The sequence below is a fragment of the Haliaeetus leucocephalus genome, unplaced genomic scaffold (genome assembly GCF_000737465.1).
Source record: "Haliaeetus leucocephalus isolate CR32 unplaced genomic scaffold, Haliaeetus_leucocephalus-4.0 Scaffold1, whole genome shotgun sequence".
NCBI lineage: Eukaryota > Metazoa > Chordata > Aves > Accipitriformes > Accipitridae > Haliaeetus > Haliaeetus leucocephalus.
In genome coordinates, this window is record NW_010972437.1 from 4,306,551 (window position 1) to 4,378,319 (window position 71,769).

The 71,769-nt window shown below is 39.5% G+C and overlaps 2 protein-coding genes across 4 annotated transcripts; one reads left to right on the plus strand and one right to left on the minus strand.

Moving 5' to 3' along the window:
• Positions 1-28,393: 28,393 nt before the first annotated feature.
• Positions 28,394-58,154, plus strand: SPATS2L (spermatogenesis associated, serine-rich 2-like). 3 transcript variants are annotated; one of them, XM_010564501.1, is made up of 10 exons: positions 28,394-28,426; positions 29,421-29,661; positions 31,398-31,406; positions 33,361-33,555; positions 33,992-34,127; positions 47,014-47,072; positions 51,537-51,646; positions 52,189-52,291; positions 55,332-55,552; positions 56,724-58,154. In XM_010564501.1, the coding sequence occupies exons 1-10, from the start codon at positions 28,409-28,411 to the stop codon at positions 57,120-57,122; spliced, it is 1,491 nt and encodes a 496-aa protein (XP_010562803.1). In that variant the 5' UTR covers positions 28,394-28,408; the 3' UTR covers positions 57,123-58,154. The 3 variants fall into 3 exon arrangements, with proteins under 3 accessions (XP_010562803.1, XP_010562794.1, XP_010562811.1); XM_010564492.1 differs by lacking the exon at positions 31,398-31,406 and having other exon boundaries at positions 33,355-33,555; XM_010564509.1 differs by lacking the exons at positions 31,398-31,406; positions 33,361-33,555.
• Positions 58,155-65,097: 6,943 nt separating this feature from the next.
• KCTD18 (potassium channel tetramerization domain containing 18) lies at positions 65,098-71,704 on the minus strand. The gene is made up of 7 exons (XM_010564477.1): positions 71,620-71,704; positions 70,557-70,754; positions 69,110-69,321; positions 68,006-68,199; positions 66,786-66,880; positions 66,204-66,306; positions 65,098-65,632 (listed from the first exon to the last, which is right to left on the minus strand). The coding sequence occupies exons 2-7, from the start codon at positions 70,711-70,713 to the stop codon at positions 65,098-65,100; spliced, it is 1,296 nt and encodes a 431-aa protein (XP_010562779.1). The 5' UTR covers positions 70,714-70,754; positions 71,620-71,704.
• Between the last annotated feature and the right edge of the window lie 65 nt (positions 71,705-71,769).

Below are 71,769 nucleotides of genomic sequence, written 5' to 3' on the forward strand. Positions count from 1 at the left end.
TTCCTTGTGGTAGTTTTTTCTTAACACCTAAAACAAGTGTGAATTTGAACACTTCTTGACATTTACTTTTGTCCCTCTGCTCTTACTGTTTAGAGAAACCACTGTGATTGAGGCAAGGTATACTACTACATTACATGCTTTGCTGTTAGCGTTCTCACACCATACTCTTTTAGCAGTCTGCATTTGGGCAACCACAGAAGCAAATTAACTGACACTGTCTCTTGGCATGTCATTCTGAGCTGAAATAGGAGCCAACGTAAATGACTTTTAATGACTCAAGCCCCTGGCAAGAATGACTTGGAAGATAACACCTAGTTTGTAAAAACTGAAAGTTAACCTTTTTTTTTTTTTTTTTTTTGGTTTTGCAGGGGGGTTCATGCAAATGTAGAATTTGAGTAGATCATCTTTTACTACTTCACTGCTCTTTATCAGTATGTTTGGCAAGATTCCTTCAGGCGCTTCAGGAAGAGCAAGACACTAATGTTTATTTTGGCAAGCATTGCTGTAGAAAGTGAGTTTTCTCAGCCTGAAATTTTCTTTCCAGAATCCCCATCCCTCCCTCCTGCATATCAGAGAGGACCATTTTACTGGCCATGTAGCTGAATCCAGCTATTCTGAATCGGGTTCAGCTCTACTAGTGAGATACATGTAGTAAACATGTGAATTTTGGACATCTTCAGTTTATGCTGAATCAGAGTGATGCTCTTCAGGTGCTCATCTAGGATGCCAGCCAGCAGAACATAGGCTCTAGGCTCTCAGCAGTGATTCTGTTACAGAGTGGGGAGGCTATAGAGCCCCTGGGTGCAGTCCGTAGAGAGCATCAGGATCCGACCAAGTTGCCACTTTATCCTGAGCAGCCACTGGCAGTTGTGATATTGATGGAGTGGTGCTGGGATTCTTGCCTTTGGACCTCTGGAGCGGGGAAATGCCTTTGCTGGCTCTTAACTGATTCTAGGAAACTAATAGGTGGGTTTGAGGGGAAGATGAAAAATATTTAGAGAAATTCCCCTTCTCCTCTTAAGAATGGCCCAGGGGTTAAAGCACGCTTCCAGTGTAGCAGAAGGCTGGTTTGGAACAGGCACTAAATCTTCAGTATCTGTAGGCTGGAGATATTCCCTTGTCACTGGGATGCTGGGATGAGTTTTTTCAGTCTCTTCCATTTGAGCTGTTTAATTTTGGTTAAATAAACATTTATTGGATGGATATATAGGACAAGACTCCTCATTCTTTTGGAAGCTCTTATTTTAATGAATTGATAATTTCCTACTCTGAAATGAAAAATTGTTGGAAGACTTTCTGGCTTATATTTCAGCATTTTAGTATTTTTTTTTTTAGTTCAGTATATCTTCTTAATGTGGAGTAGAGTTTCAGTGCCATTGGTGAGTGTTTCTTAGGTAAAAAGGTGGTATAAATTGTATGGGTCACAAAGAAGAGCAATGGGAAGCACTGTCACCTCAGTTTTGAATTAAATGTGCATTTGACCACTGACATCCTTTCAGCGATATACTTGATAGTTGTTCAGGTCAAATCAGACCATGTACCTCAGCAGAGACACAAAACCAAATGGATATGTAGTTCAAACACATGATGGTATGTATACCAATTGAGGTGGGAAACTGTTGGCTTCAGATTACTGGTACTCTGCTTCAAATGGCAAGAGTCATGCAGCTTTAGAGAGGCTCAGGCTTTGAAAATAAATGTTTGGCTACTAATCAGTATGGTAAAGAGGATGGGAGGAATTTTCAGAGGTTGTGCCTAAGTCAATTGGCTGTTTGCTAGGAAACAGCTCTTTATATCATGTAAATACCTATTCATGGAAAGGCCTGGTACTGTGCAACAAGATTCCCTTCCAGAAATTTGACATTTTTTGAATCTGAACTCCTAGGTTTTGTTTAAGAAATGTACTGTTGCATGTGTTTTGGGGATGTTTTTCAGTGTTTAGAATGCTGTTTATTTTTTTTATTAATTGTACTTATTTTCAAATTTATTTTACTTAAAGTATCATTATTTCATAATGCATTTTATAATATTTGTAGTTTCCACCCACTGAACTACTACTGAACTGACTAGAATGTGTTCTTGGAATACTCCAAGTTAACTAAACTTTTGGTGTCCAGTATTTAGCAAGGACTTGATTAGCTTTTCTGTAGTAGGATATTTCATGACTTCATGAAGTTTGAACACTTTTTCATCCTTAGTATTTCTTCTGAACAAAGATGGAGGGTGGGAGATTGATCTGCCTTGTAGCTTTATCTCTGTTTTTGCCAACAGTATGACATAATCTTTTGGGTTTAATTCATGATATCATTAGAAATACCGTCACTGAATTTAAATGCAATTTAATACAAGTTTGTCAAACAACAGAGAAGAGAAAGTGAACAGTAATGAGAACTTTACAAGTCCCTGGACTTGTAATCACTTGCCCACCGTGCAAAGAGATTGGGGATCGCTCATCCTAAGCTCATTGCCACTCTATAGTAGTTGACTGCCATCCCCTGGACTCGGTAAATGAATCTTAATAGGCCACACAAAATTAGTCTGGGTATTTGTATTGTGTGTACTTCTAATGCACAGGTGTAGAATGTGAGGTAATGAATCAAAGATCTTTTTATGGATGGAAGCGAAGTAGCCATCAAAGGAAGGAGTAGTGTTCATATCACATGGAAGCAAATAATTGTTTACTAACTGTGTTAAGTACAGATGACGACTGCTGGTGTAAGAGTGTATGTATATTGCTATGGAATAGATGTACGCACCATTAAAAGAAAAACAACTTTATTCCAGTAAGATGGTTGCTGGATAGGGGAAGCTAATGCGTTTTCTAGTGAAACTTAATGATGCTGTGATGATTCTTTTGGCAGACAGTAAAAAATGGGTGCAGATACATACCTTATTATGGCTTGGCTTATGAATTGTCACAGAACAACTTAGTGCAAGTAGCATTTCTGGGTATGTGTATGTGCCTGCCTAGATATATATCAGCAGTTACAGAATATCTACTTTGTATTGGTACCTGTCTGTTGCAACATGGATACATTGCTCTATACAGGACTCACGTGTGTGCCCTTCTGTGGCCCAATTTTTTATTCCAATAATTTGCAGTAATTAATGCAGAGCTGGCCTTTTGTCAACATTGTGATTCAGGTGTCTCGTATGGCAGAGTTCTTGGTTGTTTCATTACAAATATAGTAAGACCAGACACCACATTTTGCAATGGGAAAATGCAAGGAGGTGGCAGAGATGGCTTTAGAATTCAGCCTGAAGCATTAGTAAGAAGAAAAGTAATTTCTAGTGTTTGGTATTCTTGAGCACATAAGGCTAAAATTCCTGAAGGAATTGCTCAGAAGTGCAAGAAAAGATCAGCAAAACGTTACCACTTACTACCTATTTTATTATTGCAAATATGGGCATATATTTTGCAGCTGTCTGTTCAGCTGTTCTCCTGAATCTTCTGCCCTTGTGAGCCAGAAGCTATGAGAATCACTTTGATTCATTTCACTGCAGTGTAATGCCACTTACGCTGTATTTAAGCTTGAACAATATTCTCTGTGTAAAGGCTGATTCTGAAGGTACCAAAATCTATACTTTCTTACGTTTTTTTAAAAATTGATCTCCATTGCTCAAATGCAGGATGGTGTTAATGACCTAAATATAAGCAACTGTTTTGGATCCTTCTCAGCCCAAGCTATAGTCTACAGAGTTGGCAGATTTTTTACACTTACACATCTCTGGGATGGTAACTCTGGTGGTAACTGTCACGTGGTGTCAGTCACCATGGCACCATTGGCATGAATGAACATCAGCTAGTACAGTGACACTCACTGATCTTTTGGGGAAGCCACAGTGAAACTCGTGTTAAAGAAGAGCTTGGCTTGGATAGGACAGACCCAACATCCGAAGAGTGTACAGCAAGAGGGTTTGCAAGCAGCCTTTGCTGTAGTAACAAGGGTGTGGTCTTGTCTGTGGAGCAATGATAGGAAATACAGCCAGAATCTCTTGTGATGTCTGTATCAAAAGATATGGTCCTGTCACCGAATACTTGTAAACTGGATGAAATATTAATGGAATTTGGGGAAGATGCCAGTCAAGTATCTTTCTTCTGACCCTCTCTCAAACTGACCTTGATAAAGGCTGGAACATTCCTCTGCAGGACTCTGTTACAGTGGGGGGCTGCAGCACCAGGTGTGTGGAGGACCTGAGGATCCATCACACACCACATAGTGCTCTTTCCAGCATGAAAGCAAAGATGCCTGTGGAGCCCACATATGTAGCAGCCTGGCTTTGCTCATGCACTCGGACTGGAAGAGGGAAGTGAGCTAGCTGACAGGAGAAGCACAGGCTCTCCCTGGCTTACATTAATAGCATCATCTCCGCTTAGGAAGAGGAGAGCACAACAAGATCAAACAGCAATGTGGTATATCAGAATGAGGTGCAGGACTTACTAGTGCTTAACTGTTTTGTTGTGACACCATTTGGACATCACAGTGTTACTGTGATACCTGCTTAGAACCGTTCCTGCCCTTGACAGAAGTCTGAGAAAGGAAAGAGACAGGCTTGAAAGGATGCTGACCCAGGTGCTAAGGACTGTCCTTCTTCTCATATCCCACTCTCACCTCTGTTCCTTTTCTCTTTATAGCAAATAGGTCTGTGGTCTCTCAGGTATGGATTTTATAGTGTTAAGTAACATAACTGAGTTCCTGATGCACCATTGCATATTTTCCAAACTCTCATGCCTTACTGCCTGTTTTCAAGCAAGCAGTCTGCAAAGCTGTAGATCTCTGAGACATCTGCTTCTTTCTCAGATTGTAATGTCAATCATTTCAGAAATCCTCAGGGAGGAGGTGATAAACAATGGGCAAGTATAAGCCTCTTTTCTGTAGGAATCCAGACCTACATGTGGAATCAGTGAGACGTTTTATTTCCTGCATCCTGTTTCCAGCTCTGTAGCCAATAGGTTTCAGGCAGAGTGTGGTGACCATCAGGGGATCAGACTGCATTAGCTGAGCAGAAGGGAGAATGCAGAAGGCAACAGCTGCTTTCTGTGGTTGATACAAGCATGACCAGCGGGCGGTAGTGGGATTGCGCTCTGGAAATGGGGAATATTCTGGAATGTGTATGCACTCGCGTATCTTTATGCATGCATTTAAAAAAAAAGGATAATAAAGGCCTCAGATATCACCAAACTTACCCAGAGGCACTTAACTAGCCTAAAGTGGCTGATCTCAAACTTCTGAAAACCAGGAAATACAAAATGGTGTGTACCATTTCTGGATACAATCTTTAGAAAGGCATAAAACAGTACTGGAGAAATAGCAGTTCTGTATTAATTACACTTTATGTTGCTTTTACTAAGTGTGCTCATTTGTAATGACACAGAACTCTAAATGGACAGCTGGGAGGACGCTTGTTAATATATCCTAGATGCTCCTGACACTGGTTATGCTTATGAATTTATTTTATTATATTTATCTTTAGACGCTAGACTACAGCAAATAGAAAATCATACCCATTGCTAATCTGAAGATAGTGAGGACAAGTGTCTACATCTCATGCTATCTCTAGTAGTTTTGCAACCACAGCGGCAGGGCTTTGTGCACAACTAAGGATAGTAATTTTGGTAACTAACAATCATATGCACACTAATGTTTGGCCTTTGACCTAATGAGGTCATTTTTTCTTCTGCTATTTAAATAAAATCTGAATGAAGACCAGAAGAATTCCTTTCTGAAATACTTGAATTTTGGAATCACACTCCTGCAGTTTTGTCAGTCTCTGATACAATAATGTTAACATAGCAACTGCATCAGAAAAGGTGTGTTCATCCCAGCCTTCATCTGCAATTCTCTGGTAGCATTTCTTTATAATGAAAGTCAAAGTCAAATGTGGAATGGAAGCCATGTCTCTCTGATTCTGCTGGTTTTATCTTTACTTGGGGCATGTGGAAGTCTGCAGGCAAGACTGTGTAATGTAATACATATGGATAGATAGCAATCCCATTTAAAAATGAGATTTAGTTCTGTAGAGAAAGTAGAAGTACAGAAGATGAAAACATGGTCCAGGCTGCTACAATCTCATTAGATGCTTAGAATTTACATCTTATTTTTTGAAGTTGGCTCTAAAATTGTGATTGCTTTGTTCCACCCATACCTTGCATGCTACCTTTTTGGAGCTGGGGGATTTTGCCTGAACTCTTTGGAAATGAGTAAATGATCCTTAACTAAACATAAAAAATCCACTTTCTAGCATTGATCTACTTTATGAACTTAGTTGAGTGACAAAATTGTAAACTCCAGTTGGTCTGTTAACAGTGAAAGCTTACTCAGTGACTGAGTGTGTATAGTCTTGCTTAGTAGGGCTGATAACAAGTTGATCAGTGGTAGGGCTGTGTATCCATCTATCTCCTGCCTTGTGTTGCTGTACTGTCACCCAAACTGTCTGTAGTCCTGGTGTCACCTGACTTGTAAAAGGGAAGAGAAGGGCAGTGTGAAAGAATCTGGCAGAGGGTTTTTGGGGGGTGCCGTGTGAAACTTTGAAAAGGTTAGTCATGAGACATTTGAAAGAAATTACCACAGTGAAAGGAAGGACTGGGTTAGCACAAGGTGCAGCAGATGACTGCAGAAGCAGGTAGGGATTAGAGAAGCATTGGCAAGGGTCAAGTCAGTTAGACCTGGGATTCCTGTTATGCTGGGGCAGGGGAGAGCATTATAAAAGGAAACATTTGCAGTGGGCAGATGAGGAAATAAGTCTTTTTTGGGGCGTAGGAGACTATTCATCCATAAACCTACAGATGGGAAACTCTTCCAACACTGGATTATTCTATGCTGTTTCATGGGGAATTTTCTGTTCCCCATTGCCGAAGATAAGTTATATCTTCAGGTGACAGAAATGGTGGAACAGGTGTCACACAATCTCTTCCACTCTTACAGAGCTCACTGCCGGGGTATTTTCACAAATCTTATCTTTCTGGCAACATTTATGCTTTCATAAACTCCTTTCCCACTCTGTGTATTTGCAGGGAGATTCTTTTTTGTTTCGTTGGAGGGGAGCATGTTTCTTCTTTTTCTGATGCTAGTTCTAAGTCTGAAATTTAAACTTGCCAGGTGGTAATTGCCAGGTTTTGCAGTAGGGGCAGGGCACAGGCTTGGTCTCATGATTCTCTGATGCTTGAGATGCAGGCAATCCCACCCATGCAAAGTGTTGTGTAAAATTGGAGTGTTTGTCAGCTTTACCCGAAGGCCTGTCTAGCTGAAAGGTGTCTGTGAGCCGAACACCTCCGAAGATGGTACTAGTGGAAAGGTGTCAGGTGTTCTTTGGAAGCTGAACAGAGCAGCAGTGGGATTTCACAGCTGCTTGAAGACAGAAAGGAAACTTCTGTAAAGACTGGGCGAGCAGCCACATACTTAAGGCTGTGACAGGTGAGATCTGGCATGTTTTGCTGCAGTGGTTAAAGGCTGTTCCTAACTGCCTGCCCTGCTGGAAGTTGCTGCTTGCAGTAAGGTCAGCAGGACAGAGCATGCGCCAGCACCTTAGCTGCCCTGGTTCAGTTTCATGTTAGCTTAAACCTGTGTAGAGTAATATGAATTGCTTCATTTGGTAGGAGAGAGAAGTAAGGCTCTGCCAAACTTAATCCAGGCTTCTCTGCAGCATTCCCTTGAACGCTATTGAAATGCTTCATTGTACAAGGCAAGTAAAATATCTCATTTGGACCTGTGTATAGAAATAACACCCTTTCATCACTATTTGAGATCAGGATGTAACAACCAACTGAGAGTGATCTCCTATTCCAGGTAATGCATTTGAAAATTGGTATCAGAAATTAATGACCTGTTTATATAAGGGATTCTGTAGTATTGTTTCCTTTCATTCCTTTTTCATGGAAGTCCTGTTGGTATGACATGCAGTGACATTTCAGGGGCACAAGTACAAGCAAGAGAGATGTGGAGAAAGACAAAGCGTGTGAGCTGACATTCAAGCCAAGATCCTCTCGTATACAGTGTGTTTTGTGCATTATAAATTTAGTGCTTGTGTTAATCTTAGCCACTGCAGAAAACCTTCTGTAAAAAATCTTTCTCCAAACATTTTTGTGTGTGTGCATGCTGTTAGTGACATGCAAAGAAAGCACTGTTCCTCCCCCGGCTTTAGGGGGCTTCAGGGCTCGGTTGAGGGCTGTATTCTGATGTTCCACAGCTCAGGCAGAAAGAAGCTTCTCTGAAGAGTTCAGGATGAGAATGTAGCAGCTCAAATTTAGAAGCTTTAGCTCCAAGCTTGAATCTAAACTTCAGTGGGACTATTTTGTTCATTAAATTATACATGTGCTATAATCTTTTGTCACAGGATTAGAAATGAAGTAATTGTTCAATACAGAGATTAAAATATAATCAGAGGAAAAATGCCAGTTAATTCAATAAATCAGTTTGGGCTACAATGAGAAAATTAAATTGATTAGCTATTAAGTATAGCCATAAAGGATATTTTTTAAAATTAGTGCTACATTGACATTTCCTGTTAATGTATCATTTGTATTTTATGTAACAAGCAGTACAGGACTGAGTTATATAAAAGAGCAAGTGTTTTATGCAGGTTATTCCAATTATCTGTCCTTGGAGAAGGTGAATGAAAAATAGCTCCAACTCAGTTTTAGCATCTTCATTTTGACAGCTGTAATATGCATATTAATGAAGAGTCTGAAGTGTAGAGGAATGAGTCGATTTGTAAAAGCTGGTATCCTCTTAGTTCTTCATCTTAAAAGGAAAAAAAAAAAAAAAAAAGAAAGAGGAAGAAAGAGAGAAACCGAGGGCATGTTTTGTGTAGCTTGCCAAGTCATTTTGAAACAGCTTGCAGTTGGAAGCTAGCTGAATCAGCACCACATTCATCAGTGGAAGACTATGATCATCGTAATACCTGGAGCGTACAGCAAAGAAGAGACAAGTCAAATCTGGCAAGGTGTTGTATGAAGTTTTTATGTCTGGTTTTAAACTGAGAGCATTGCTACAAAGAGTAAATTTGGCTAAGTGCTGTAGTAGGGTTTAATCAACAAACTGAATTTAAATTTGAAGAATTACTTAGCCAGTATCTTTGAAGCAACATAAATTGAGAGGTGTGGGGCTTTCACAAAGTATGATTATTGGGATTAATTCGCTTTATACAAGATACAGTTCATACAAGATGCAGTACAAGGTGCAAAATCAGTAAAATATATGCTGAAAAAGCAGAACCTGAAGATTTCAGGTGACAAAGATCTTTTCCTGTTATTTATTAGTTTTTATAGATTAGTAGACTTTTAAGGCCAGAAGGGTTTGTTATCTATAATCCTTATTGTACTTGTTTCTGTGCTGTGTGTTGGTTCCTCAAGAACAGGTTTTTTTCCTGGTGCTGTTAATGTTGTCATAAGGTGTTGGATCAGATTAAGTGTATTTAAATTGTTATGCAAGAGGGCAGGCTTCCATCAGTTGTCTGGAACATTACAAAAGCTACTAGATAGTAGATATAAGGGCAAACTAGTCAAATTCCTTAACTATTCCTTAACATACAATTATCTATTAAGCAGAGAATAATATCAGTCCAGCATGGTTTTGACGTCACTAGGTAGAAGGCATGCTTTTCTGAAAAGCAGTAAGAGAGAAGACGACTTACAGAGTAGTTTTAGAGTAAGTTTTCCAGTCTGCATGGGAAATTTGATGACCTGTATCTCATGTTCTGTGCCCGTTTGGCATGAGAAATAGCTCACAGCAAAAGACAAGAAGTGCATTAAAAAATGTTACATAGGGACTATAGACTATGATAATTTCTTAACACTTTGCTTTAGTTGTTGGAACACACTAAATATTGAAAATGGAATTGACCCAAGCTCATATTCTGTGTGATTTTTCCTGCATGCTCTGTCCAGACATTTTATAACTCTGCTTTTAGCCATTGTGTGCATTTGACAAAGAAACTGATTTGAGCTCTTTCATCCTTGATTTAAGGAGGGGCAGGAACAGGAACCTTCTGATGTGAGATACCACCAGACAGTAAGGCAGAGTGACAGTGTGGCCCAGTTGCCAGGAAGAAGTCTTATCGGACATAGTGAGACTGCAGCTTGGTGTCTTGGCAAAGCAGTGAAGCCACTGACTGAAAACAGATATAAGTTATATGAGTTTTAACAAAGAGTATCTGTTCATGGTATAGTAAAATAGAGATGGCAGGAGGAACCTTACTCATTTGAAGCATTTTTTTTAATAACTGGCAATGGAAAGGGTTACTTTTTTCTTCTGGCACCTTATTTTTTTAGGATTTCCATAATTCAGTGTCTACTCTTCATCAGACCAAAACTCAAAAATTCATTCCTTTTTCTTCTTCCTATCATCTCTTCCCCATTTACCACAAACAAATTTACATTATTTTTGAAAATGTACTTTCTTGAATCTCATCTCTTTAATTAGAAAACAGATGCATGCAAAAATTAATAAGGTTTAAATGCTATTAGTGGATACTGTAATAGAAGCACTTAGTTTCTGGAGTTTGAACTCCACTGAAGTGCTATGTTTCGAAGCAGGAACTAAAGGAGGATTGTTTAAGTGCATTAAAAGAGATTTAGAAGAATTATAGGAATTCTTATATCAGTCCACATAGCAAAGGGCTCAAATGGGGAAAAGGAGGGAGTGTTTCAACTTAAAAACTTGGAAATAACTAAGGTTTCATTCTCATTTATATACATCTATACCTTCTTATCAATGTACAATAGAGTTAAATTTGGTGACCAAACCAAGCTTTTGCTCCATTTGACTTAGTCTTTGCTGTAAGTCTTTGTGAGTGACAATTTTAAAATTTGAAGATTCAAGCCTGTTCCTTACTGAAGTCTAAGGCAGTTGGTTTTGATGGAAGCAGGATTAGGCAACTGGCACTCCCTTCCCTGTGTTAACCCTTCGTCATGTGGTACAGTGTGTCTCACTCACCCAGCCACATAACTGGAAATAGAAAGCATATTGCAGGGTTTCTTAATCACATGCAAATTCCATTCATGTGCCCAAGTTTTCAGAGCAGACCTGGAGATTTAACTACACAGACCCTGTTAGTTTCAATAGGAGCTGTGTGGCTAAATCCTCTGAGTTAGTTTTAGGAAAACAAAACAAACAAACAAAAAAGCCCAACCCAAAACTAGCCATGCAGCACTTGTCAGCCTAACCTCCTGGAATATTTAGCCACTTTTTAAGATGGGATCTTCAAACAAATTTTCTGGCAAACATTGAGGTTGCTGGTGAATGAGAAAACAGAAACTGTTAAGTTCATCTAAGGTATTCCTCCTCTTTAAAGCCTCGAAGGTATCAAGTAATAATGAACAGGGTCCAAGAGACATGGCTGGGAGAAGCACAATACCCCTTCTATCCAGACTCATAACTATGAGGCATTTTTTAAATATGTTTGCAGAACTGATCTGGGAAAAGTATGAGATTTGAAAAAGCTTTGCTTTTTGCCAAGATTGAGCACTGCTGTGCAGGACATTTAAGTGTTCTCTTGTTTCTCTAATACTTACAGGTAAGCACATGCAATTATTCTTTATAGGTATAGCTTTGACAGGTTGGGATTAAAACCTTCAAATTAATCTCCTTGGGTATTTTCCTCCTTTCACAGACAATATTCTCACTTGAAGAGAGATGGCAGAAATCCATTCTCCTGTAAATATCAAGGAAAAGGTAAGTTCAAGTAACAGTACAGTGCAAACCAAAATGGTATTTGCATACGTATTTCATCCCTGCTCCTTCAAACACCATTCACATACTTAACTTTAATATGCATTGACTCTGTGCATAAAGTTAAGTACACAGGCAGTTATTGATAGGATTAGTATATTAATCTTGGTTGATGAGAAACATTTTTGCTTTCTGCAAAGAGACAATGTTTTGTCAGATAGACTTCTCTTATTCCTTTGTGATTCCTGTGCACACAGATGCTGTGGAGAATAACGCTTTGTGATGATTTCTGCTGTACAAAATATAACCTTTGAAGAAACACACCCTTTGGAAAATAATTTGTCTGACCAAAAATGTCATACCTGTACTACTTAAAGGCAATTCCTAAAATTACAGGGCCTGAAAAGAGTTGATTTTTTTTTTTTTCCCCCCCTATGTAACTAGCTCTGCTTTTAACTGCATTCTGTGTGCTTGTATATGTACTCTCCATATCCTGGGCTAGTGCTAGGTTCTCACCACCCTTTCAGGAGCAGTAAAGGACCTAAAGCTAATTAGTGTACAAATATGAGGTAAGTCAGGAGATTTTTTTGTGACTCCCAGCAGGCACATTGTGAAAAGACAATCTAACCCATAGATAGTCCCCACCAACATAAATAGGAAACCAGGACATCTGTCAAAGAACAGGAAAAAAGGGGAGAGAGGGAAGTGGGAAGACTGTAGGAGTATAACAGACAGGGTCATATTTTAAAAGAAGCCAAGCTTTTGAGAATTCACCTGAATCATCGTCTCTTATAAAATCAGGTTTTGTTCTATTTTATGTTTGGGAAGAGAGATGGAGTTTTGCATTTAGGAAGTTCAGAGAAGGCTAATGGGTTCCTTGATTTACAGCTTTATTAAGCCTGATGTGGCACTCTAATAAGGCAGTGTGATAAAAGGCCAGAATCCAATTCTGTCAGTGAGCCCAAGTTTGTCCAGCTATTGGTGAAAAGTTGATGAGGCCTGTTCACTTCATGAAAGATGCACAAGGAGAAAGGATCAAGCCTGATTAAATATCAAGGAAATACAGAACAGTGAGGGCAATGTGAAACTGAGAAATGTAGTCATCTTCCGCTGTATCATAAGACCTGCCTGTGACACATTACACATCCTGCAGGGCAGCAGGCATGTGAAATATTCTCTTCTCTCTAAGCCTGTCAATGGAAAGGAAAAGAATAAAAGTTTGTGTATGATTCCTTGGATTAACTCTTTTCCTGAGCTGACAGAAAAAATTATTCAGCAGAAAAAGATTTGCCAAACTTCAGTTTTGCAATTAGGTAGACTGATAACAAGGAAAAAAATCATTCGACCTGAGGAATGTGTGCAAGATACTGTAAATGTGGCTTTCGAATCCAGAGAAGTCCCAAGAAGTGATAGAGAATTAAGATGTAATATAACACACCACAACATGACAGAGAAAAGAAATAGCCTTGAACTAGAGGTCAGTAGTCAGATTTTTAGTTAACTTGCCGTTTTGCATCCAAGTTCACAAATGATGAACTTTTCAGTCAGGTAATGTATTTCTCAGAACTGATCATGACTAGTAGTTAATGGCTTAAACATCGCATTTGGTTTATAAAGACTTGATGAACCATGACAACTACTGAGCATGAAACTAGGTTTCCTCTGGTTTCAGTTTGCTAATGATGTTTTACTGAAAGAGCAGTACAAACTGTTACCTGCCCACCAATACATGAATGAAGCAGCTGAGGAAACAGCATAGCAAGAGATCTACCTGGACTTGTGCAAAGCATTTGATGCTGTCCTGCACGACATCCTTGTCACTAAATTGGAGAGACGTGGATTTTATGGATGGACCACTCAGTGGATAAGGAATTGGCTGGATGGCCACGCTCAGAGTTGCAGTTAACGGCTTGATGTCGAAGTGGAGAGCAGTGATGAGTGGTGTTCCTCAGGGATTGGTATTGGGACCAGTGCTGTTTAACATCTTTGTCAGTGACATGGACAGTGGGATTGAGCGCACTGTCAGCAAGTTTGCTGACAACACCAAGCTGTGTGGTGTGGTCGACACGCTGGAGGGAAGGGATGCCATCCAGAGGGACCTTGACAGGCTTGAGAGGTGGGCCAACGCAAACATCATGAAGTTCATCAAGGCCAAGTGCAAGGTCCTGCACATGGGTCGGGGCAATCCCAAGCACAAATAGAGGCTGGGCGATGAGTGGATTGAGAGCAGCCCTGTGGAGAAGGACTTGGGGGTATTAGTGGATGAAAAACACACCAGCAATGTGTGCTCACAGCCCAGAAAACCAACCATATCCTGGGCTGCATCAAAAGAAGTGTGACCAGCAGGTCAAGGGAAGTGATTCTCCCCCTCTACTCTGCTCTCGTGAGACCCCACCTGGAGTACTGTGTTCAGCTCTGGGGCCCCCAACATAAGAAGGACATGGACCTGTTGGAGTGAGTCCCAAGGAGGGCCACAAAGAAGATCAGGGGGCTGGAGCACCTCCCCTATGAGGACAGGCTGAGAGAGTTGGGGGTGTTCAGCCTGGAGAAGAGAAGGCTCTGGGGAGACCTTATAGCGGCCTTCCAGTACTTAAAGGGGGCCTACAGGAAAGATGAGGAGGGACTCTTTATCAGGGAGTGTAGTGATAGGATGAGGAGCAATGGCTTTAAACTGAAAGAGGGTAGATTTAGATTAGATGTGAGGAAGAAGTTATTCACTGTGAGGGTGGTGAGGCACTGGAACAGGTTGCCCAGAGAGGCTGTGGATGCCCCCTCCCTGGAAGTGTTCAAGGCCAGGTTGGATGGGGCTTTGAGCAACCTGCTCTAGTGGAAGGTGTGTCTGCCCATGGCAGGGGGGTTGGAACTAGATGACCTTTAAGGTCCCTTCCAACCCAAACCATTCTATGATTTATGCTAGTAGTTCAGGTGGGAATGAATTCCTGTCCAGACTGTTGCGTCCATCTTCCGCTACTTACTCGCTTTCTTTGCTTTCAAAAGGATGTAAAACTTTTTTGCTTTATATCCTCTGATGGGAAACAATGCCTTGCCTGTTGCACTGCCCAGGTGCCTGCTTTTTGAGTAGTTTTTCCTCATATTTGTTGTTAACTCTTGAATCAGTCATTGTGCTTGAGGATTTGCGTGTCAACATGAATCTGCATTTCAGTGATGAGTATCTTCCTTAGTCCCTAATAACACCATAGGGTTTAAATATTGAGTAGTGTGATGGATTTTGCAATAGAAAGTAATGTCATCAAATCTTATCCCCTAGTGCCAGAGTGCTGGAAGGTAAATTACAGTAACTCTCAAAATGCAACTCACTAAACTAATTGAAGTTCTGCCTATTTACGGTGTAGCTTGAATTTTTTTATTAGTTTAGTCAGTTTTACAAGTGCAGACTTTTACAAGTCATGTGTTTGTCTTTTGCTAGTTTAAGAATGAAGAACTGCAACAGGACTTTTATTCACACTAGATATCTGCTATTCCAAGTTTGATATCTGCTGGGAGTATCTAAAATCAAATGTTTATGAGCATGTACAGTTTAAGGCAGGAAAATAATTGGATTAATACACTGTTATAAATAGTTCTTCTCTTTATTCCTGTATCTTCCATCAGTATTTAGTGCCACTAAATCCCTATGCCAAAGTGAAAACTTAGTTTAACAGCAATTAACATTTTATTGCAAAATTGCTGGGTTTTATTCTGGAAAATACAGACCAATAACCTACTAAATAAAGGCTTAGTGACTGAACAGCATAAACCTCATGAACTCTACATACATCACATGAGAATCTAGCATGCTTGGTTTGCCATTTCACCTGGACAAGTCTGTCTTGTTTTAAAATGAGACTGTGGTGGCACAGAACCTCTATTTGATGTCTCGTATTTGGTTTACAGTGTGGTGGCTTTTTCTGTCCACAACAGAGTCAAGCAACCGTAGTTTTAGAACCCTCTGAGTAATGCGCTAGAAATATAAGGAAAGGGTTAAACAGGTATGTCCTGCTGAGTTGACTTTAATTATATTTGTACATAGACTGATAAAATATAAGGATTTCATTTGCACATTTGAAAAAAGCAGATATATTTACAGTGTCCTGGTAAAAGAGTCAAAATCAAATTGCTTTCTCACTTAGAAAACTGAGAGCAAGACATGGTCATGCTATACAACATTGAAGCAGTGAGTTTAATGTTTGCTCTTATCCATGTTTTTGGCGGGAGTATTTCTGGGAAACAGAGCCAAGATTTATAAATTTAATTACTTCTGCTGAGCTCCACAAATCTATTGCCATCAACACACATATAAGCAGGCCTTGTTAGAAAGAACAGAATGGAATGCAGTTCCTTCCCAATTCTCCCTTTCTTCTATCTTAGTGCTTGCAGATCATAATATATTTAAGACTTTGATCCTGCTAGGACTTGAATGAAGTCAAAGGAGCTGTACATTTGCACACAAATATTCATTCTTGTAAGTTTCTGCAAAAGCAGAACACAAGTTTCTCCTTAAATTGAACATTGTTTCTCTGTGACAAAAATGTAGTACAGAGCCCATGAAGTTTTAGCATAATGTTTGTTGTTTTGTTTTAAATGGTGACCTTTCCCCATGTTCTCTCCATGATCAGCTTCTAGTTATTCAAGGAAGTAAGACCTCTGCCACTATTTTAAAGGTGATGTGAGGCTGAGGCAGACATTTGGGGCATTATGCTCACACACAGGTTCTGTAAGACCCTACCCCTAATTTGAGTCGCAGGAGAATGCTACTGTAGTACTGATACTTCTATAATTCATTCTTGGCATTTCAGCTGAGATAGTTCATAAAGTCAATAGGTTAAACATTCTATTTTATATCCCCCCCCCCGCCGCCCCGAGAGATTTATATAAATGTTGGCCTGTGATGTCAGGAAGGCTAATGGAAGTTTCCATAGTTGGCAGAGGCTCCTGCAGCTGTGATACGCTTGTGGGGAGCCAGGGCTGTTCTGATTACCATATTTTCATGCATATAACCCACAGATTTTCTGGAATAACACAAGTTCTGCATTTCAGCAGCCACAAGGGTTGTTACATGCCTGCATAGCTAGTACAAGGAGAAGTTTACCATCAGGATCTCTCTCAGAATAATTCCCTTTGCCCTGACCCTTGCTATAGTCTTCCTTCCAATATGCCACTCTCCCTTTTGCCTCTGATTATGCTCATCTCTGTGTCTGAAAATACAGTATAACTAAGGACTTGTTTTACAGTGTCAGGATTTTCAGAGACTGAGAGTTACACTTAGTTCAGCTCATATGCACACAAGTTCACTGGATTAAGGAACAAAATGGGCCAAACTCATTGGCTTAAATCCAAAATAATTCCATAAAATTAATGGAAGTATTCAAGCATTAACCTAATGCATCGCCAGAAGAGGTGCTGAGATTCTGAATGACAAGGCCTCCAAAGAAGAAGCAACTGGGGTGAGGAATACAAGCAATGTAGTGTCTCCTGTAACAATTAGACCCTCTTAGTTTAACAAGAGAAGAGTGAATATCGGGCACTCCCCAGGACAGGCCATTCAGCTCTGGCATGTGATTTTGGTTTTGATCCAAAGAAATATCAGGAATTGTTCAAACTTCAGGACTTGCTGTTGGGCCTTTTTTATTTTCTTTTTTATTGTGTGTCTAAACATGTTTGAACAAGTGAGCTCTGGTGTCAGCTGGAGTTAGCAACATACTCATTCAGATGAAAATCCTCCTCTTGGGATTCTGTTAAGCGTGAAGCTTTGCTGAAGTTCTCCTGAAAGGCTTGCTTTTTCATTTGTCATTTCAAGTGTCAGAGCAGTAGGAGCAGATGGCCAGGTTTGTTCCATAAACCGCAAGAAGGAAATTTTATTCAGATGTGTCGGGAGGTGTCACAGGTTTGTTTACCTTAAACCGTAACTGTCATTTTCATAAGCCATAGCATGCAAGGAAAGAGTAGGATTCATAGTGGAAGGAATGGAAGTAGTATGTAAATTTAAAATCATACATTACAAAAGCAGATAGTTTGTAATCTATGATTTCATTAGGTCTCCTTAAAGTTGACATTTGCAGCTGTTCTTACCCATGTGTTGAAGTAGATAGACCTAGCCCAAAGACCAGCAAAGTTGATCAAAATGCACTTGTGTTACTTGATGAGCCATTTAACTTGGGTTAAGGATATTATAGATTCAGGTCTCTAAATAGTGCTGTCATTACTCAAGCAGAACAGTTCTTACTGAGCCAAACTTTTCAATGTGTTCTTCCAGAACTCCTGAAATGTCTGGTTTTTCCATTAAATTAGTTAACAAATTTGGGGGACAGGGGCAACATAGTAAATCCACAAAGATTGCCTGAAGTAGTTTACTGCAGCAAGTAGAATTTGTTTTGTGCTTATCGGGGATAAGTGATTTGAAGGTATCAGTGTGATAAGCAGGTCATGTAGTGGAAAGAAAGGTGCAGAGCTGATCAAAGTTGTTCTTTTGCTCAAAGGGGATGTTAACAACACTTGTTCAGTTTGTGATGAACTCCGTGAGTAAAGCTTCTGGAAAAGTGTCTCCAATGTAAGAAATAGGCTCTTAATGCAGCAAAGTCAAATTGTACTTATGAAATATGTTTGCACAGGAGTTTTCAAAACCTTAAAAAATTCTGCCATGAAGTGTTTTTAAAATGCATTTTCCTGCTTAATGTAGCCAGGACATCTGCTAATGCTAAATTCCTACATGATAGAAACCAGCAGAGTTCTGCAAACAGCCCTCTTTCCCTGCTTCTCTTGCAGGATTTGGGTCAACCCTAATTGGAGGCATCATCTAGTTGAATGTGGCCTACACTGCTACCTGTTCTCAGTTGCAGTGGGTATATATGGTGTATATGTGTACATAAAGATTTGCTACTGACATGCAGTAAAAATAAAGTAGGAAAATGTCTGCGTATTTGTTGATAACCACACTTCTAAATGAATTTAGCTCCTTACTTAGAGAAAATCCGTTGATCTTAATGTTTAGTACAAAGCAAAGGTGGATCTGCGTTAGTGTTCCTAACCAAGCGTAAGTAAGAATATTTCTAACTGCAGAAGTGACCATGATAGTAACTTACTTCAAGGGAGTTAGAGCAGCTGTGTTCAGGGGTTTCAGAACAGCCGTGAGCTTTCAGCAAAGAAATTTAATTTGTCACTATGTCAGAAACATATAAACAAATTCTCTGAACCCCGGATATGTTACTTATTCACCAGAAACATCCTCTTTGAGATGATGCCAAGGGGGAGCAGATGGAGTAGAGCAGCAAACAGGCAGCGGCTGATTCCATGTTGTTACAGTTGCTTGGGAACCATTTGAAACTTGACAGAGAACCTAAAGGACTCAGAGGAATACATATCAATCTCAGCTTGGTTCTGGGTGTGGAGTAGGTAATCTGCTGTCACAACTTTCAGGCAGGCTGTATTTCTTTTGAGCTTGACTTATCAGGAAAGTCTCATGAGATGGGTGCTCATGGGGACTTCGAGTAAGATACCATGAGAGGTTAGAATTTCAGTGTCCTCTTCTCCTGTGTGCCATGCTCTTCAGAAGTAACCTGTTACTGAATTTATTTTTTTTTTTTTTTTAGGCAAGCCAAAAATTTGCCCCAAGTGAGATTGCCTATAGTTTAACAGTAATCCTCAGAAAAATAGTCAGGTATATCTGTTCAGACCTTGGGGATTTTATTTTGGGGTAGAAACAGCTTATCTGAGGGGACTTGGAAACTTTTTCAGTTTTGATATAATTTCTGGGCAGTCCTCAGCAATTTGTGTAAGAGACTGATAAAAATGACCTCATGACTGTGGAATTCTGGTCCTGATGATACACAACCTGGCTCAAATTGCAGCAGCTTTAAGCCAAATGTGTGCTTAAGACTTCAGCTTGGAAAAGTGATTAAAAGTCTTCTAAATTTTGAACTAACCTTAGCTTTATCCAGAAGAGTAGCTAGGTCCACAGGAATTAAATACATGCTTGCAAGGTAGGTCTCTAGATTGTGGGTTTAAAAGGAGGTGGATGTGGGTTCTGCCTTCCATGTTCTTGACTGTACACAGTTGTTTTCAAGGTCACAGCTTGATATTTTAGATCTGTGATTGCTTTAAAGTAGCTTTTGTAAGCCAAAATTCAGAAGAAGTCATCTTAGTAGTAAACAAAGAAATGTGCTTTCTGGTGAGGCTAGCTACAGGAGGGAAAGCCCAGGAATTTAACTACTGTCAGTGACAGCTTCTCAACTAATGCTGACATTAACAGTACAATTATCTGTTGTTCAGAAGGTATGTTACTGAATTCTCTTCATGTCCTGGAATGCTTGTCTAGCATCCAGATGATGATAGAAGATCACTGGGAATCTACACTGGATAAAGACAGGATGATTCACAAAATCATTAAAACAGTTGACTTCCCTGTAGTCTGTCTGGTAATGTTGTTCTTCCTATGATCAAGTTTCAGTGAGTAGGAAAAAACTGTTTTCTCCCACATACACGGAAATAAAACTAATAAAGGACTGCTGTGAGTTTGTTCTTGCAGACTGTTAGGTATTAATGCAGTATCACTGCATGTTAGGAGGTTCTTTGGCTCTTATACTTTTTACATCTTTTAGGACATTAAATATTTTTTAAAAGGAATTTGTTGATGAGAAGTCGTACAATATTGGATTATTCTAGTTCCATAATCTGTTGCTTACAAATTTAGAGAGATAAATTTGGGAATTATCTCCTGCCCTGGAATCACCTTATCACACCTTTACTAAAAATGTGCTTTATATAGTTTTCTGGATTGGGAAGTGGCTGACTTCTCTCAAGCAGATGGAAACTTGTAAGTGGTTGAGGTGTATAACTGTACTAGCAAAAGGGCTGGTTTGTCACCTGAACTAGCAGGTGACCCAGAGGGTAGTCAGCATACCTAGGCTGCCTAGATCCGGCTCACATCCAGCCCTTTAGTATATCTCCCACTCGTCATCTTGTATTTGTCAAGCATTCCTGGAGCTTTGCTTTGCCTCCATTTATCACAGTCTGAGACATATCTTTTATGACCTTCAGCTGTAGAAGTGCATTTGTGTTAGGCTTACCCTGTCAGGAAGGTTGTCTGCCCCTCCTTTTGGCTTTTTCTTTTGTATCACTATGTCCCTTTTCAGAAATATGTGGGACGCATTTTGCATGTGGGGGACAGACCTGAGCTTCATAGAAATATGCACATATTTTTGAAACCAGTGTGAAAGGATTAAGAGGTGGAATATGGGGGACCTTGAAAATTGCATTTCTAGGCTAAGGCTGTCATATGGCCTAGTCTTCCTCAGCATGTCTTGTCCGCCCCCCAGATACACTGTCAGGTCACAATTTGAGACTTGTAGTCATTTGTCAATAATATCTGCATGTCTGGAAATCGCTGACTTTTTCATTGCCTGTGTACAATAGTTCCAGTGTATTCTGGATGAAAACATCAGTCAAACAGTGTGTGTGTTGGAGACCTGATGTCTGGCGCACAGATCTGTCTGGCTTTGAAATTCCAGAAAAAGTATGGTAACATTATTCCATTTTGTTCCTAAAAATTTTTAAGGAAAAGTATTTTATTTCAGAAAAAAAACTTTTTGGGATTTCTCCTCTGTTGGAATTCTGGGTTTATATCTGCTTTTGTTGTTTCTGAACAGAGCAGCATATGTATTTTTATCTTAATATTGGCATATCCTACTCATTGCAAATTTTAGTTTTCATCTATCCTATCCCACATAAGTCAATACAAAAATCTGGAAAGCAGAAACACTAACGACTTGTAGGTATCGTGGGTATCATAGCATACATACACAAGGGAAGCAGATTAACAGTGTAAGCAACTTCTGATTTGGAATTTCCTAAGTCCTGGATGCTTTACTTTGCAATCTGATGCTCTTTTACTGAGGAATTTTTTCATGAAACTTCTAAACTGTATATTTTGTTCAACAGTAAAACAAAGGATATTATTGAGTTTTGACACTAGAACTGTTGAGCTCTGCAGTACATCAATGTTCCCTAAATCGAATTTTTATACAGTCCAACTAAAACAGGACTGTGTCTGCAGTGTTGGTCGTATGCTTAATTTCTTTTCTCTGTATTGGCGAGTATTCTTCCTAAGATCACCATCATCTTGCTTTTTTTGGGTTATCTCCACAACTAGAATGTTTCCATAACCTTTTTGTATTTAATCATAGTACTAGTTGGATGAAGCACAGTTTAGCTTTTAATTCTGTTTTTTCTATTAATCAAAAATTTCTTAACAAAGACCATACAATGCAAACAGAGAGTCTTCAGTAGATTCTGTAGTCTAAAACATAGTCTGCCTGGTCGAGTTCTTGTGTGTCGGTGTTCTCCACCCCACAGATGTTCTTCTTAATGTCTTTTAAGAAGTTTCCAAATGGCAGTGTGTGGCAAGTTGCCTGATCCATCCTGTGGCATTCGCCTCACTTTGTTGTTTCCAGATGCTTCTTGAGGCTTCCAGACCTTTCACAGCAAAGAAGGACCTAGAAGCCTTATGAAATTCCCATGCTTATATTTAAAGATGGTTAGAATACACTAGATATTTCCTTTTACTATTTTTCCTGTAAGCAGTTGCCACAAGGACATTATGCAATTTTGAGTAGGCAGACAGATGATCCACGTGATTGTGAAAGGAGAGGGGAGGTTTTTGTGAGAATATGAAGATGTAATCCACATGGTGGAAATGTTTGGCAGCTACCAGCTTGAACATAAAATGGACTGCAGCTTGTGGCCTGCTCTACCCTAGCGTCTTTGCCAACTTTTATTGTTATGGAGCAAGCTCAGTGAATACTTGTTGCAGCTTTATCAGTAGATAGCATGCCTATGCCCACAATCAGAAGATGAATAAAACTCCTTTTTCCAGGGCTTTCTCTGCACATCCTGTTGGTTTTCACTTGAATGCCTGCAGTGCATAGAAAGCTATACTTGCCGCTTCCTTCCCCATGCATACACATCAGCTGAAGAGATAAGCTTGAGCAGACAGAGATTTTCTGGATAGTTTTTGGCAACAACATCCTCTGGGTCAAGTGGTCCAGTTGACAACCTAGCCCGTCTGAACTTCAAACATAAAGTTACTTGTGTTTACTAGAGACTCCAAAGTAGCTAGCTGTTGGGTTAGGACCTAGCTTGCGGGGAAGCGTTGCCCAGTCATAGGGTGGCAGCATTAGACAAATGATCAGATAGGCCTTTGGAAAGTGTCCTTGGGAGGTAGACTCCACTGCCCTCTAAATTATAGTTGTGGCCTGAGTTGTCCAAGGCTAGACTTGCTAATTGAAATGTGTTGTGGGCAAATGTGAAGCTGCAAAGAGACGTGTGACAAGATGATGGACAGGAGCAGAGTAAATCTTACTAAGTAGATGTACTAAAGTTGTGTATTGCAGTCAGAAAGTGGCTTCTTTACACAGTGGAAGAGATGAGCTCATCTAGAAAGTATCCTCTGGAAAGTTTGATCCTGTGTGGATTTAGCTGAAGCAAGTATCAGCCTTCTGTGGTGCTGAAACTAAGTCCAGCAGGCATAGTGAATCAGAGCTCTCAGTTACTGTGTGTTAACAGAACCTGAAATGAGTCGTGGCTTATGTTAGTATATGGGACAGGGAAATACAGTGGTTGAGGAGTGGGGTGAACGTACTACAGCAAAATAAGATTTTTTCGTCATAAATCTGAGCACTTAAGTGTTCTGAATCACCTTCTGGTGTCTCCAATGATGGAGACTCCCTAAAGCGAATCTAGAAAGATTGTTCTTCAGCATCTAAGTGGACAGCTAAGACAAGGTAGTGTGAATGCTCTCACCATGTAAGCCAGCCTAGTTCCCTTAAACAGATCTATCTTCACATATTATTTTTTCACAATTATATTTCACAGTACAATAAAAAGACCACCAGTGCTTCACAATTAGAAATTAGCATGACAACATTGTGATGCAGTAAATAAAGTACACCCTAATCAAGGATGTATTCTTACAGAAAGATGGCAAAGAGGGGTGCCAGATAAACATTTGCATCACAATAACAAGTTTCTAATAGTAAATACATGCTGGATAGCTTGACACAGAAGCTCAAAAGTTTTGGAGCTGATTCTTTTGTTTTTTCAGAGTACTACCATAGGCTTTAGTTTTGCTAGTTATGTTTAACTAAGTATTTTTATTTTGGTGCTACCTAGTAAAGCTTGTCTAGCATTAAAACAACACAGTAATTAAGTTTCATGTAACTATTTACTTTCAGCTGTATTACATGGGCATGAGAAAGTAAATCATCAACATGATTCCAGTAGGAATATTTTATTTAAAACATAGCGGGTTGAATTACCATTTGGTATAATGGATACTGAAGACAATACAGCAATAGCAAATGCTGTGAAACTGAAGCATGGCATGCCAGAATCATCTGTGGGTGTAACACTTCATCAGCCAAGTTTCCTGAAGGAAGCATTTGGCTTCCCAGGTCCTTTGTTCGGGATTTTGTTACACAAGCTTCCTGGTCACATATATATGGAACAGCAAACTGAAATTATGCTGAGCAGCCACTAGAGCTTTTAAAAATGATACTGTTTTCTTTCAGCCTGTGACTATTTTCATGCATATGACTGTTTTCCAGATGTCAAAAAAACACTGATCATAACTTTGATATAGCAAGGCCGTGCAACAGCCTTGTTGAAGTAGTTGTGTACTCCGTAAGTTTGTAGAGGTGATGTGTCTTGTCAAATCACATGGCAGCAAATAGAACATTTAGGAAAGAAGCATAAGGCCAATTTCTGTCAGTTTAGTTAAACTAGTTCTCCTGCTGTGACCGAGGGTAGGATTTGGTTCCAGACTTACTGGCTACCAGTTCTATGATATGGTCTCTTGAAGAAATTGTTTTCATTATTTGCATGGGCCAGGTAAGGAGAGGATGGGTATTGCTTCATACAGATACATTGCTGTATACTTGTAAGCATGTCATGTATAACAAGCATTTATATAAACCTGCATTGGCACAGAGGTACCTTGTTGTCTAAAGGAGTGTGATAAACCTGTATGTTACTGTCTTCCTTTATTTTCCTTCCAGATCAATGCAATCCGATCAGTTGTTCCGAACAAAAGCAATAATGAGATAGTTCTGGTGTTGCAGCAGTTTGATAACAATGTAGACAAGGCTGTTCAAGCTTTCATGGATGGTGAGTACAGTGTACCTTTTTCACTAAGGGATGAGGGATTCAGTTGCATGCTAAAGTATTCATTGTCTCTGGTGGCTCAAAATATATTCTGTTGTTCTGCTGAAATTCAGATGATTGTGACACTTAGTTCTTTTTTTTTTTTTTCCCCAATTGATCCTCCTGTCTACGTCTTTGCTTCTTCACACTATGTGTTTGATATGGCTGTTTACCTGTTCTACCTGACTTTGCCATTTTTTGGTGCCATTCTTGTTGCAGATCTTCTTTATTCTGCGTGAAATTTAATGCTCTTTAAAGTAAATATGTCAGCATGTGATTCACTATTGAAGATACAGTAACTAATAAGAATTTGGGATATTTCTGAAGCAGATGACCAGGCCCCTAAACCCCTGAACTTGATGCATACATTGACATTCAAACCTCAATCTGAATTTTGCAAATAGCCTTGACATTTATAATGGCTGAACCAAGACTCCATTGAATGTTCAAGTCATTCTAAATCTGGATCTGAGTTTGTATTTTGCATCATGAGACCATCTCTAATGAAAGGTCACTTTTATTTAAATAACATTTTTCTGATAAATATATAATGGCAAGTATTTTGAACTTTCACCAAAGTCTGTAAGAAACCCTTTGCAGCAATAATAGCATGCCATGAGCAAACCCTCTCAAAATCTTTGTAGTTTGGGGCTGCTTAAAAGATACTAGAAGTTCAGTGGTCTCAAAAGCCCTGTATATCTTAAAAATGCCTCATAGTGTTGATTTGCCGTCTCACCAAGTTGCTTATTTCATATCTATTTTACTTCAGAATAGTTTTGGGCTTGGTTTGGATTAATTTACAAAAGTGTATCAGCCAAAATGCATGATGATGTACTAGGAATTACTTACCAATATGCAAAAAGCAGATGCAAGCGAACTGGACTATTTATAAATGCATCAGAAATCTTCCATCAGATCTATATTGTGCCTCTTGATGTGGGTATCTGCATAGACAGTCAGATTCTGATAGATGTATGGAAATCGGAGTTTGCGCGCGCACACACACAAAGGAAAATGTGATGCATCTAATTAACAATTTTGTTTTCCTGTAATATATGTCCTGGGGAAAGTAGTGGAGGGTTGCTCCGTGATTATTCAGTAAGTTCCTTTCATTCAATTTATTTTGTCTTAAGTTACCATTGTTTGCTTGTGGTCTATGAATTGTTTCCAACGGCTCCTGAAAAGGGGAAGTGCTTTCATAGCCATGTGTTGTCATCTGCTATGAGGAATAAACAGGGCAAAAACAAGCCTTACAAGAGTGCAACAGTCTTGAAGAAAAGCAAGCTGTTGTAACCTGAGTTCAAATGATCTTTGAAATTCATGTTTATGATCATTGTGCCTTGAGTTCAGAAGTCTTTGCAAGTGAGGATTTGAAAACAGGCAGTATTTGTTACTGTCTGGAAATGTCGTGAGTAAAGACACATGTCCATTCAGCTGCCACTGTGAATAGAATGAATCTAGCACTTTGAATATCTTTTCACGTGAATGACAAAAATTGCTAAGATTGAAATATCGCAATCGCAGAGAACACATTGCTGCATGCAACAAAAAACATGGGGACAGCCATGCTGAGTGAAAAGGCAGAGCACCTCTATTCAATGCTTCTCTCAGAGGTGCTGCATGCTGAATCAAGAAATGTTCAAATGTAGTTTCCTGAGATCAGCTCCTATCTTGCATCTTACCTAGAGCAGCATATAGGTGATGTCTCTGTTATGAATTTACTTCTATATGTGAAATTTGAGTTAAATAAAATAGTGGTTCAAATGTTTTATTTGCTATGTTAGTGTTTACCTAATTAAGCACAATCTGAAGGTCTCTTCAGCTGCTTTGTAGATGTGTTCAAGAAAATATACTGGTGGGTTCAAATGAGGGCTTTGGGACTTGCACAGTTAGTGCTTTTCTAACAGGAGGAAACTGGGGTTAGTTGGGCGAATCCCTAAGATAACCCTCGACCTGCGTAGTATTCACAGGGAAGCTGAGGGAAGCAAAGCTAAGACAACACCAGCCAACACAAAAAGAGTGTTGGATGATACTGTGAAAACAGTTAACAAAGCTGTCAAGTGAAATCACATATTTTTAGCAGCACAGAGTAAAATGGGCAGCAAATGTCTGGGTTTATTTCTTCATACTCAAATACAGTGTCTGTCAAATGATAGCATACCTTTAGGAGAGGGGATTGTATTTATATGCACGTTAAGTATGTGTGTGTATAACTAAATATAGATATATGTATAGTTATACATATAATGGAAGTTTTCTTGGTCTTCTGTCTGCATTGTCATGTCATCTAGGAAACAAAATATGGCTTTGATGGATTCCAAACACATTTTTTCACAATTTAACAAATTAGGTTAAGTACTACTAGCAAGACATGTAATCTCTTCTAATGTGTGTGATAGACTGACCAGATAATCTTGATCTGGATTATTGTGATAGAAATATAATTTTGGTACATTTGAAAACCTGACATGTCTTTGGCCGAATACTAGTTGACAACTCATAGTCTGAAAACAGCATTACTTCTTAATAATATTGTCGTGAGTTCACTGAAATGAGTGAGAAGAATGGCTGAGTATGAAACCCATTTGGAAAGGATAATAAATGAATAGTTACTAGAATTATGCAGTGATGGTAAAGTGATTCTTAAATTCAGGCAGAAGACATTTAACCTGCTTGTGATTAAAAGGATTATTGTGGCAGATACTGCCATAGTAGTTTGGATGATGATTCAGACTGCATGCTTACCATGAGCATCTATTTTCAGCTTTAGGGTCCAGGAGAACAAAATAATGACGTTAACTAGATGCAGAAGAGTTTTCTTCTAACATGGCAGCTGGCACTAGTCTGACCAAGGCTCTGCTTGCTTTATTCCATAAATTTGTCTAACCAACTCATTAGGGCTGGTAGACTGAATTTCAAGTATACAAAATTGTAATAATTTTCAAATATAAATGTGAACCTTTTTTTTTTCTGCCAGGTGTGATTTTACTGTGTTTGTGCAATGCAGAATTTCTGCAGGAGTCCACGAAATTACTCTTTTGGATGCTAAGTCTTCATTTTTCTGAATATGACAGATAACACATAGGAAGTATATGATAAAAATGCCAAAAGATTTTAAAACTTTCAGAAGCTCTAGAGTCGGGGTGTTCTATCTAGTTTATCCAGTGTTTATATTACGGTGCTGAGATGCTTCCCTTCTCAGGCAAGAGATTTGAGTGTTGATTTTTCTGGGGCTTATGCTAGTGCTTTGAGTTAGGCACCCACTTAATTACTTTGTGGAATGAAGGCCATAAAAAGCAGTAGTGCCAAGTAGCCCATCCACTGTATGTAGTGTAATCAAATAAAATGGGTAACTAAAAAGGAGAAAGATGGCAGTACCCATTTTGTTGTCCCCACATAAGAGAATTTGCAACAACAAATGGAAATGCTGCCTAGCTAGGAGACTAGAAACTGTTCTTGAACACACTTTCTCATAGCTGAACTGTTGTTGAAACGTTTTATCTTTCCTTTCTCTAGGCAGTGCAGTTCAGGTTCTAAAGGAATGGAATATGACAGGGAAAAAGAAGGTAAGAACTTGCTCTTGAGAATCAAAGCATTCAGACCGTTTATCAGCTGTCTAGTTGAATTTAGTACTTTTCTTTTGGCCAGTATTTTGTCTGCCTTTGCTAACACAGGTGACTTCATTCACACCTGTAGTCAGAATACTGGAAAGCAAATGTGTGTATTATTTTTAATCCTGTTCATCTGTTGCTGTCTCTCTAGCCCAGTATTCTGAGAGAATTTCTGGGACAGCACGTATGTGTGCATCTGTGTGGGAGCCAGACCCTGGACAAGTACAGAACGAATCCCAAAACAGCCCACATGCAGAAGCACTTTTACTAAGCAACTGTATCCTGGATAGTCACAGCCACTTACAGTGCTAGAGTTTTTGCTGCCAGGTGTAAAAAATAACTTCTGCATAGGAGTCATCCATTAGGAGTCATGCGTTAGTGATGCTATCAAGTCAGATACTTCAAGTCTACATGTGGGATATAGTCTTCATGCTTACATATCTCCAAGCCAGAGCTGTACCAGGAGGCTGCCCTGTGAGTCACTGTCATGGAGTCTCCTCTTTATGGCTGGGAGAGCTACAGTAGCAGTGGCCAACCTATGTCCTCTGTGATCTCTTTCTACCTGATCAGAGTGATGCCTTTAAGGGTTTGTCCGTGTTACTGTGTGGATATTCCCCTGATGGTTAGGAACTGCTTGTCCTAAGTGACTGCAAACATTTTGAGTAGCATCTTAGCAGAAGCTTTGTTACTGTTTTGCAATGCAAGTATTTTGTGTGGAAGGAAGGGGAAAAACAGTTTGGGGCTTCAGGCTTTATTTCAAATGGTTTATATATTCAGCTGAACAGATGCAATGTGTTGTATAGCACAGCACAGCACGGCCTGTAAATTGCATTACACTGGTGTCACTTGTATGGCATTTTAAGAGCATTGACAATTTACTGATTATATTTTGAGTTTATACAAGTTGCACTGAGTGATGTCTTTGTTCTTGCAATATTTCTCCATTTAGAACAACAGGAGAAAAAGAAGCAAATCTAAACAGCACCAAGGCAATAAAGATCCTAAAACCAAGAATGGTGGACCTGAGAAGGCATCTCAAGAGCCCCAGGGAATATATGACTGCCATCTGAATGGATGCTCTAAGGACAACTCTTGCAGTGGTTCTGCCAATCAGAAACTGGAAGCTGCTTCTCTTGAGAACAAAGGCTCAGGATTTGTAGGGTCAGCGCTGGTCTGTCCAGAAATCACAGGTCAGTTCATCTGGCATAAGACACCTTTTTAACTGGCAATAGCCAAGCCCCCATTTACATAAAGATCATGGTATTTTTATTGCCATGAAGTAGAATATAATAAAAAGAATTTGGAGAGAGGTATTTGCGCAAAATAACGCACATAGCTATTAACATCACACAAGTAGATCTATATCTGAGCACAATTCGCCTTGCAATATGTTTCCTTGCAAAATGTCCTTTTTTCTAGAGACGAAAGGATCAAACTATAATTAGAGGCCCAGCTGATACAGAATATTACGGATATAAATACAGAAGAATGCAGGGTTAGAAAATGGCTTGAGTGTAAAATGGTAACAGAAGCGATAAAGTTCCTTATCCGGAGCAAAGTCATCTGAGCAGTATGAGCTTGTGGCATATTACAGGATTTCTTTATTGGCTAGTCCAGACTAGTCCATTTGTTCTTTTTCTCATCTTCCCTGAATAGGCTAGTCACAGTAGATCTCCACTGGCTTTCCCTAACAGGGAAGGAAGAGCCTTTGTGTTGAGGGAAGGCAGTCTGATAGCCTGTTAGTACACGCACGTTTCTGCTAGGGTCTAGATACTGATTCTGAAACTGGAGGACAGTAACACAGAAAGCTTTTCCTCACTGGGTTATAGTAGATAGTGAGTTATGATTATAGCAACATCAATGAAAACAAACCTTCTCCTCTGGGTGAGAAGTTCTGTGAAAGCTTTTGCCTTCAAGTATCCTTTCATAAAGCTCATATTTAATAGCTGAAAAAAACATTACCAGTACTGACAGCACTTTGGATTTCAAACCTCTGACAGACCTAGATTATTGCTGCTGTTAGTATTTTCTTCCTATGTCTTAAGCAGTATGTAAGACTGTATTAAAAGAACTTTCCTTGAAATCCCTTTTTCTGTGGTCGCAAATACAGCTCTCAAACCTCATTTTAAAGGAATGTGCCAAATGGATAATTGTCCTGAAATGAATTCTCTGCTACTTCCAGGTGACTTTGGTGGTGCCAACCTCTGGTCAATTAAATGAAAAGTCTGCAACCTATAGCAGCCAAATAGATGAACTACTTATCCAGAAGTTTTGTCCTAAGAATTTGGTGCCTCGCAAAGGATCAGAGATACTATTCCCACCCTTGCTAAAGACTCCCACTTACTTTGGATAGAATATGCTATAAGTCAGAAAATTCTGCATTTCCATAATAGTAAAGGCATTCTTGCCACTAATTCTGCAAGATATAAACATTTGTGATATAAATATATGTCAAGCTCCCATGTCAAACTTCTTATAGTTGCTTTTTTGAAACAATACATGCATGAATAAAGATACATAGACTGATTTGTCCATGCATAGGGTGTGTTTTCTAGGGGCTAACAGGCATGAATGCAAGAAGAGTACCCATGCTCTTAGTGACCTTTTTCTGTGGCATTGGGATTGAGTCCTTTTTTTTCTCTTTGACATGATTCATTGTAGAGTTGTACATAGCAAGGGCAAAAAGCATCTCAGAATTTTTCTTTGCTTTTACAAGTGACAAATGAGATATTACCATAGCTTTACAATTTTTATAAACTTCTACATCTATCCCCTGTTTCAACAACAGGGAGAGAGAGGGATAAAATACAAGAAAAAGGTGGGAAAGAAAAGAAAGGAAATGGAGATAAAGGAAAACCTGAAACTTTAATATTCAAGTTTCCCTTGCATAGTAAAATAAGTTCCTGGCAATTTGTTTAATACAGAGAAGGAAAGAGTTTCTTATTCACTTTTAGTTGCACTAAAATCCTTGTCTCTGCAGCCAGTGTAATAGCTACTTTCTTAAGGTCTGTCCTGGTTTCAGCTGGGATGTAGTTAGCTGTCTTCCTAGTAGCTGGTACAGTGCTATGTTTTGAGTTCAGTATGTGAAGAATGTTGGTAACACTGATGTTTTCAGTTGTTGCTCAGTAGTGTTTAGACTAGAGTCAAGGATTTTTCAGCTTCTCATGCCCAGCCAGGGCAGCTGACCCAAACTGGCCAACAGTGTATTCCATACCATGTGATGTCCCATCCAGTATAGGAACTGGGAAGTGGGGGGGGCAGGGATTCGCCGCTTGGGGACTGGCTGGGTGTTGGTCGGCGGGTGGTGAGCAATTGCCCTGCGCATCATTTGTACATTTCAATCCTTTTATTACTACTGTTGTCATTTTATTAGTGTTATCATTATCATTATTAGTCTCTTCTTTTCTGTTCTATTAAATCGTTCTTATCTCAACCCAGGAGTTTTACTTCTTTTCCTGATTTTCTCCCCTATCCCACTGGATGGGGGGGGAGTGAGTGAGTGGCTGCGTGGTGCTTAGTTGCTGGCTGGGGTTAAACCACGACAAGGTCAAAAGCCACCTATGTACATATTGTTAAATTTGCACTGAAATGCATGGAACTAAATAGAAGGGTGATCAGGATCCCTCAGGGGCCAGCAGCTGCACCCTTGTGGTTTCTGAGCAAGTCATGCAGGCTGTTTGAAAGCAGTTTGAAATGCTGAAGTGAGTCCAAAGTGCACCCATTTCATATTGCTCTCTCTTGTGTTGTAATCTCCTTTCTTTTGTCCTTGTCTGGCTTGTTCATTTTGGTTTCTTCCCTATCAAATTAATGGTACTGTAGTCATTTCACCATCACCTTCAGACAGCTCATAGCTTAGAAGGATCATAGTCAGGTGTCTGCTGACAGTCTTTTATGCTTTCTTCCCCATGAGGATCATGAGGTTGAAGCTTTGCTTATACCAACTCACAGTCTATGAGATTAGGTCTTTAAGAGCCATAAAATCCTGGCTGCCTGGAAGGGACTTCAGGGATGATGTAGTGTAGCTGGTGTTTCTCCATAATGTGTCCCATGCTAGAAGATGATAGGGGAGAACATGTGGCTATTACCTTTAGTTCAGGTCTGCTTATTTCTTGCCATTATTCCATCTTTCTTTTTTTGAGAAGTCTTTAGTCATTGTTTCTTTTTGTGATGGTTTCCCACAGAGAATCAAGACCTGCTAGAAGAAATGAAGCACAGACCCTGGAAAGCCAAATTGCCTCATCATGGAGGGCCTTAGGGAGTGTTTCACTTAATTATGAGTTAGTTCAGGGGCTCTCCCTCTCAATATCTTGAAGGGGAAAAGGCCCCCAATAAACCATATTACTTCAAAATGATGACCAGAACAAATTCTCCAACTCTCCTTTTAGAGTCATTGGCAACACAGGATCTGAAGGACTTAGAGCTACCCTTTCTGCACACACCCTTGTAAAGAAGGGGCATGAATGCACTGAAAGGATACTTAATGTTGCCTTGCCATGCTATTGATTTTGCAGGGACTTGGGTAAAACCAGATACAAATCAGATACTGATCTCTTTCCTACTTTTTATAATTGTTTTTCAGGTAGGGTGATTTTTAGTGAATCCTTCAAACTTCTTGTTTATATCTCAAGGGAGTTTTTTTTTCTTCTTTCAGCCAAAGAATCCATTGAGGTTCACTTTATTTAAATAGATTTCAAGTGGCAAGCTGTTATAAAAAGACAAACCACTCATTTCAAAGATGGCAGCTCAGCAGATTTCAAAGCAAGTGAAAAAAACCCTTGATTTTTCCAGTGTATAAACATAAAGTCATTCAGACTCAACAATAAGGCTTCATATCTTTCTTAATCTTATAACTCTGGGTTTTCTACCTTAATGTTTTCTTGCAGACAAAGAACAAGAACACCAGAGAGTATCTGTGGAATTAAACCCAAAGACTATGAATGGAGTAGAACAGCATGAGTCTCTTCAGCCATCAGTTCAACTCCAGTGTAACGTAGGCAGGCCAAAGTCAAAATCTTCCTCAGTTAAATCATCCAATGCTCCACCCCAACGTGAAACAAAGACAGATGATTCAGTCAAAAAAAGAGGTAAATTGGATCCCTGGTTGCTGTGTGCTGTGGTGATCAGACAGCTGAGGAGTCTAGGGGAAAAAAAAAAAAAAAGCACATATGTGAAGAAGAGGTGTATTGGAAAGTGAGAGCAGAATCATGTTCAGCACAAAAAAAAGAGTAGAACAATTTATGGTCTATTTAACATTATATTAAATGAAACTTAAATAATTTGGATTAGTAGTGCTGGTTTAATATTTATTTGATTTGGGGAATGAATTTGAGCAAACACATTTAGAAACTGAAGAGCACCATGGAAGGACTATGGAAAAGTTGGATTTATGGGCTTCAGCAGGAGTAGGATAGCCACTTCATCCTAATCTGGGCAAATAACATTGAACTATTCCTGCTCCCTCATTCAGAAAAACCAAAACCAGCTTTCTGACTTTTGTGTAACTTTTGTTTTCTATTTTAGGGCCGAATATTGAAAAATCAGTAAAAGACCTGCAGCGTTGCACTGTTTCTCTAACCAGATATCGTATGATGATCAAAGAGGAAGTGGATAATTCAGTGAAGAAGATCAAAGCTGCATTTGCAGAATTACACAGCTGGTACGTAAATCGATTTGAGAGATCCATCAGCACCACGTGAGAAAAGAGGGGCTAGTTAGGCCACTGGTATTGGTGGGGAGGGGTCATTTACACCCTGTTTGTTTGCAGCATTTGGTTTCATAAAAAAAAATGTGGTGCCATTAAGTAACTTACCAGCCAGGAAGTAATATATGCATAAGTGTATGCTTACATACATACATAAAGATAAAGGAGGACAAAACTACAATTCTTTGAAAAAAATCTCACTACGGCTTTTTCCCCCTCCCCAAGTGATCTATCTTGACCTAATTCTTTTGTGTAAAGTTCAGTGGCAGCATATCTGAGCAAATGAAAACTTTTACAAAAAAACTGTTTATGGGGTTTTCTGAAGTCTCTTTTACCTTCTTTAAATCTCTTCTTTCTACATTTCTTTGATCTTACCTTCTTTCGCAGGCAGTCCTTTACTGTCTCTTCATTTCCCATCATCTTTGCTTCTTATCCACTGGTTTTTCTCTTTCCCTCATAGTTTCTTTTAACTTTCCCATCCATCACTTCATTTCCATTTCTCATCTCTATTTCATTCTTTTTCCTCATTCTCTTGTCTCTTCCTTTTTTCTAATTTTTTTTCCAGTATGATTTTGGTTATGCCTCATCTTCAGCATATATGTCTACACCCTCTGAAAATTTGTAGCAGAAATAATTGCTGTAGTAGCAAGGTGCATATTTTGTATATATTTGTCATAGAAAAATACTTCCTGGTTTGAGTTTTACTCAGCCTTTTGTTAAGCATAGATGCCATATAAAACCTGTGTATTATACAGTGTTGCAGTAAACAGAAAAAATCATATTAAAATGTACAAGATTCAGTTACAAATCACAGGAGAGTACAAAAACCTTTCAGCCGGTATAGGGGTGTTTGCTTATGAACTAAAATGCAGTAATTATATTGTTGGTATAGAAAAATTAAGTAAAGTTCATCAGCCTCTTGCACTTTTTTTTTTTGGTAGTTCTCAGAGGTGTTTTTGTATGATTTTAGAAAACTTAAAAAAATTTGTGGTTTCTGCTAAGAAGGCTCTGACCTTTTCTCTGAGTGAACTTATAGCTGGGTCTCATTTGCTGTGTAGTTCTCAAATTTTTTTTGTTACAGTGTTAAAAATAAATAATTTCACATGTCTAATCTTGTTTGCAGGCAGTCACAGTCAATTCACTCTTTAAATGATAGTCACTCTGGTCATGGAACAGGCTTACAACTCTATCATGTTCTAAGAATGTGGTGGGAAATGCAATATTTGTAAATTCAGAACTTAAATTCTTCATTTTTCATGTATTCATGTTTTAGCTTGAAAAAAACACTAAAGTGTATTGCCTAACGCTAAAATGTGTTACTTAATAGGTAAGCTTAATAGGGGAAAAGACAAAGTGATCCCAAAAGAGTATGTAAATCCAAGTAGACTTAAAATGATGAAAAATAGCCTGGAAAACTTTTGAATAGGCTTAATTTAATTTATCTCCTGCTAGTTTCAGTGCCTGATTATTGGAGTGGAGGTGGCCAGAAGCTCTAGAATGTTAACAGATCTGTGCTCTGAATATTCAGTCCTCACAAAGCAATTTCATGCACATAGCATAACGTTGCAACAAGGACAGTATAATGTCAGGACATGTTTATGGAAATCTCAATGTGGGCTGCGTTGCTTTTGGCAGCTCATAAGCCTAATATTTAGTTTTTTCTTCAAATGAATGAGGGGAAAATTTGGTTTAAACAGTAAAACGCATGACTTGACACCTTTGCTAAAATTAAAAACAGTTTTGGGATATTTCATATGACCTTGTGGCTTAAACTCTGAAAAAGATGGGAAGAGCTGTCTTGAGTGCCTCATTTACAAAAACTTGCTGCCAACTGCTGTAGATTCACTGGATTTGAGTACAAATCACCAGAACCAGTGATATATATAGCTTCAGACCTCATACAGTCAACACATCTTGTTCCTGGGCTGAACGGTTTAGTTTGTGTTATTTACATGGCAGTTTCCTTGCTTCGAAGTTGAACAAAGCATCACTAGTGGTAGTGGGAGTGTGAGGTAATTAAGTGAGCACCCAGCCTCTTGTCTATTTGTCACCCTCCTTGGGCATGGGAATTTCAGTGTGGCACACTCAACTTGTCTGTCAATGGAAAGTGAAGCAATTCAGCTAAACTGTTGCTCCCAGAATGCTATGGAGTAACCAAAAGCAGGGGCATGACAATGATATCTAGTCTCCTTTGTGATAGTGATTCTGAAGTTCTTGGAGTTGCTGCTGGAGAGTGGACTGGTTGAGATGTGCAACGGATAAACATACAACAGCACTTAAGTGCTGTCTGTGGTCAGAACTGCAGGGAATACTTGAATGGGCTCAATACTGTAACCTAGATGGGAGCTTAACTGGTTCCTGTTACACACAGCTGTCACCACCTAAGGGCTTTTAGTGAAGCTAAATGAAGTCAGAAGCTTTAATCTTGCATTGCAGCTGAATGCTGAAATACATAGTATCTGTTATCTCTCTTGGGTTTGTTTTTCTTTTCCTTCCTTTGGCAGTAGGATAAAAGACCCTTTTTGGGTCCTTTTTGCATTTACTATCAAGGTCAGAATCAAAACTGCATTTCAAGAGTAAGCAATCTTCTGGATTTTCTAATAATTTTCTTTTTTTTTAATCTTTTCATGATTTTACCAATCACAGAAAGGATGAAGTGCAAAGATAACATCACATATCTTCCTCCTACCTCCAGATAGCTTATGAAACCATTATTATGGAGATAAATGAATAGCACATGTGGCCTAAGATGTCCTGAAAGCTTCAGTGGAAAGATTCACAAGAAATTTTCCTTTTAGCAGCAGAAACTGTTGAGTGATAGCTGCCAGTGGAAGTCCATGTCTCTGTCTGGCTCGGTATTTCACAGCTTGACCTAACCAATGAAGGGAAGCTGCTCCTGAACATGCTCAGTCAGTACTATGCTGCAATTTAAAAGTCACCTGTCTGGCAAAACAGTGCATACCACCCTCCCACAATCTAAAAAACGAGTGGTAGGGAGCAGGTGTGCTGTGAACACCTGTAGATGCTTGGAAAAGAAAATGCAATGCTTGCTTCTGGTTTTAACTTCTTAATGAAATGGGGCCAAAAAACAATCCCAGAAAGATGTGTGTTTAAAAACACTGCAATGGGCTCACTTTCTCTTTCTTAAAGAGCCTCCTAAGAGTTCCTGCCAATGGGAGTAATTCTCTGCATGCTCAGAACAAGTGATAACGACTTGCTTTTATGCAGTGCTTTTCATGCCAGAAGGCACGAGAGCATTTTACAGGCATTGGGCTGGACTAGGCAGGGCACTTTGCCCCACTCTGCAAGATGTCTTTTGCAGTTTCATGTGGATCATGCTTCCACTGTGATCTAGCACTCTTGTCACCCCTGCTCTTGCAGGGCTTTCTGTGACATTGCTTTCCCCAAGGCTATGAGACTGCTGGGCAGAGCAAGCTCAAGGGCACTGTTTCTCAGACTCACGTGCACCTGAAAGTATGAGGACGATCCTTCTAACAGTACTCCTTGAACCAGCTTTTCTCCTCAATGCATCCAGCTTTGGTGTATGGTTTTCAGGAATACCTTTGTGTGAGTGAGAACATAAGCTGCTCCACTTATTGCTTGGATGTAAAACATGTCAGAGCATAGCCATGTCTCACAGTAGTGTAGGGCAAGTTAAAAAAAGAATACCAAATAGTTCTTAAGTTGCAGAGGAAGGTCAGAAAAGCTAGGTGAACTCCCCTTTCACTAGAGTGTGCTTGAGATGTTTGTTGCCAAGGTTAAAACCTGTATGCTGTAGTTGTGTTTTCACTTTTCCACCAGGAGACTGAAAAATGATCTTGGGGATAAAAAGAGAGCCTCAGGAAATCTGAGTGAAATGTTCAGAGCACAAAAGGAGCCACAGTTCCCCATAACACCTCTTGCCAGAAAATGATTTTCACATATTGGGCATCCACACAGTCATATGGAGAACTAAAAAGAAACATCTGCTACTTGCCCATATGGTCTGCTTCCAACCACAAATGGAAAATAGTCTGTAGAAAATAGTAAGGGCCAGGTTTAGTTACAATGCATGCAGAACTGGACCAAAGAAAGACAAGCTTCCTCTATTCTTTGTGTCTCAGACACATTGGTATGTCCAGTGCTTTCTAAAAAGCATGAAAACCAACACAGTTGATGATTTTCTGAGTGAACAAAAAGCACTTTGAAAGCTCTACCATAGGCTGGATAAAAAATTGATGTAATGCTGGAAAAATGGAGTTTGGCAATAATAACAATTTAAAAATATATTAAAATACATTCAGGGAACAACTAGAAAGCATGTACTGTATGTTTGGGGAAGATAAAGCAGTTTTTCTATTGTTTTCTAAGTTAAAATTAAAGCAGAGGAGTGGTTGAATGGGGGAAGAGGTAATTTAGAACGTAGTTGGGTCTGTACTAACTCAGTGCTTGGTGATGAGCAACGCTGCCAGTGCTCGCAGTTGCAGACCAGTGAGTGAACAGAGTCATCCCCTTTCTGGGACCCCTACCTGGCAAACTGTAAAGATGATGGCTTTCTGTTGCCCATAGCCCAGAACCAGTGGCACCAGATGAAGAGCTGCCTGTTTGTGTTAGTGATGTGGTAGTTTAGAGCATGGGCAGATGGCTGGAAAGGCCAGGACTGGTATTGCTTTAGACTGAACAGAGTTCCTGTGCTGTTTCTCTTTGCGTTTCCAGGCAGCCCTCGTTAGCTTTCTGTCTGTGTCTTGTCTGCCAGCCAACCGTTGGTAGTCCTTATGCCTCTAAAGTACAAATTTTCAAATCCTCTTGCAGTTTGTTCTGATGTTTGTTTGCCCATCAGTCATATGTTCCAGTCCATAACCTTGCCAGTGCAGAGAAGGAAAAAATGGTCTCCAAGCACTTTGGTTTCCTCAGGCTCACGTGGGTTTCCAGGTACCTCCAAAGACCAGTGCTTTTACCAAGGCCCCTGGGCCCTGCCCCTACTGCCTGGGGGGGTCTGGGAGGACCCGATCCAACAGCTCTGGCTTCAGACTGGCTACCTGCCTGCAGAGCTGCAGCACTGGGAGAGGGGCTTGTGCTTGCACTCTTCTCACAACCTCCAGCAGTTGGGGATTACCCTTGCTGTGTATTAGTGAAGAGAGCAGACAAAGCTTGCAAAGTTGGGGGGGGGGGGCGGGTAAGTTTCAATGAGATACATAATGTCATCTACTGGCCCCTTTGTCTTTTACAGATAGTTGCTTCCTCCCCGTATTTTTTACTAAGCTTGTGAAGACAGATTACAGAGGTGAAATCCAAAGGTGGATTACACTGTCTCTTAGCCCATTGTTCATACTTTATGGCCTTGTGTCTCCCCTCTTCCCTCCCAGTCATTTATAGTGTGTTTGTCAGCCTCAGTAAAACACAAGCACATGTGCTTTTTGGGGCCGTGCAGGTAGATTGTTGCTTTTGTGCATGTCATTGTGGATGAAAAGTGAATATATCCTTTCCGATCTCATTGTTGTCAGACTAAGGAGAAATCTAACTTATTAAACACATATAGGGTATAATTATCTCCAAAAATTTCAACAGGTGTTAGACCAAAGAGCCAGACTCTTTTCCTTTCTTTGCGGCCACTTTTCAGGGTACTTTTGGGAAAGTTACCTCTCTTCTCTTCTGCAGCAGGAGCCCAACAACAAGGACCAGAGTCTTCTGCCTTGCCAGAGCGTGTTTAGGCTAAAATATATAAAACCAGTAAGATATTCAGGTACCTCAGTATTCAGATCAGAACTGAGACTCAAATAGGAAGGAAATACTTTACGAACTTATGTAAAAATGTGCAGGAGGCTAACAAGCCAAGGTACAACTCATGTTTACAATTGTTAAAACTGCAAAATCCTGAGGTGATGCCTTCATTTCTGAATAAATAAAATTTAGAAGTGTTCTTTCAGGAAAAGGTTTTCTGTCACAGTTTTCAGCTTAAACAAGTTTTTATGATCAGGCAATAAATTTCTAATTGTTTGTAAAGAGATATTAAAAGGAAAATGCAAATAGACCTTTAATTGTGATGGCTTTACCAGACCCCGCTTTGCTAGCTGGCTGCTAAAAGGAACAGTATTAGTGAAGGTAGATAAAGAATAACACAAAATAAACTTGAATAACTAAAAGCCGTTAGGCATTTTTACTTTTACTAGATGATACACTGCAGAGGGAAGGATTTCAGTGAAATTGATTTATTCTGTCTTTTGTTTATCTGTTTATTGTCAGGCTGTATTTGTGGTCAGAATGAAAATTCATGTAATCTGGTTTGCTGTGGAAACATTGAGCATGTGCTAATACAGTGATCAAATAACAACTTTCAAGCACCATTTAAATACTTTTGAGCTAATACTGGAAGAATATAACTTACTGAGACATTGCAAAATATGTAATCTCACAACACCTTTTCCTGCAGGTTTATTAATACAAAGAAAATGTGAAGTATCATTTCTCCAATTACAAAATAGCATGGCTATTCAGTAATCCTATAAAGCTTGTAATCACCCACTACAGGTGATTGGGCTTTATATTTACATTCTCATCACATCATTCTAGTTCCTCGTGCTGAACGTTTGACAGGGACAGTTCTGGTTTTTGGATTGAGGTGAGGGATTCTTTTGGGAAATACACAATTGGCTTAGAGGTTCTTATCACTTGTCTTTTCACCCCGCCTGTGGGTCAAATATGTTCCTGCTAGAAGGGAAATGTGTACAGGAAATGAAGCATAATATTTTTAAGACCAATGCTGAGTTTATCAGGACTACCTCATGAATTTGCATGTAATCTCAGCTCAGATATAGCAGAGACAGTGACAGTACTAACATCCCTCAAACTTGCTTGAGTTTGTCAGCAGATTGTTAACCAGCACAACTTCTAAGGAGCTACTGGGGTCTGTTCCGAAGCCCACCGACAGAGCAAATCACTGGAGAATGGTGTGTTGGTTGTTTGTTTTTTTTTTTTGAAGCCTAAGCTGTCAAACTCCAGCAGCATCCCATAACTAACTCTCTTCCTCATGAAAAAAGGACTTGAATTGTACCTCAGTGTTCCAGCGTCTCACCTGCTGAACCAGACCCCAGAGGATGCCCATGAAAAAATAGCTCTTTCCCCCTTCCAAATGAAGAGGCCTTGCTGCAGTTGTTCAGAATGCCACAGCTGACTGTCTTCCTTAGTCTCCAAAACACTCAAACTATGCACAAAGCTGGCTCAGGAGAGAGTGAAGCTTATTAAACATCTGAAGGAGAAAACTGGCATTTGGGGGAGTTTAACAGGGTTTTGAAAGGACTCATTTGAATTACACTCTTAACAGTAACCTTTGTGTCATGCAGCTGTGGCTTACCTTTGTGAGTTGTGTCAGTGAGTTTGCCTCCATGTCAGCTTGGTCTTTTTATTTCCCCATCTCTTCAGGCACAATAGGTTTATCATAATGCCTAGAAGAGGCAGAAGGAAAGAGAAGATTCTGGTCATCTGGAACCCTTGTGATTCTCATCAGTAAAGCTATAAATCAGCCAGCCTGGCAGTCTGAAGCAGCTTTTCTGAAGAGGCACTAATAACTTTAATCATTTTAGTGGGATTTTGAGGTATTGCAGCTGACTGAAAATATCTTTTCTTTTTCACTGTGCAAGCACTAAATTTCATGCAGTAAACTAGAGGAAGATTAATTTGTTTCCACTAATGTCAGAACAAATTCAGATTTTGTTCTGAGTATGAAGCTGTGAAATGAGGCAGCTGTCAGCATAATTTACCCCTATCGTTGCTGTGCTGGCAGCTTACTGCAGTTTGGCATTTGCAGCTCTTTTGCTGTTGTATGCTAGTGTGAATTCTGCCAGTCTGCATAAGACCAAGGCATGAGTACTGTCCATTTGACCAGGAATAGGACACTTACTCTCTTGCCTTCAGAATTGATTCAGCAAAATGAATCTTAGAGAGCTGCTATCTCTCCTGCTGCATCTCGTGTCTCTACAGCACGAGCACTGCCTGTGTCCTGGCTCCATTTGCATGTCCGCTGTGTTTAACCCTCTGTTTTGCTGTGTTCCTTCAACAAAATTGTCTCCTTCCTGAACCCTACCTCAAAATTTCATCTGGATATTAAAATCAAACAGTGCTGAACCCTGTGCACCAAACTACAGCTATGCACCTGCGGTGAACAATGATACGATGCTGATAGCTACAGTTTGGTACCCAGGTCCTGATCCTGAAAAAGTGAGGGGTAAGAGAAGAACAGAATCAGTCCTTCCTGAAGAGAAATGTGGCAAAGGGAGACAGGAAAGAAAGAGGTAGTAGTGTTACTCTCTTTTGGCTCCAGCATCAGTCATGGAGTATGACTTGCTTGATTCAGATCTGTCCTTGAGCCTGGTCAATGGGAGGGGGAATTTGAGTCCCAGTATTTGCTCCAATGAGTATTATAAATGTATCATAAAAAAACTGAACACCTATAGCAGAACTGACAAATATTACTACAGCAGGGGATCCTACAGACTGATGATTAGGGCATGAATTCAGGTACATTCAGAGAGGGAAGTGTTGATGCCAAGTTGTGTGCTTGTCACAGGAGTCTCAAATGGTATATGGAATATACTCAAAAGCTGATGTTGGATGGAAAGAGAAGGGATGGCTGAAGCCTGATAGAATGTTAGTGCTGGGAGTATGTCCTGGTTTCAGCTGGGATAGAGTTAACTGTCTTCCTAGTAGCTGGTACAGTGCTATGTTTTGAGTTCAGTATGAGAAGAATGTTGATAACACTGATGTTTTCAGTTGTTGCTCAGTAGTGTTTAGACTAAAGTCAAGGATTTTTCAGCTTCTCATGCCCAGCCAGCGAGAAAGCCGGAGGGGCACAAGAAGTTGGCACAGGACACAGCCAGGGCAGCTGACCCAAACTGGCCAACGGTGTATTCCATACCATGGGACGTCCCATCTAGTTTAGGAACTGGGAAGTGGGGATGGGGAATCGCCTCTCGGGGACTGGCTGGGTGTCGGTCGGCGGGTGGTGAGCAATTGCCCTGCGCATCATTTGTACATTCCAATCCCTTTATTACTACTGTTGTCATTTTATTAGTGTTATCATTATCATTATTAGTTTCTTCTTTTCTGTTCTATTAAACCGTTCTTATCTCAACCCAAGAGTTTTACTTCTTTTTCCTGATTTTCTCCCCCATCCCACTGGGTGAGGGGGGAGCGGGTGAGTGGCTGTGTGGTGCTTAGTTGCTGGCTGGGGTTAAACCACGACAGAGTAATTAGAAAAAATTGACAAGGGTATGACCTCTCCAGAACCTCAGCTGAAGAAGCATGTTTATGATTTTAACCCTGGTTCCTAACATCTACAGAAGACCCAAGAGAAACAGCATAACTAGAGAGGAAGGAATTAGCAGAATGTTTTCCCTGAAGTGTCTTTAGGTCTGAAATGCATTCTGTTCCTTGCTCTGCTAGAGCCCGTATCTGGTGATATGTGAGCGTGCAGAAATTTCCTATAGCACCCAGTATCTAGTTCTCCACAGCACACCAATGGCTGCAGGCTGTGCCCTGGAGTGTACCAGCTTGATATAACATTTTGGTATCAAGTGGACGCTAAGAAGCATTGAGAGAAAATGCATTCCCAGGAGGTATTGCTGAGCCAAGATTTGAGAAGTTCTCAATACTGCTAGCACTGTGGTCTGTTCATGATCATCCTATTGAGGCTGAGTAGGGCTTTATTCCAGAAAATACACTAAAACCAGTTCAACTTCTCATGAGTTAAGAAGCTGTTCAGCTGAAGTGGCTCTCTATGCTTCGTGTGAAAACAGTGGGATCTTAGCAGGAACAAGAAACAAGATTTGATCCGTTAATTTTTCCATAGTGTTCTTGTCCTTTCTCCTTCTATATCTGTTAACATTTAGTTTTCTTTTTGTATTCATTTTGTCTTTCGCCTTTTCTTTTTCCAATCCAGTTTTCCAGCTTTCTCTCTGTCATTTTCGTCTGTTTATAACTTTGCTAAGTTCTCGATGGAGGAGGATTTGGTCAGTTTTGCACTGAAGTGCTCTGTGTGACTAGAAAGGAATCAAGTTGATTCCTACTCCATTTCCTTAATAATTGACCCTTATGCGAACTAAGAAGAAACGTAGTATTTCCTAGCACTGGTTGGCCTATGACATTTCTAAAGACATGTTAACTTCCCCCATTGTTCCATGAAATATGGTAGTTCATGATTTCCAAGCTGAGAAATGTGGCTTTATGCTTCCAGATGAGAATTAGTATGATCCTTTCCTTTTGTTGAGAGAGAGAGAGAGTCCATGTCCTCAGCTGGTATAAGTTAGTACAGCTGCATTGTCCTCAGGGAAGGGCAACCCCATGAAGATCTGTTAAAGAACCTTAGTTTATCACATTAACTAGTCTCATATTGACAAAGGCACCAAACACTTATTCTCTTGTTTTATTCTTTAGTTTTCTCAATGATAGTTTGTAGCTACAAGCTAAGTACTCAGGTGGTTGTTCTCCATCAAATTCATTAGAGTCCTGGCCTCTACTACTACAACATCCAAACACTTTCCTGAAATGTTCATCACAGACCACACTAAAACATTAGGAGTAGAAAACTGTCTAGTAACAAATGAGATATGACTATAAAATATGATAAATATGGGACTGCTATGGCCTTGTTCTCATTCTGGTTTTAAAAGTGTTTTTATTTGGCATCAAAATAAAATGTTAGGGGCTAAGCAGTTTAGCAAGGATGTTTTGTTGAAGTGGAGAGAGGACAGTCATGGAATGAACTGGGCCTAAACACAGTTCTGATAAGCTCTACTGTTGTGAGCTTGTTGCCTGAATATTTTTTCCAGCCAAAAGTTTGTTTATATAACCTGTGTAGTACACTAGGGAGGTACTTTTGTAACAGAGACAGCAAAAGCGAACATGTGCAAACTTTTTAAATTTAGGGGAAAGTACTAAAGACCATTAAAATCTCTCTTTTTGTAGAGGGTAGAAACAAGTGATTGCTTACAAGACTCATTTCAGCCACCTGCTGTGAAAGCCAAGGAAGTTTATTATACCATGTAGTTACAAAAGCTAATTGAAAATAGATTAATTCTGAAAAGCTATTGCTATTTAGATTAGCAAGCTGGAATCATCACCTGCCTATTTGGAGTCCAAGCTTAATGCTTATGCCTGGAGAATATCAAGGGCCAACTGGAACAAGTATGTCCTTTCATTGTAAGTGTATGCCTCTTAACTGATTTGTTCTACCGTAAAAAAACCTGCTGTTTTATTTCCTCTGGTGTGTAGGTTACACTAAATTGATCTGGCAGGCCAAAACAATGTTTTTAGTCTTGTTTATATGTATGAAACAGAAAAACGTGTTATGCTGCAATTTTATTGTCTTGCTGCATCCTTTGCCATCAGCCAACCTGCTTCTGTCCCCCTTGCTGGCTGTTGAGAGGCAGTGTAAAGGTAGTAGCCACTTCTCCTCTAAAGGTGGCATGGTTGATTGGTAAAACCCAAGGGTAGAATGCTGCAGAACTTCTGTTGCAAACCTCCTGTGTGAACTGAGTTAATTTATGGGAAGATTTCAAGGAAGGCTGCATGGCACTTGAACATGTTCTACCTGGTAAATTTCTGGTTGAGTCAGCTGTATATCTGCCATGTGTTCCCCACCCTGCCCACTCCCTAATCTTTCCCTGTTTTAGTTAACAACCCATCAGTCCTTCTCTCCTCTGTAAGTCTTCTGTCTTTGATTGCTGCCCACTGAACTCTGTAGGATCTTTCCTGTCTTGCTAAGGGCATTCTAGACAAATGTTTTGTTCTTGAGTTTTCTATAACGTCTTCCTTCTGATGGAAGCTAGTTCACATATAACTCAGTGTCTTCACTGGGTACAAAAGCTTACGTTTAAGGATTATTTTACTGAAAGGGTGAGAATTCCACTCTTCCCTTGAGTGCGTACCTGGATTTACTCCTGGTGTTTGACCTACTTTTTGTGATTTACCCCCGGCTGCTTGAGTTTACTCACTTATGCAAACACAAACATTAACATTGGTGATGTTTATTAAATGTGAACGTGACTAAGAATAATCTAGTGAGGGGAAGATGGAGTGGCACACCAGAGCACTGTCCATTCTGCAGTGGTGTTATTTCACTGAACAATGTCGCTGGGTTGATGACGTAAACAATTTACAAACCCACTGCTCTCAGTAGACCCACCTGATCAGTTTGCACTTTGACAGCTTAAAAGCACTGTCAGGGATTGTGCACCAGAGATTTCTGAAACGAAAGGCACATGAGACCTTTAGGAAGGCCAGGTAAAAGTGGAACCACACCTTCCCAGTCCTGGAGAGAATGGGGAGCAAGGAAGCTGACCTCTGTTATGGAGATACATTAATGCTTATTTACATCACAAACCATTTTCTTCTTTACCATGACATATATTGCAAGAATATCTCTATTTAAGGAAGAGAAGGACTTCTTTCCACACAACTTTAACTCTGTTTTGTTCTTAATACTGCACTGAGAGCTAAGCTGTATGAACCTGGGTAGTAGCAATGGCATATCTGGCTTAATTAGGAAATAGACTGTTTAGTCATTTGAGGACTGCTGTGCCTAGGCAGTGCCAAAGGGGTTAAATCCGGGTGACTTCCACATCTGTGCAGACACATGGACAGGCCAGTGAGATGTTTGTGTAAATCAGCATACGCTGTTTATCGCTAGTTTTTTGTAGTCAGTTTGCCTAGCTGTTTTTTCAGCTTCCATTTTTTAAGTCTTATTAATTTCAAAGCTGCCTATAACTAAAGCCTGAAGTCTTTGTGTAGTTACAGCTTTCGATTTTGATGGAGTTCTAGCATGGATTAAATTGTGGTGTTTTTTTTCTTTCTTTTTTTCCTTTTTTAGCATCGTAGACAAAGAAGTATCATTAATGGCAGAAATTGATAAAGTTAAAGAAGAAGCCAGTAAGTAAAAAAATACACAGGGAACCTTTGGAATAGTCATGGAAACATTTGTTTTGTTTGGCAGAAAATTACACAGTACATAAATTTGGTTAGTAGCATTCCAGCGTCTTTCATTGTTATATGTATGCAATCAAATAAGTCTTCGATGTTCCGGGACAGTTTCTGTATAGTTTCTATATTATGATTTTGCATCAAAATTTCAGTATTATGAAATTAAGGTAAACCAAAATTTCATATGAAGTTAGATTTAAATTATTTATTCCTTGTGCTTACTTATCAGAGCTTTTTAATCACTCCTTCCTCCCCTGCCCCCTTTATGGTTTGTCAATTACTTTGTTTCCATTTCTTAATCACTGTTTGCTTGATTATATTACATATATGAGTTAGAGTACTGGAAATTACTAGGGGAATAGGTTATTGTGTGGCCTTGCATAGCTTTAAGGGATAGTGATCAGGCTTATGAATTGGAACAATAAAAAATAAAAACCTAGATGTTTACTGGAATCTGTTTTCTTAATAATCTGTAGGAGTTGATCTGATTCCAGGCTTTCATGTCGTCTCTGGTTTTTGCATAGGTAAGGTATATGTATTCTGGTTTCGGAAAAAAAAAAAGCAAGATGAGTCATGTATTAGGACACCACAATATCTGTCTTATACCCCATCTGAGATATGGTATTCATGGCCCAGTAATCATGGGGGTGTGTTTCAATAGAGAGGGCTAAGTGAGAAACTGAAGGTTAACCAATGTATGGTTGGAATGATACTTTGCCTGGCAGATTAATATATCACTGCTATGTATGCATACAATCCTTTTATGGATTTGTGAATTTAAGGTCCTTCCAAGGAGGGTTACAAATATATGTGTAACATTCTTGAATGCTTCATTTACATATAGAACTCTCACTTAGTTCACAAATGTATACTAGTTAAATTTTTATTTAAAAAAATAATTTAAATCCTCCATTGTTAGCTAAGTCTCTTGCAGTTGTATATGTGTGGAAACTAAAAGGTATGAGCTGTTACAGCAAAGATTGGCATTAGTTTGTGTTTGGAATTTTGTATGCTAACTTTTCTAGTACTAACATGAAATAGATGTGGATTTGGAGTTCTGTGTTATTCTTGGGAGGAGTTGTGGATGGAAATGTATCAGCAGCTTTTTGGTTACCTGCAGAGACCAGGTGGCCATAATCATCTACACGGGCATGCACTGACTCCCAGGAAACTAATGGTAAAATTCCCAGTGATAGCAGCAGACATCGATCTAAGCCCTAACCGCATAAACAAAACCACATTTTTGAAATCCACCATCCAGGGCTCATGGTATCATAGGGCACCTTCATTAATCTTGGCCAGGTATAGTAGTAATTTTTGTGGAAAGTAAACCTAATTCTTATCTACAGGCATGCAAAGTGCTACATTTGTGCATGGCAGGTTTTACTTCCCTGCTTTCGTATTGACTCCACATGTGGCACTGGATGGCCCCAGTACCCATCTTTAACAATGTAGTTTCTGCTGTCTCTCAGGCTGTTGTAGACTTGTAAACTGCCTTCAGAACTTTAGGCAGAAAGTTGTTAGAGGACTGTAAGGTGTTAACCAAGATGTACATTATTATTTATTTTCACATCTCTTTGCTGCACTGGAGGACTATTTTATGTGGGTAATCTTACTCTTACTGTCAATACTGGGAAAATTTCCAAATATGATAATTTCGGGGTTTTTTAAAAATGGGTATTGGGCTGGCATCTCATGTGGAGGTAAGTGCCGGTATGAAATGAGATCATAAGGTTTGGGCAGTCACTTCAGCAAAGGGGATGCTGACCTTGGGGAGGAACAATATTAGCATTACCTAGAATAAGCAATAAAGCAGAACTATTGGACAAAGAAAAACAGCTAGTAAACTGTTTGTTTAATCTGATAAAATTTTCTCAGACTTGTAGACCATATTCCACAAAAAAAGAAGTTAAAACATCAGCTAGAGAGATAGATACACACCTGTTCTTAGCATAAGTAATAATGTAAGCACAGATTTACCAACAGGGCTAAAGGAACTGTAGCCACCCTGTGCCTTCCCTGCCCTGTGTGACACATGCTCCTCTATCATATGGTTTGGTTGTTCCCACACAGCTGCACCTGCTGGACCATGCTCTACTTGGTGAAACACTGGAACAGGTTGCCCAGAGAGGCGGTAGATGCTCCATCCCTGGAAACATTCAAGGTCGGGTTGGACAGGGCTCTGAGCATCCTGATGTCGTTGAAGATGTCCCTGCTCATTGCAGGGGGGTGGACTAGATGACCTTTAAAGGTCCCTTCTAACCCAAACCATTCTATGATGCTTTCAAAAGAAGATGCCATCTGCTTAAATAAATGATAGTGGGTTGAGAAGCAAACTCTTTGTGAAATATTATTAATTCTCACCTAAAAAATGGCATTACAAAGTATGAGCTGGTTAGGTGACTCGCCAAGTCTGCTCTGGAAATTTGTGGCAAAAGAAGGCAAAGAAGCCACAGTCTCCACAGCTGTAATGGAGTCTGTGGCCTTGGGATAGTTTACAACAACTACCACTCACCCTGACTGTAGACATAAGCTCTAGACAAAAGACTATGTTTGTTATTATTTTATATTTAAATGATATTTTTCCTCTCTGCCATAAGTACTGATCCCACCAGCCAATTAATCAGTTGTTGCTTTTACATTGAGTCACCCTGTAGGTAATAGAGTTTGCACTACAAATACTAGAGTATTTAATTTTCCACCAGAATTGTAGTCACGTTATCCTGCACATAAGTGGACTGTTGCTTTGTGGTTCATGATTAATTTTTTCCTATAAGAACATAACTATTCACCCCGTCCTTATATAAAGTATACAAGATGGGCAGCAGTGAACATTCAGTATTTTTTCATAAAGACTGTTGGCCTTTGTAATATTGCTTTGCTGTAGAAATGGCAATTGTATATATTCTGTACTTGAAAGCAAAATAGCAATGCTGGTGATTTTAACATAAGCTATTGTGGTGGGTTGACCCTGGCTGGATGCCAGGTGCCCACCAAAGCCGTTCTATCAGTCCTCCTATCAGCGGGACAGGGGAGAGAAAACGTAACAGAAGGCTCATGGCCCAGATAAGGGCAGGGAGATCACTCCGCAATTACTGTCACAGGCAAAACAGACTCGACTTGGGGAAAATTAATTTAATTTATTACCAATCAAATCAGAGTAGCGTAATGAGAAATAAAACCAAATCTTAAAACACCTTCCCCCCACACCTCCCTTCTTCCCAGGCACAGCTTCACTCCCGGATTCTCTGCATCTTCCCCCTCAGCTGCACGGGGGGATGGGGAATGGGGGTCGGGGTCAGTTCATCACACATTGTCTCTGCCGATCCTTCCTCCTCAGGGGCAGGACTCCTCATACTCTTCCCCTTCTCCAGCATGGGGTCCCTCCCACGGGAGACAGTTCTTCACGAACTGCTCCAGTGTGGGTCCCTTCCATGGGGTGCAGTCCTTCAGTCACACACTGCTCCAGCGTGGGCTCCTCTCTCCATGGGGCCACAGGTCCTGCCAGGAGCCTGCTCCAGCGCGGGCTTCCCACAGGGTCACAGCCTCCTTTCAGCATCCCCCTGCTCCGGCGTGGGGTCCTCCATGGGCTGCAGGGGGATAGCCTGCCTCACCATGGTCTTCACCCCGGGCTGCAGGGGAAACTCTGCTCCAGCCCCTGGAGCATCTCCTCCCCCTCCTTCTTCACTGACCTTGGTGTCTGCAGGGTTGTTTCTCTTACATGTTCTCACTCCTCTCTCCAGCTGCTGTTTCTGTGCCACAGCAACTCTTTTTTTCCCTTCTTAAAAATGTTATCACAGAGGCGCTGCCACTTTTGCTGGTTGGCTCGGCCTTGGCCAACAGCAGGTCCATCTTGGAGCCGGCTGGCATTGGCTTTATCAGACATGGGGGAAGCTTCTAGCAGCTTCTTACAGAAGCCACCCCTGTAGTCCCCCTGCTACCAAAACCTTGGCATGCAAACCCAATATATAAACACAAATTTCAGAGGAACTGAAATGCCCCTGTGTAGATAGAATATAGCATGTCTTCAGAAACAGGCTGTTGACTCAATGTAATGCTTCTTTCCATGTCTCTGTGGAAGGCTCCCTGATTTTGTGCTTAAAAATAAAGCACTGCAAAACTCAAAACAACATGTCTCTGCCCCTGTTTGTCTAAATGTTGAAGGATTGATTTAACTTTGATTTTCTGACAGCTGTCCCATTTTCAGATCTTTTTCAACACCAGGCAGTTCAGTTAAATACACTGATTGACTTTATCTGTGCAAGCAGCATATTGCAAGTCCAGTTGAAGTCAGGGGTCCGAGATGTGTGTGCTTGTCTCACATGTGACATAGAGTGTTAATGCCCAAAGAGTAATGAATTACAGAGCAATTTACCTTCGTAGCATTAATTATTGACTATTGGTATTTGGCAGTGGAAATCCTGACTGCTCGGCAGAAGAAAGCTGAGGAGCTGAAGAGACTGACAGACCTAGCCAGTCACATGGCTGAAGCACAACTGTCTGAACTCAGGGCTGAAATTAAGGTCAGGCATTCACTTCTGTTTGGGTATTTCAGCTGTTAGCATAAATGCCAAGAAAGAGCTGTCATGTTAAAATGCCCAGGCTGTTCATTCCTGCTATGGGCCAAAGGGTAACTAGCTTTCCATGGGGAAAGCATACCTTCTTAAAGTATTATAGCACCTCTGAGCAGCGTACAGAGAAGTGTAAGCTACGCCCTCGTAAGTGTAGCCGTGGGGAGTTTTGCTGTTTGTGTATCATTTATCAGACTCAGTTAATGAGTAAACCCGATAGCTTCAGGTTCAGTGATCAAATGCATATACTCCAATGAAATGACCCACTTCCCAAGTGTGGGAATGATCCACCCATCACTGGGCTGTGAGACATGTAATTTGGTAAGGATGGGAAAATACTTGGTTCTGCATAGAGATTCTGTGTACAGGGCAGGGTCAAGAGTTTGCTGAGCCTTAAAGTGAACTTAAGGTAAGTATTGATTGGTTTCTGTACCATCCATACAGTCTTTTGCTCAGAATGCAAATCACTGTTAATTTGTCTGTATTTTTTGCAGCACTTTGTGAGTGAACGGAAATATGATGAAGAGCTGGGCAGGTCTGCCCGATTTTCCTGTGATACAGAACAGCTGAAGACCCAAATTCAGCTCTGTGGAGAAAGTAAGTGCTGGTGATTCCTCACACTGAAGTTCTCGGAACATAGTGTTCCACATACCTGTTCAGGAAATGCCAGCAGAAATAATGGCATGTGTACTGCCTGTGTGTGTGTATGCAGCAAGCCTGACATGAATGGTATATCTGGATACAGCAGGTTTCCTGAACATGCACAAGTCAACTTTACAGTATGCAACACATTAGACACAGTGTACCTGTGCTGCACAGTCCATCTGCATGTGCACAGTGCCCTCCTTGTCAGAGATTTCCAGGTGTTATTCAGATCAGGTAGAGTTTTCCATCTAAACAGTTATTTCCAAGTGGAAATAAAAGTCAGCTCTGGGGAACACTCAAATTCAGTAATTTATGAATAACTAGTAAATCGGAAGCTTCTTTGTGTAAGCATAATGTTATGAGACCAGTTCAGATCTCTCCTGCTAGGAAGTAACTCCCCAGCTTTGTAACAGTATTCACTGGGTTTTTCAGGAGCTAAAGGTAGTCCCAAATGTTCCTGTTTCCAAATCATCCACCCTTCTGCTTGGAAATTCAGGTTCACTTTCTGCTCCAAGTGTCATGTCCATGTTGCAAAATATGAGATAACCTATTTCTCATCTTTGTTGTGCTCCCCCCCCCCCCAAAAAAAAAGCAAATGCTATAATGCTTTGCCCCAAATGCTACTATGTCCCATGATATCCCATCAGTACCATCACTTAGGAGAAAAACTGTTAACACAATACTGAACTAGTGCATCTTGAGGGAAGGAAAACAATTTTGGGAAGAAAAATAATTAATGTCTTCAAGGAGTTACTAGAAATAGAAAAAAGAAAAAATACCACAGTCTGCCAATATGACCTTCTGACTGCACAGCTAAAAAACTGACTCCTTTGAGGCATAACCAGTTTCATTCATTAGACCGTAAGAATTGCTTTTGTAGAACACTTCGAAGATCCATCTAACCCTGTATCATGTCTCTTACTGAAGCCAACCCAGGATGTTTCAAAGGAAGGCATAAGCTTCCCAGTAATGCATCTAATTGTTCACAGTCACCTCATAGACCCTATCTCATACCCTGAAGCTTAAGAGATTGAAAATTGAAAATTCTGTAAAGATTATCCTGACTAATATAACCACAGCTGCTTTTGATGCAACCATAGACTATTTTTTTCAACTCATTGAACTACTTTCCTAAATAACTTCCAGCTGCAGTTAATCTGAAAGTTAATTATTTATACCTCATTTCAGTAAAGCATTACTTAAGCATAGTTTGATGCAGACCTGTTGAAATCAGGTCAGTGAAGTCAAAAGAACAGCTATTAGCAGGGAAGCAGTGCCATCTTACAAATGACTGATGGTACACTGGCCGTCTGAAGAACTTACTTTTAATCTGCCCTCAGTGACCTTAGATGAGCAACTTACGCTGTTGGCATGTCTTTGATAAGATCATTTATTTGATTTAACAAAAGCAATAACCAAAACCGTAGAGCTTGTGCAAAGGCAGGCACGTTCTAACATAAGAAGAGGGTGGGCAGCATACACTCACAATTAAGGACAGGAAGAAACAAAAATAATTGGACTGACATATATCCAGAATGCCCGATGGTACGCCTTCAGTGTACATCTTTTTTGTTAAAAATACATTTTTATGACAAGCACCTGGATTTTTATATGGGCTTCTATGTGCAACAGTCTGTTTTAGACAAGAGAGCAGTAGAATTCAGTGACAGCCAGCCTCACTGAACTTAGGACAGAAAATTCAGTTCATTGTGCAAATCATTGCATTTTCTAAAGAGGACACCTAGTGGGAGAAATAGCTGATGTTGGCGTAAGTGAGTAAGAGCCTCAAAAAACCTAACAGATGATGCTCAGTTGCTAAAATTATTCCACATCTCCTTTCTCTGTACTAAAAGTGGAAAAAGAGAAGCATCTCTTAGATAAAACAACAGGTGTCTCACTGAAGCGAGCCTCTGGTTTGTCACCTCTACCAGAAGGAAACAGGAAAATTCCATGATCAGAAAAATCAGAACAGCAAATTAAGATCGAGAACTTCAGTAGCCTCAGAGTCCTCTTTGAGACTGCTTAGGGGCCATTGCACAGAAGCAGGCAGCTTAAAGAGCTTGTGGAAATGCAGAGAGGTAGGAATCAAGGATTTGCTTCGTGCACTTCATATCCAGACATGAAAGTGGTTAAGAAATCAGGCAGTCTCAAAATACTAAGAAGTAGGGAGCAGGAATATACTGAGATGAGCAATAGTAGTTCCTGATGGTGCTGACTGCCATGATCTACATGAAGTGGATTAGTGCACTGCATTCAGTTCCAGTTTTTATAGATATCCATGGTACAGGAGAATCTTTGTTAATCATCTCCTTAGAGAGGAATGAGCAATAGGCACTAGACTTTTTTTTTTTTCCTCCTTAAAAAATATTTAGACATACTGAGGAAGCTTTTATGGCTGTTACCTGTGTTGTAGCTAATACATACATAGATAGCAAATGTCAGCCTCTGCAGCCTTCCATGATCAAAGAATAATTTGGAATCAAATTCAGTCTGTGGTGTCTGCATGCACAACTTCCTTTGACCTAAAGCAGTTGAGAGAGTTACTGGCATGCCACTCACTTCCTTCCTGTGTTCCTGTGTTTCTTCCTTTGTTGCCTGAAGACTCCCATTAGGAACATTATTGATAGGGCAACATTGCATGAGGCAGTCCTGTCAGCTCAACTGGTTAAAAGTTCACAAGCAAACCAATAGGTGCCATGGATTGTAAAAAGTTTTCTTGGAGGACCAAAGCCTAGCCTTCTGCCAGGCTCCTTCCAGTTTTAGCACAGTTCCACCACATTGGCTCTTTTGTCCAGAAGTGCTTCACAATGAGGCAGTTTCACAGAAATAAAATGCTATGGCCTAATCCCAACCCTAGTTATCTAGCTTACTTCATTATTTAAAGTAAGGCTGGAACAATGCTACCAAAACGAACTGTAAGCAGGGTAAGAATAAAGCCTTATGTTTAGATGTTGATCTTTTAACTGATAACACAGAATACTTTTTTTTATAGTTTCTCACCCAAAGAACAACTATTCCTCAAGAACACCATGTAATTCAGTGCTGTCTTCAATGACCTCGCATGCAACAACTGGCAAGCAAAATACGCACACCCGAAAGTCCTCTAGTAATGCCAAGAACTCTGATAATAAAACAGCCAGCACTAAAATACAAAGTCATCTTTCTTCCAATCCTACAGAATCTTCTTCCCAAGGAACCCTGACAAATAAGCAGGTAAGAAACCAGTTATGAACTAAACTATTTCAAAAATTTCATTGGAAGTTGTTAATACAAAATCAAATACTGGTTTGCAGTCCGTATATTTAATTAATAATTTTTGAAAATATGCAAGTATATATTTTCCAGCTTCATTTTCAAGGCAGTGTGAACATACAAGGTGTAAATACCAGAAATGCCATACCAGCAAAGACTGCTGTCTGGTGTTCAGAAATGACTAGTGGCAGTTAATAGACTGAGAAAGAAAAACTGTCTGTAATAGCTAATTGCCCTCCATGCTACGGTGGAGAAACATTTATTTCTGATCCTTCACAAGTGATCAGTTGATGTGCTGTTGAAGCATGATTATTAGATAGACTTTGAAAGCGGAATCCTGCCAGGTTTAAAAGCATATTATTTCAAGAGCTGTATAATATAGTATTGTGCTATATTGATAACTATTTCATTATAAGAGCACCTTGGAATGTCCTTGTACTGTTGCGCTTAGGTAAAGCTGCCACTGAAGTTGGTCTGCATTTTGTCCCAGTAGGGATTTTAGTGTCAAGTAGGTGCCTGAAGGGAAACGTAGGAGCATTACATAATGTCAGTGCATGTATGGAATCAGCTGCCTGGCAGTCATGGAAATAAAGCAATTCAGCCTCTTTCCACTAAGGATCAAAGCTTCCTCTGAGCAAGATATCACAATGGACATTTCTCCCACCGTGTGGATTCTTAACTTGACTTTAATTTACATGTGAATTTCTGTTCTTCCTGCAGTCTTATTGTGGTATTTACACAATACTTTACTAGGATAGGTATTTTTGTGATTTTGGAAAAAAAATCAGTATCAAGTTCTTCAGTGCTTCTTAACTGTTGCTATTGAGATGTCTAGTATTTCATCCCCTTTTTGGCATTCTCTTGAATCACGGCAGGTTTTAATTTGGCATCAGTGGTGAACCTGCCATCTATTTTTCCAGGCTACTGAGATGTCACATATTACTCATAGTTCAGTTTTGAAGTGTTATGAATAGAGAACTCTGGCAACAATCGAAACCTGTATAGTGCTTTCCCTCTCTTAGTTACACTGAAAATTTTATTCTGTAATTTTTGTTAATTCTGATTGCTGTATTTCTTGTCCTGTTGAAAGGATTCAGATAACCTAACAGTTATCCAATTTCTTTCTGAGTAGAATGGGCCTTCTAGCCAGAGACGAAGATTCAACCCACAGCACCAAAACATCCGGCTCAATGGATCTCTTAAGTCACAAGGTGCCAGTAATGAGGCAGATCAAAATAATGTAAAGAGTGGTTCCAGGTCTGAACACAGAAGACAGCAGCATAACAGCTTCAGATCTAAAAATAAAGGAGCTATGAAAAATCAAGAGCAGTCCACAACTACAAGGACCACAGAGAATCCAACACATTCAGAAAAGACCCGACGAAAGCATCATACACCAGACACTGCAGATCACAGGCCTTTCCAAGGCAATGTTGGCAGGGTGTCGCAATGCAATTTATGTCCTGCAAGGATGGAGGTCTCTGCTGATGCCACCGTTCTTTCAGTGCCAGCTGTGACTTTGGTGGCTTAAAATGTCACAGTGATGGCAGGCAGAGAAATTTAATCTCTTCATTTTAGTTTCTTGCTCGAGATGCTTGTTGGTGAAGAAAATAAGTCAGAACATAGTCATTTTAAATCTGTTGCTGCTTAAAACTTGTTGGTATCTTTATTACTTACTAATTATCAAAATTAATTCATACTTTCAAGGCTTTGCCCAATATGTTCACAGTTATTTTGTCATGACAGTACGGAATCTTACCAAAGCAGCATTCTTAGAAAAATGAAATCTAGATTGGAAAAATAAATTGATAATTAAATTCATAATAGCAAAAACTTGTAGATATGTGGTTATACCAGTCAACATTATTGTTTTTTAGAGCAGCCTGTGTTAGAAGGATCCCAGGAAGTCTGTATGCTGTGGTCTGCAATGAAATCAGATAATCTTGTAGAATTTTTCAGCAAATCTCTATACACCTCTTTCTTTCTGTGCGTGTATACACGTACATGCATGCACACTGTATACACAGAGAGTATTGTTATATACAAGAACATTTGAAAAAGCAGTACATTTGATTTTAGCTTATTATTCCATAATCTGAGATCTTTAAATTCAAGTATAAATTGTATTAAATGTATTACATATTGGTATTTTTCATTGACAAACTATTTTTATGAGGCTGAGGAAAAATGCTCATTTCTTAAGTTTGGAATGTACATAGTCATGGCTATTCAGATGCACAGCCCTATTCTCCATCCCCATCAGCCACTTTTCTATGACTAGTTGGAGTTATTTTTTTGCATATGAAAAGTTGCAGGTGTTCTAGACTTGAATCCAAATTATTTTTCTATATTTTTGCTGTAGGAACCATCTGTCCATAACGAGAGCTATGACTAATAAATTTGTTACAGCAACATGCAGCAGAATGTGGAGGTACATATCTGAGCAGATACTACATCCTTCCCAGTTTTCTATTAAAATAAAAATCTTACCTAGTCTTAATGTTCTGATTCTGTATTTCAGAAAACCTGTTTCTTCCAAAAAATTAAAATCTTCTTTCTAAAATATTCTGGTGTTTGCTGCTTTGCAGTGCCTAACCTTTGTGATATTACTGAAATTGTATTTGCTTAATTCAACTGGTATCAGTGGGTGGCTTTCAGCTGAGTTTGGATAGGACTAGGCTTTTGCTTTTAGCTAGATTCTAATGCCACAAGTGCACAGGAGAGCCGCCTCCATCCTGGACATACTTTTAATATAAGTTATTTAACATAGCAAGGTGTCAGAATCCAGACCTGGCATCAGGTGAACTACTGGCCTAAGTGTCAGAATTGGAAAGCTGTAAAAGGTCAGTAAGACTGACCTCCCACTGAGGTCAGTAAGAGCAGGACACCCGAGTATCTTTAAAAGTTTATTCCTAGGTTATTGTTTGCTATTGCTTTTTACCAATTTCCTCTGCCTAATTTCTGTTAGCTGAGTGCACACTTCCTTTGTACTGACTCGTTTACTTTTCCTCTGTGGCCCTTGAAAAATAATCTCAAAGTGTAGAGTGAGGTGCATTCCTTATGGGTGATTTTGATTATTTTTATTTCTCTTGATATCTGTATACAGTTTTCCACATGTGATATTGGTAAAACCAGATTCTAAAAGGCAAATAACTCATTTTCATCTGGAAGAGTGGTGAAAGAAAAATAAACATGCATAGGTAAACACTGGATTTCTTAGCATTGCAAGCACTGCTTCTATCCTAGTTAATTACCTATCATGCTTTTAAGCTGAATGTTTTGAGTAAACGGAACTGAAATTCCAGAATCTGTGTTGTGCACACCCATCAGATAGGTAGCATTTCAAAATTTATCTGCTGCCTTACAGTTTGACCTGTAACCTTACCATAAGAGATGTAATTGCAATTTCCATGCAGATATTAGACAGGAATCTTATTATATTGTCCTTACGTAATTTGTGAAATTTATTTATGTCTCTTGTAACCCCTCCTGAAAAAAAAAAAAAGAAAATCTAACTTATCTATAATGATGCTTACCCCTTCCTTATAGCTTCTCCACTTGACAGGATTACTGAAAGTTACTTTATTCCACAAGTCAGCTTCTCACACGCAGGCTTCTGCAAATAAATAATATCTCTAACGTCATAACTCAGCACAACAGGACCACCTTGCGCTCTTCAGTACCAGCTAACCTTTGATGTACTGGAGACTCAGTATGTGACAGACCCAGGACTGACAGGTGAGAGACGGCACTTCTCTTCAGGCTGTGATGCAAACACATTTTCTTTGGTGAGAGATGCAAAATGGATTTGGTTGGGCTGGGGAGTGGGCTGGTCCTGGGAATGCTGCAGTCTTAGCACACCGAGTGTGGTTTAGTATTGCAGTACAGGTTTTAACTATATTACGTGGCTGTGCTCTGAAGTGTAGCTGTGTCAGAATGGTATCTCTTCATCTTTCATTTCTTGTGTCTCTGTATGCTTGGAGTTCTATCTGCCAATTTCTAGGAGTGTATTACTGTTCACAATACTTGTAAGTAATTGGATGCTCTTGGGCCCATTTTCAACAGGACTCTTTTTATATCTTCTAATTACAGAGCTAGCCGAATGTGAGACTCCTTTTAATATAAGGGATTTATACAGCAGTGAGGGAATTAAGGGCAGGACAAAGCTTGACTTTCAGGCCAGACGTCTTTTTTAAAAAAGTGCCCTCAATTTGCAAAGCAGATACAGCTGTTTGACACCACTCAAACACAAACATGGGATTCCCACTGCATTTTGTACACTATTTCAAAAGTGGAAAAACACCTTGAAGGGCAATATTTTAAAGAAGGTTGGATCTATTTATCTTCTGTGTAAGATTAAACACAGCAAGATAAAGGACCAAGTACGCAGTTGGAAAACTAAAAAGAGAAGGTAACTTAACACAGCCAGGCTATTTGGAAAACCTATATTATTTAGGCATGTTTGGATAAAAAGGTTAAAAAAAAAAAACCCACACTTCATGTGTTTGAAAATGTCACCCTGAAACAGACACTAATAATTCTGGAAGGGAAACATTGATCTTGTAGTGCTTTCCTGGACCCTGTTGTTGTAGGGGAACATCTGGTCTGAGTTTGTATGAATGGCAGTTCTTACTGTGAGCCTGCTTCCCTGTGTAGTGACTGGGCTGCATCAAGATTTTATAAATCAGCTACATTCTTCCTGTTCATATACTTGTGACTACAGCAGGGGCACCACGGGATCAGAGGTCTCAAGTTCCAGTACCATTGCCAATTAGCCATGTGAGCATATAATAGAAATTTGCCAGGAATTTGAGACGATACAGCTATTTTATTACGGCAAACTACTAAACCAAACTGTACTAAAATGCTCACGTATGTTGTACCAGAGACTAGAATGAGTGAAAAGGTATCTATAGAGAAAAGGGGCAACTTTGAAAAGGGCCAAATCCTTGATGCAAACTCTGGGCACGCTACACAGCTGATCACTTGACCCCATGAATTTGCAAAGTAATTTTCAGCCAAGAGTGATCAATTCTGGTATAAACAGCCAGATTTTTTCGGCAAGAATATTCTGTAAGAATGGATGCTCAAAAAGCTCAAAAGGCAGCGGAGGTCTGTAACATCAGCCTTACCCGTTTCTACTGCTTAACATCTTTCATTAAAAGCTTTTGCCCAAAATTAATCTAGATTTTTGTGGGGCTTTAATACAGCAGAGTATTTACAGAGTTTTACTTCTAACCACACTTCGCATCTATAACTGCAGCTAAGGGACAGGCAGCTTCACTCCCAAGTTTTTGGTGGCACAACTGGCTGTCGGGGTTTAACCCCAGCCAGCAACTAAGCACCACACAGCCACTCACTCACTCCCCCCCCCCCCAGTGGGATGGGGGAGAAAATCGGGAAAAGAAGTAAAACTCGTGGATTGAGATAAGAACGGTTTAATAGAACAGAAAAGAAGAAACTAATAATGATAACACTAATAAAATGACAACAGTAATAATAAAGGGATTGGAATGTACAAATGATGCGCAGGGCAATTGCTCACCCCCCGCCGACCAATGCCCAGCCAGTCCTGGAGTGGTGATTCCCCGCCCCCACTTCCCAGTTCCTAAACTAGATGGGACGTCCCATGGTATGGAATACACCGTTGGCCAGTTTGGGTCAGCTGCCCTGGCTGTGTCCTGTGCCAACTTCTTGTGCCCCTCTAGCTTTCTCGCTGGCTGGGCATGAGAAGCTGAAAAAATCCTTGACTTTAGTCTAAACACTACTGAACAACAACTGAAAACATCAGTGTTATCAACATTCTTCTCATACTGAACTCAAAACATAGCACTGTACCAGCTACTAGGAAGACAGTTAACTCTATCCCAGCTGAAACCAGGACACTGGCCTCCTGTTTTATCAGGTGAGAATTTGTCCTTTATGGATTGGGAAGAACTAAGTAGATGAAATCTGTTTACTCCTGGGTAATGTTAATATTTCTTTTTAGCCATAGTCAGATTTGAACTACATAATGTTTATTATCTAAGCAATTTAATGTAAGCCAGTTTAAAAGGGTACTTTTCTGCTCTGGAAGAGCTGGTAGGGAAGTAACTGGAACAGTTGAAAGAAAAAAAGAGGTAGCTTTGGTGTTTCCATGGCTCTTCAGCTAAAAACAAGTCTGACGAAAACTCTCCCTAAGGATCAGTGGTAACATGAGCCTATCGTGAAATAATGTCTACTTGCTTACATCAAGTACAAATGAGTTCTCCATACTCTGAAGCATACAGATAGAATTACAGCTATTTGAATCACATCTTGGTGATAATGGGCCCTCTGCATCACAAGCCCATGTGTAATCACAGAGGAGTAATTTTCTAGAAATTTCACTTGGAATTGTATTGTCTCCTTAACCCATATGATGCCATATCATTGATGGTTTGGAAAGAGAGTAGTGTGAAAGTGAGAACTAAACAACTCATTGGAAAATTGACAGCATTTGCGAGAAAAAATTTAATGCATCAAACTACACTGGCGATACATATGTCAGCCTTTAGAGCGCAGCTATTAGATACTAGTAATCAGCAGATTACTAAATTGGAGTAACTTTCTGAACATAGTTTCTTCTATAATGAATTGTTTTACAAAGATTCAAAGTAAACCATTGTCACACCACTTGACAATGCATCTCATCCCAGCTATAAAACTGTAGTTCACCTTTAGTAGTTTCCCCACACTATCCAGTACGTACATATGGTGTAGCAACAGTTTGTCAGTGCAAACGCAGTACCAGCTGGTACTTCATTAATTGAGTTAGACAAGTGAAATGTTAAGAAAACTGCAGACTTTTCAAGAAACTTGGGAACACAGAGTTTTGAGGAAGTTTCAACCTGCAGGAAACTCAGACTTGCAGAATTTCTACTCCTTGTTCCAGGCCTCAAAAAACACAGTCTGTTAGCCAGGTTAAGGGATAACTTGTCCTTGGACTGGCAAGTTTCATTTGTTTTCAGCTACTGGCGTCCCAGAGAGAACATGAAATTCTATTTTACTTCCACATTTTAAAAGGCTTTGGGTAGATAAGGGCAAAGCTATTTTTATAGTGAAAGTCACCATGAAGGTTAACACTATTCGGCTATTGTAAAACTGTTTAGTATCAGTCCATCAGTTAAGAGAAATGGCAAGATTCACAGGTATAGAAAAGCACACAGAAAGTGCCTACTCAGATAAGTTATAAGGCCATGAATGTTTGCACCTCATCCAATTAAAAATAAATAAATAAAATCAAGTCCTTCAAAAATAATTAATCTTGCTCTGCGTCTCCACCACAGCCACTTTCCTGTTTCATCTATTGAAATTCAAGGGAGTTCTTTTTTGGTTGTTTTTTTTCTTTTTCCTTTTAACCACAAGCCAGTGTGTCTAGGACAAAGAGAAGACTCATTAAAGCTACTGTAATGCAAATGACATGAACGTTACTCAAAAAATACAGTGCTACCAGAATAATAAGTAACCACTGAGCTAGTGCAAACTCAGAAGGTCCCGCAGGACTATTCTTAAAGCTTTTTTCTTGTATACATGCAAAATACCGTACTTCTTGTGAGCTTTAGTGCTGGTTGGACTCAATGATCTTAAGGGTCTTTTCCAACCTAAATGATTCTATGATTCTGTGTTTATAGAAGCCTTCTAAATTCATTAGAAGTTGAAGAGGAAGAAAATGTGCTTTAGGAAGCATTGTAAAAAGATTTAAAGGTGCATGGTAAAGCGCTCAGCTATTCAATAAATAGTGAAGCAGAAGTCACACAGAAGATAAGTATTAAGAACTATTTTTCAGTCTGATTATTATGAAAAACTAATTTCACAAACTTAGTGTCAATGATCAATTGCATGCTCAAAGAATAGGAGATTACATTATGTTAGTATCTTTCCATAATTTTTGCCTTGTTCTTTGCTCAGTGAAACTTTTTTTGTTGGGATAGGAAGAGCCTTGGGATTGTTCCTCTTCAGGTTTATTTTTTAAGAAAAACCACTAGCTTAAAGATTCTAAAGGTAAGCTGGTCTTCAGTATACACACCAATAGCAGAAAATTACAGTACTGCACACCTTTACAGTGACCACTGTTCATGGCAAAGTGTCTCCTTAAAAATGTTAGTACATGAAAGTTTGGGATTTTTTTACTTGTGCAAATCATGTTTCAAGTCCTTGTGGTTAGAAGAAAAGCCTGAAAATGTGATCACTTCTAAATGACCTAGAAAATTAAACATTTCGAGAACCCTTCTGTAATTCTAATAGTCTCAGGAATTTTAAGAACATTGCATTTTGGCAATGTGATAGAACTTCTCAACGTTTAGGGCCAGCTGTATTTACTGTGCTGGAAAAGCAAAAGCAGTAGCAAGACCAACAAAAAAACCCAACACCCAACTGTAAGCAAGCAAGAGCACAAAACAAAGCCAGGTTTCATTCACTGATTTAAACAACTAAAAGGGCTTTTTAAAATCAGTGAGCCAAATCCAGCTTTCCTCTGCTGATAGAAATATACAGCAGCTGTACACTTTGGTATCATTATTCAAAATTTACCCTGGTACAAGAAGGTCTCTATCCTGCTCTGGGGGAGCAGTTCTTTTATCTTCAAACCAGGGCACCTCTGTTAACACTGCTTTGCTGCACAGAAGTTGAGGTTGTCCCCTCCACATTTGAAAGGACATGCAGAAGGACACAGGAAGGCCAGCTGTAACTCAGGCCTGTGAGGTTCCCTGCAGCTGCAGAAAACACTCCCCACAGTGGTGCGATACAAAATGCCAAGGCTCCACCGGCTGCCTGCAGCAGCCTCACCCCAGTGGCAAATCACACCACGTTAGGAAAGTGGTACATTTATGTCTCAGGTCTATGGAAAAAACTGCCTTGTTACTCCCTAGGCATGCTTCTTCCCTTCCTGTTTCTCTGAATTTTCTCACTGCGTACAAGCAAAGCCAGTCCCTTTCATTGCTGTTAATAACAAAATGCTGAATTACCCTCACCTGAAGTACCAGTAAGTGCATTCAACTTCGGAATCTTCACAATACTCAGTATGTTGCACACTTGAGGCAAACTTGTATCTAATAAAAGCTACTTATTGTTACCTATTTTCCCCCACTTTAAAGATACAAAATAAGGAAATTAACTCTAGTTAATGTTAACGTAGTTAAAGTTGATAAAGAGGTTGTCTTTTATGCTGTGCAAGTACTTCCTTTAAAAAGGTCAGCTGTACTAGTATAGCCTGACAGAAATACAAATATGACATACTGTAACATTAGACTGCACATGCTCTGTGTTTGAGGGGGTTTTTTTAATCCATTTTTCTTCTTCCCTTCCCAACATCTAAGAATATTTAGAGCACTTCAGTGCTTACTTAAAACAATTTCTCCCTATGCTCTTCAGGAACTTTTTCATCATCATTTTCTATCAAATCTTTGAATAAATGACCACATGAGATTATGATCTGTTCTTTAACCAGCTAATGTAAAGCTATCCAGTCTATCAGGCTGAGACAAACATTATCCATCCGCTTTATCATTCTTAAGCTTAATACCCTCTGCTATTACAGCTGGTTCTTTCTTGTTTACTACCATAGAAGTAGTAGGAATTTCAACAGCAGCACCATCCTGTTCACTTGTTTTACTAGATACAGAAGAAGATGGCTGAGATGGTGTCACAAGAAAAAGTGGCGTTCGCTTCAGCTTTACTACACGTTTGCTTGCAGGCTTCCTAGACCCTGCAATCTTGAACGTCATTTGACACGGTGTCCCATTGTCAGCACTCTGCCTTCCACAGGGTGCCTGGGAATTGCTGGGGACCGATGCACATGTTGTGGATACAGTTTCAGAAGCTACTTTGTGCAGTGTCCAGTTTTCACTACTGGGTCGTTTAAGAGTCACTGCAGAATGTGAAGCATTGCAAGCAGCTACCTTTAATGCAGCTGAATTCTTGACTTTGATATGGGTACTTGTTGAGGGACCTGCGAATCTAATTGGCTTGGGACCCACTTTACTCGGTAAATAGTCTTCCTCTTCAGGAAAGTCGATTAAGCGTCTGTAAAACAAAGAACTTCAATTAAAGAAACAAAGTATGTACATAGGTCAGCAGGATCCTCCTCTATCTAGCAGCAAAGTGGCTGTAGGGTGGCTCAGATCAGCACCTGCAAAGGCTGCTTCTAGGTAATGTATTGAGAATGGATGTGTAGTCAGAAGTATTGACATAAGACTGAAAAGAAGAAATTCTAGAAATTTCTTCTAAAAAAAGAAGTATCTCGTGAAAATCAGTTAACCGTTTAAAGTTTTCAGTTAAATTTCTTTTTTAGCAGTCCATTTAATTAATACTGCGCTCTACTTTTTGAAGTTACTCCTTCCCACTCTAATGTGATGTTTTAAAAGCTGAAAAAGTAGAATAGAATAGAGTTTCAGCAGCCTAAAAAAGGTAATTTGTTTCTAGCAAGGTCAGTCCTGCAATTAAGTTCTCTGATTATAAGACATTTTATAAAAATGTAAATAATAAAAACAGAGAAAACTCAACATTCATAGCTGTTCAAAGAACCTGAATTTAAAAAACAAAGATTGTGCTGTATTTCTGCTTTATTTTAAGCCTCCTATGCAAATCAGCATACCTTTTATGAACTGGAGGCATACGATGCAAACTGCCTTTCAAAGGGCGTTCTTCAAGAGTCCAACATTCAATCAGCTCCTGAGGCACTCTCCAATAGCTGACACCTGCATTTCAAAGGGACGTTGTATTGATGAGCTGAGAGAACATAGTCAATGTTATGTGTATGTACACCTGACTAAATGAATGCGTGTATTTTATTATGTAGAATTTCAGCTTTGAAACTATGCTGACATGAACGTTGCTTACAGCCAACGTGCTTCTAGGGCTTCCACCAGACTGCCCAATGCTAGCAGACTATCACCCCTTGCATGTGGTGGCTCTCACTACATCTATTCATTCATATCAACTCGTGTCACCTTCTTGGAACATCCCTTAAGACTTGGGGGTTTTTTGGTTTTTGGTTTTTTGGTTGTTTTTTTTCCCAAATAGCCACTACTATCGGATATTTTACAACACGTTACTTACTGAAGGAGTGAAAATGTATGCAGAGTTTTTATTACAGTTAACTGGCAAATATTTTTCTTATTTTTCTGTAAAAAAAAGTAGTACTACTGAAATAAAAGAAAAAAAATTAATAATTTACCTCTCCCTTCCCAGGCATCGAAAGCATCCATCATCTTTTTCAACTCAGCTACTGAGTAATAGCTCCAGATGTATTGGACGTTATTTCCAGCTTCTCTAGAAATATTGTTTTAAAGGTAACAGTTATGTGGTAAATCTAGCTAAGCCCTTAAAAATGTAACACTGATGAAATGTATCATTCTTTTTACTAAATCCTAACTCTAAGGATTTACTATTAAATGTTTTGTAAAGTAGAAAGGAAAATGTTAATTAAATTTTATTTTCATTTGCATAAAAGGTTCTAAATAGCCATCCTCCCATGATCTGCATGCCTGTGAACACCTATTGCTAAAAATGGTTATTCATGAAAGAATAGATGTTCATAAAATAATTAGAGAATTAATGGTGTAAAATTATTCTTCTAAACCTCAATCATTTATTCAAAGGGACAACACAGTAGGAGGACAGATACCTAATACTATGTGTCCACATACTCTTGGAATAAATATTAATGTTACCAGCCTAAATTTAGGAAAATAAGCATCTTAATTATAAAGACAATGAAACATCAAAAGCTCTACTTTAATCCTGTTTCAAAAAGTACACAGTGAAGTACACATCTGACACTGTACTGTGCGACCAAGAGAAAGACAAATTGCTTCCAGATACTTAGAAGTACAGGTCTACCAATAACTTACAATTACTGTCATAAAAATACATTAATAGTGTAGTAGAGATGTACATGTCCTTTAAGGAATTAAAACCATTTCCTGTCATCTTCAGTTCTTTTTGGTGTTAAGTATTTCTTTCCACTGTCTGCAAAATACAATTCCATTAATCACAACCAAATTTGTGAATATTTCTGGAACTTTTTCTGGATGGGGATTCATTCACTGTATTTAGGGTGAATATCGTCCTAAATTAGGAGGTAATTTTAAATGTTTGAGGCATTTTAAAAATAGCAAGTAAGTAAAACATAATGAGAACTTACAGCAACTGCATTCTAGCCACCTTTTGTGGACTCTCTCAAATTCTTGTAGTCCATGCTTAGTTTTTATCTTTTTGTTTGTTTGTTTAATGTGACCATTGTACCAGCCATCTGTTTTCAAAGCTGGAAAGAATCTGAACCCTTCCACAATAATGCTATATTATGCTACATATAATAACATTCAGCTATTATTATAATATGTGAGTGTTCATTCTCACTTCATAGTGCTTTCATGTGTTTGACAGTCATCTTACCTTTTGTAAATGCTTTTACTATGAATTTTCGTTCCTAGCTCCTTATTAATTGCATCAGTCCCATCAGCTCTTGTGGCATACACACCAATAATTTTACTTTCACAGCTTGCTCCAGAAGTGTTCAGATAGTGCAGGACCCAAACTGTAGGCTTGGTACAAACTAAATCATAAGAATCACAGAAATCTAACAAAGCCTGGAAAAAACATAAAACACAAAATACAGAATATTAATAAGAATACAGTATTTTTAGTTGAATAAGCTTTCATATTTAAGTTTTCTTAACCGTACTGGTGAGCTCTTTCAAGTAAATCAAGGGTATAGTTTATCTAGAATAATGCGTGCAGTATTTCTTATCTGATGTTAACAGAGAATATTGTAAAACTAGGAGAAATTCACGGAAAGGCAACAGAAATACTTAAAGGCATGGCAAATCCCTAACATGAAGAGAAACTGAAAGGCCTGGAAATGTTTTATGCTTTTCAAAAGGAAATGAATAAGGGAGAATAGAACAACATCTTACTACGAGAACATAGATGACTGTCAGCACTAACACAGCCATACCTGGTAATATGAGTTAATTTCCAATCAGTTAATTAGAATTAGTTTTTAATTTACAGTACTCAAAAATAGACAAACCTTGGGATTTAAAATAATATATTAATTTTCTTTTCTTCTTTCTTGTTCTAAAAAAATAGCAAAGCACATTTTATCTTTCAAGTTTTAGGATGAATTTGTAAAATTGAAAAGAAAAAAAAAAAGAACATCTTGAAGGGATCAAATCTAATCTCAAGTAAAATTTGAAGCCAAATAGGGAACTAAACAATGTCATTCCTAGCATGCAAGTTTTACAGCAGGCTTGCATGTAAAACAGAGTCAAATTTAAACTGTTGCTCTATTGCAATGATGGGGAAAGCTGATGTCCTGAACTACTATGACTGCATTATCAACTCTAGGATTTCTTAACCTAAACCTCTGAATTTACTGGTGATTTAACATGGTGATTAAAAAGAGCTAACTTGCATACACTGTAGTTTCAGTATCTGATATTAATGAATGGTGTGCATTAGAGATCACATCTTTAAAAATGTAAGAAATATCAAGACCTTTTTAAGCTCTATATTTGACCTTAAAGAATACGTCTCCATTTCATTAGCCAAATGGTCAGACAGACTGTATGGATAGGGGATGCCAAAATAGTCTGCTTCCTCCTGCAGTGCAATTCGAATTTGCTCATCTTCAGGAATCCGAACTTCTCCATGAAGATAATCCAAAAGATATTTAAACAGGCTTCCATCTCGATCAATTAGACATGCTCCTGAAAACATAAATAAAATTATTTAAAATACTGCTTCCAGCAAGCGAAGACAGACTTGTCACATTCTACAAAATCATTAAGTAAAACCTTTATATAAAACTTCTGTACTAGTTTTACTTACTTAGGAGGAGTAAGTATACTTTCTCTGTTCTTTCAAAACTGCTATTTTGTTTCCCTGGAATATTTGTTATTTGAAGATAAAATTCTTAGTGCAGTAAACATTTCTTTGGAGTTTCAGTGAAATCACTAATCCGCATAGGACAATGCCAACACAAAATCTCAGCTTTACTGCACTCCACTTAAAATGCTAAAATCTAGTTCTAGATGCATTTCTAATTCTAACTGCAGATAAATCTTTTCTTGCTATTGCAGAGATCTTTCCAATTTTGGATCTAGGCAATTTAAAAGAGTTAAAAGTAGCATCAGCTCCAGTATACATCTAGTCTAACCTTCCCTGAATATTGTTTTACAGTATTTTTTCTCTCCTTCGCCTGTTGGGCTCAAGGACTGCTACAGAAACTGACCAAACTATACACAGCTGTATACAACAGGCTGTTCACTGCAACTGAAAGATGGTAGCAAAGTCTTACCTGTAAAAGTATTAAACATTTCAGATATTTTAAACACTCAAAAGTGTACAAGTAATCATCCATCATATCTTTAAACTGGACATACTTTGGCAGAATTCCCAAGTCACTAACAAGTGTGAAATTTGACCCATGAATAGTTTTAGTCAAACTTTCATATCAAGCCATGGTGGTGAAAAATGCAGTATTTACTGGGTAACGAAGTATTCTGAAACAAAGATTAGACCCAAATCTCCTTATGTAATGAGCAGAGAGAGTGAGATGCCTCTGGAGAATATAGGGGGTCATAAAGAGGATCAAAGTTAAATGCCAAATACTCTGCCAACTTCATTTTTATCTATTTTCACATTCATACTGAAGAATTACATTCCAAAGCTACAATTTGGACTGGAACAAGGCAGGGCTAAGCACTATACTAACATGTATGTTTGCAAACATGAGTAGTCTTGTGGAATTCAGATTAATTTCTCACAAGTATAAAGTCATGCATGCATAATTGGTTTACGTCCTGCAATTAAAGAAGCCAACTGATGCTCAGCAGACTGGGAAGAGAGATATACTATAAAATGCATAAATATATATAAAAGCATGAATTTGCCACAGAGCTCCCTGATCAGAATGTCATATTTACAGTTTGAACATATTTACCTGATTCATCCACTTTTAGAGGAAAGCGTCCACTAAACATAGAAGCTAGCATTGAATCCTTAAAGCGGCATAAAGACTCACGCCTGGCTGTGTATAAACATCCTCGCACATTAAGCCGTAGAATACCCTGGATGTCTTCAATCTTGCCCTCTTCCATTGCATTTGCAAATGATGATGTTAATTATGAGCTATTCAAACCTGTAACAGATACAAACAAAAGTAAATCTAATGCCAGATAAGACTGAATGTCTTACATACGAGATATGTAAGAGCTGAGCTAATGCTTATGTTTGTTACAAGATACTGTAAATCAGCTTTGAAAACAGTTCTGAAGACGTATTAGTGCAAATAGCCAAATATTCTACTCCTTTACTATAAAAAACTATGGCATTCTACTTTGTTAGGGAACACACAGGCTACTTTTTTGAGACAAATGGGTAAGCAGCATTTTGCGGTCAGTACGTGTGAGCAGAGCACTGGAAGGACTTTCTGGGAAATCTTGCTTTGAGTATAGTTCACAGCACTAAAAATGCAGTAATTTTGTACTAGTAACACCTTGGCTTCTTTAAAATCCAATCTTCAATTAGCGCTGCTTTAAGTCGTTGTTGAAACTCACAGGTCATTAATGCCACATTGCCAATAAATAGTCTTACTTGTGCCTGCCTCGAGCTCCCTGCAGGGGATGGGGGGGGAGAGGCCTGTCTGGGCAGAAAAAAATTGGCACGAGAAGCAGAAGAAAAATCTTCAAAAGGTTGGGGTTTTTTCAGAGCATGCCCTTTGAGGGGTACCAATGCCCACTACGCGCCTTTCGCCCCGGCACCTGCTAGTATTTCACCAAAATTAACTGATGAACTCGCAGCCCGCTGGGGAGCCAGCTAGGCAGCCGCCCCCGCAGCAGGCCGGGGCGCTCCCTGCTTTTCGTGGGGCGCTGCTCCGCCAAAAAAAGGGGAAGCCCACCCACGTCCCTCGGGAGCCAGCCGGGGAAGGCGGCTCAGGTCCCCGGCCGGCGCCGCCGGCGGGAAGGGGGTCCCGCCGCGGCGCGGCGGCCGCCATCCCGCATTACCTGCGCCGCCGCCTCCCGCGGCAAGGCCGCCTCGCCGGGCCTGGAGCTAGCAAGGCCGCCTGAGGGGCCGCCCCGGCTCTGCAAAATGGCGGCCGGGCGGCAGGAAGGGCCGGGCCGTAGCCGAGCGAGGAGAGGAGAGGAGAGGAGAGA

Bases quoted from the DNA above. Each gene is read 5' to 3' on its own strand.
- SPATS2L (XM_010564501.1), top strand. The intron at 47,073-51,536 runs GTAAGTAAAAAA...GGTATTTGGCAG, and splicing joins TAAAGTTAAAGAAGAAGCCA to TGGAAATCCTGACTGCTCGG. The intron at 51,647-52,188 runs GTCAGGCATTCA...TATTTTTTGCAG, and splicing joins AACTCAGGGCTGAAATTAAG to CACTTTGTGAGTGAACGGAA.
- KCTD18 (XM_010564477.1), bottom strand. From the start codon at position 70,713: ATGGAAGAGGGCAAGATTGAAGACATCCAGGGTATTCTACGGCTTAAT. The intron at 68,200-69,109 runs GTCTTGATATTT...TGTTTTTTCCAG, and splicing joins CAAATATAGAGCTTAAAAAG to GCTTTGTTAGATTTCTGTGA. The intron at 65,633-66,203 runs GTATGCTGATTT...TTTGTTTTACAG, and splicing joins ATGCCTCCAGTTCATAAAAG to ACGCTTAATCGACTTTCCTG.